The 72089-nt window shown below is 35.4% G+C and overlaps 3 protein-coding genes across 12 annotated transcripts; 2 read left to right on the top strand and 1 right to left on the bottom strand.

Annotated features, from left to right (window-relative positions):
• The first annotated feature begins 18475 nt into the window (after nucleotides 1-18475).
• LOC114283901 (uncharacterized) lies at nucleotides 18476-21280 on the top strand. Its single transcript, XM_082923242.1, has 4 exons — nucleotides 18476-20312; nucleotides 20452-20656; nucleotides 20738-20931; nucleotides 21029-21280. Exons 1-3 carry the CDS (start codon nucleotides 18476-18478, stop codon nucleotides 20814-20816), a joined length of 2121 nt encoding a protein of 706 aa, XP_082779368.1. The 3' UTR covers nucleotides 20817-20931; nucleotides 21029-21280.
• A 1841-nt stretch (nucleotides 21281-23121) lies between these two features.
• On the top strand, nucleotides 23122-23928 carry LOC145823722 (hevamine-A-like; the record flags this gene model as incomplete). Its single annotated transcript, XM_082923241.1, has 1 exon — nucleotides 23122-23928. A coding segment is annotated over one exon (540 nt), but the record flags the coding sequence as incomplete, so codon positions are not given.
• A 1520-nt stretch (nucleotides 23929-25448) lies between these two features.
• On the bottom strand, nucleotides 25449-46190 carry QWRF8 (QWRF motif protein (DUF566)). 10 transcript variants are annotated; one of them, XM_028268716.2, is made up of 7 exons: nucleotides 45939-46190; nucleotides 42872-44366; nucleotides 42307-42426; nucleotides 33124-33240; nucleotides 32957-33046; nucleotides 27512-27619; nucleotides 25449-25825 (listed from the first exon to the last, which is right to left on the bottom strand). In XM_028268716.2, the coding sequence occupies exons 2-7, from the start codon at nucleotides 44222-44224 to the stop codon at nucleotides 25706-25708; spliced, it is 1908 nt and encodes a 635-aa protein (XP_028124517.2). In that variant the 5' UTR covers nucleotides 44225-44366; nucleotides 45939-46190; the 3' UTR covers nucleotides 25449-25705. The 10 variants fall into 10 exon arrangements, with proteins under 10 accessions (XP_028124517.2, XP_082780844.1, XP_028124516.2 ...); XM_082924718.1 differs by having other exon boundaries at nucleotides 25449-25822; XM_028268715.2 differs by having other exon boundaries at nucleotides 45908-46144.
• Between the last annotated feature and the right edge of the window lie 25899 nt (nucleotides 46191-72089).

Raw genomic sequence — 72089 nt, 5'->3', positions numbered from 1 at the left:
AAGAACTAAAGAAAAGAGTGTAAAAACAAGGGCTTAAGCTATGGAATAAGGTGTAAGAGAAGGTGTTAACCCTCTCTACCCTTTGGTAACTATCCAAACACAAGTTTAAATACTTGAAAAGGATTCAAGACAACACAAAACCATAAGAAGTAGCAAACAAGAGATAGAAAAAGAAGTAAGAAAGAATGTGGTAAGCTTATACATTTCCAAAAAGCAAGCTCTTGTTTGTAACACAAACTTGGTTCAAGCACACTCTCAAGCTTGAATTGCGGTGCACAAGCCTCAACCAAGGTTCTAAGGTTATGATCTAAGGTGGTATATGGTGTATGGATATTAGTCAAGAGAGATAGGTTTGCTCAAAGGTGACTTGTATAGGAAGAAGGAGCTCTCTCTTATGTGTATATGTTCTAATGAAAATTTTCAGCCCTCAAAATAAAGACATAACCTTGTTTTTATAGAATTTGAGCAAAAAAGGTCGAAAATATCTTCAAAAAAAGACAGTTTGCGAGCTCTCTCCCAGAACAGAGTTCATCGCCAGCATGGCACAGTTGGGCCCAAATGGCCACGGTTGGCTATTAATGGGGCACGGCCGGGTCCTAATATGCTGCCCTATTCCCCTATTTCAAACTCAGTGTAAGGTGGCACAACGTTCAAAAATGAACCTCTGAGGTAAGAATAAGGCAAGTAGGAAGGTTGTGGGATTATTTCAGGGCTCAACCTTGGATTCCCTCACCAAGAACTCGAATGACACAAGGCAGTTTTCATCATCGAGTGCGCTGGACCAAGCGCCTAAGTCTTATGGGTGGTCAAAAATTGGGTGTTTACAGTTGCCCCTCTTTGTCAGAGCTCTGAAGTCATAAAATGACGTGAGTGAATGTCAAAGCCCAAAGACAACATATTTGACACGACCATAAGACTTGGGCAAGAAAATAAAAATACAAATACCAAAGGTTGAACCCAAAGGTTGCCTACGTATCCCTTTTGTGAGGAATCAAACCAGCGTAGTTCAAGGGCAAAATGCAAAATGATATCCAGGAAACATAACATATGATTATACAGTGAAACAATGCAATGAAACATTCACATATATGTGTAGCTTGACCTTTTCAAAAATGGGGTGTCTACAGTATGCTAACAAGCGATGAAGTAATGTAACAAGAGATAACAAGAATACAACACTTGAACAAAAGCATAAACCCAAGCAAAACAAACTAGGCCGTGACTCACACGGAAAGAAGTGAGTAAATAAATACGTCTCACGTGAGAGGGCAAAGGGAGCACGAACCAAACTTTGTCTCACATAGAAAGGATGTAAGAAAATGCAGACCTACTTACAGCTCACATAGGCAGGGTGAAAAAGGATACAAACCAAACTACGACTTACATAGAGAAGACGAAAAGTTCCATGCCAAACTATGTCTCACACAGAGAGGGTGGAGGATGGTGTGAACTCTAGTCTCACCTGACGTTTTTAACCGAGTAATTGAGATACTAACGCATCTCACGCGAGAGCAGGAAAAACGATGTAAACAACAAGCACACCTTCTGTTTCTAACCAAATAGAAACAAGGAAACAATCCTAACGCATCACACGCGATAGAGGAAAAGTGGTGTGAACAACAGGCGCACCTGTTGTTTTTAATGAAGGAAACAATCCTAACGCATCTCACACGAGAGGAGGAAAGGTGGTGTGAACTACAAGCGCACCTGCTGTTTTTAACCGAGGGAACAATCCTAACGCGTCTCACGCGAAAGGAGGAAATGTAGTGTGAACAAACAGGTGCACCTGCTATTTTTAACCGAGGGAGCAATCCTAACGCATCTCACACGAGAGAAGGAAAGACGGTGTGAACACACAGGCATACCCGCTGTTTTTAACCGAGAGAACAATCCTAACGCCTCCCACGCGAGAGGAGGAAAGGTGGTGTAAACAACAGGTGCACCTGCTATTTTTAACCAAGGGAACAATCCTAACGCATCGCATGTGATAGGAGGAAAGGTGGATCAATAAAAGGGCAAACAATTCAAAACTTGACACAACGAGATTGGAAGGCCTCAGAAAATAAAGCCTGCTGAGATAACCCAAATCAAGGTGCAACATTGAAACACGAATTAAGGTACAAAACGTAAACATGAATTTAACGAAGCTTCAAATGTGAATTTTAACGAACTAATTAAAGATATAAAATCAAAATGATCAAAACGATGCTTGAATTAACAAGTTTATGTGAACAAAACAACACAAAAGGAACACATCTCCCTCATTTTCTATTTTTTCTCTTCTCAGTTTTACTTTGGTTGGTTGAAGTTGGGCATCAATCTGGTTAGGACCGAAACTGAGCAGCCTTCACTAAAAGAGGAATATCCTTTTTCATACTTGGAATTTTGATATGAGGCTGCCACCATTGGAAAGAAGACTTCCGGGGTTTCAATTTAGGCACAAGAATGACTTGCAAAGGAGTCCAGACAAAGGAGATATGCTTGTTTGAAGTCGGGCCCGAAAAGTAAATTTGTGTGATCGGCCACTAATGGTGGCTGGTCGGCTAGAAGTGAGGTTTTTCGGCCATAATTAGTGGCCGTCGGCCACCAATAGTAGCCGGTCAGCCACTAGTGTCCAAAACTCAGATATTTTGAAGATATTTCCCCTCCAGCTGTTCTACATTGCTCCAGATATTTCTGAATTGATATTTTCGACCAAGGCTCTCTTTTTTCTATATATAGAGGCCATATGTCTCATATTGCAAGGTTAGAAAGATTTCAGAGCCTCTCTCTCTAAAATCCTCTCTCTCTACAATTCTCTATCTCTAGATTTCTCTCTCTTGCCCTTTTATGCATACAAGTAAAGATACACTTCTAGTTTGCCTATCAACCCTTAACCAAAGTTGCTTATCTTTGGGCTGAGATTCCTTGGGACCTTCTTTGAGCTTTAGAAGGTGATTTTAGCTTGATTTGGTGCTTCATTTGTGCCTAAAATTATGTTGTGTTTCAAGAGGTATAAGACTTACCTTAAAACTTGTTTTGCATAGCTTGTTTTTGCCATCTTTTTGTACTGTTTTTGGGGTGGTTTTGAACTCCAAAAAACTCTATTTTTATGGTTTAAAAATAGTGGTTTAGGGCCTTTTTGAGTTAGGGGGCTGTCTCTCCCTTTTGTTCCTTTGCTTGTATAGCTTTTTGTGCCATCTTTCATCACCTTCAAATCAAACTTTTTGGGCCTTCTAACCACTAAAATTTAGAGGTTTTGCAGTGGTAAAAATCCTATTTTGAAGTTCAAAATTGGAAGGGTTAGCCTCCCCTCCTTGTGTCTTGTTTGCATGCCTAGATAGCTTAACATGTGAGTATGTTTTTCTAGCATTTTGTACCTTAATCTTAGCATGTTTTTGCTACTATTTTGACTGGTTTAGCTCTGTTTTGAGCTGGTTTAGTCCTTTAAGGCTTGTATTGTGTGGTTGTAGTGCAATCTCCTTCACTAGCTTAATGTTTTAGGCTTTTAAACATGAATTGCATGAGTTGCTTGCATGTTTTAGTGTCATTTTGCACTCCATTTCAGCACTAAAATCTCTGCAATCTCCCTCTATTCTTCACTCTTTCATTTACTTTGAAAGTGGCTTTGAACCCCTTGTTGTCTTAAGTGTGAAATTGAGACACTTGTGCTTAATGGTTTTAATCCTCTTTTGAGGGTTTCTACTAACCAACAGCATGAGGTCTCTTTCATGCTCAAGACACTTGTGGTTTAAGCCTACTTTCAATTAGAGGACATTCACCATTTGGACTAATCAATTAAAGAATGGATTAGTAAGCTAAAATGGGTAAATAAAACATGACAAGTAAAAGAGGCAAGATAAGCATCTTTCATGTTGCATTGCATGTGTTCGGATCGGACGTTAATTCGAACATGAGAAAAATGAGATGTTTCATACTCAAAGTGATGAAACGTGCCACTTTTTTTGGTCACCATCACCCTTGATCATACATGATAGGGTTATGGTTTTGTTGAGTCTTGTTGTGCACTCATTAAGCTTGTACAAGCTTGGTTCTTTGGCCATCATGCATGAAAATTGCTTGGTTGATGGTTTGAGAGCCAAGAGCTACACTCCTTTGAGCTTATGTCATGATAAGGAGGTTAGCAGTACATACACTCCTTGAGAATACACTGTTTTGCCTCTGTTTGCTCTCTGTTGCAGCAAAAAAAGAAGTTCAGGGAAGGGATGGCCGACCGGCCACCAGAAGGAGCCAACCGGCCACCAATGGTAGCCAACAGCCACCATTGGTTGCCGACTGGCTATCAATGAAAAATTGCACAAGTGTGCTCCTGAAGAGGATCAGAGGCATTCTGGAAGTCGACAACACTGTTGGTGTTCAAGCATGTGCATACAGAGGCTGCAACGGCAAGGCAGTGGCATTTTCGGGTGGAGCAACCGAGCATGCATGTGCCCCTCGCCCTCGAGGTCATTTAATTGCTTTAATTAGCTTAGCATAGCAAGTTATTCAATCTTGGTTTGTAATAATTAGTTAACTAGAATAGTTAATTAGTTTCGTGTTATAATAGTTAGCTTGATTAGTGTAGCTAGTTAGTTAGCTCTTATTCATTCGGACCCTCCTTCATGAGGGCATAATATTGTAATAAGTGTGCGTGCATATGTGCATGTCTCCCAACCCCACATCTTTCTCCCTTTTATTTAATCGCTTTCGATGGTTAGATTAGGGACATTTTCAATTAGCATACCTTATGCTTGCATGTTTGCATCCATTCATTTGTCTTGCATGCACCGAGGCTCGATGCATCATTCAAACTACATTACACTTTCAATACTTCTTTGAATACGTGTTTCAAAGCATGCTATCAAAGTGTTGCAAATGCCATATTAGTAGCTGAGCCTATTAATTTCATATTGTATGTGTTGCATTAGGCATCTTGTATAGTTAGGATCATGCATCGTTTCTAACTAGTTTTTGTTTTGGCTTGGAGTACTCGGTGAGTTTTATGCTTTAGCATACTTGCATGAGTGTGATTGCCATATTGCCATGTTTCGCATGCTTGCCATGAGGCTATGTGCTTAAATGCTAAACTGCATGAATGCCTGTGGATGATGGCTTGTTGTTTGAATTGGAACGATTCAACAAATGCGCGTTTTAAGCCCACGTTATTGTGGCAAAATCCTATTTTAAGCCCACTATGTTTGGTGGCAAATCCGCATCTTTTAAGCCCACTTGAGGGTGGCAAATTCAAACCATTTTCACAAACAAGCATGAGTTAAATTGTTTCAAATCTTGCAAACTAGTCTATACTTGCTTGTGTGCGTCACATAGTAAAGTTAGCTAATAATCGGAATAAGAACACATAATGTTTGTAAAAAAACATATCATGATTAGTAAAGGCTGATATTTGATCGGGAGAGCGGGAGTGCTCATTTCAGGACTTTCCCCTCTCGTACCCAAGTTCCTGAGCCAAGGCAACTTTGGTGATGACAGACACATGGCTTTTGGCACGAGTCAAGGTTTCCTAAATTTTCTCAAAAATAAAATATTTAGCTGGCGACTCTATATCTGGCACAACAGTCCAATTTTGGCATTATTTGATTTAAAATCAAATTTTCAAAAAGGTTTGCCGGATTGGACTCTTTGGTGATTATCAGTTTTACATTGCACTTTGTGAGATTAGATTCAGAACCACAGGTAGAGTCCGAATTGTGAGGCCTTCTTTTCAAACCCTTTCCGAAAGGCAAGGTGCGGAAAAAGGCAAGCTCACACAATGGCTGTTTTAAATAGATCCCAACCTTCAATTCACATATATCCAAGGTCGAAAATGCCTCCACTCTGTCTCTAAGCTTCCTCTCTCTCCAGATTTCCTCTCCTCTCGCGAAACCCATCAACCCACACGAAATTTTTCCTTAAACCCCTTTCAATCCTCTACATTTTGAACCAAAAAAAACTTGATTTAGCTAAGGTTTTGGGTTTGCCCTTGGTTTTCCTTAGATTCTCACACCTTTACCCACATTTTCCTTCCTCCTCCTTTGATTTTTTTTTCTTCTCTCTTTATTTTCTCACTCCTAGGGTTTAGCCCTTGGGGGAGGGGTTTAGGATTTTCACTCAAACTCACTCACTCGCTCACTTTTTCTTTATTTTTCCATTTTCTCATTTCCTCACTATGGCTAGTGATAAGGTTTCCATTCCTGACCCAGCTGTGGGTATTGGCGCCGTCTTAGGTACGGATATCGAGGCTGAGGACATTCTCGAGCCCGCACTTCTTCCTCTTGCCAACATGCCATTTGACAAAATCACATACCAGCCACGTACACACGCTCCGACCCCAGGTGATATCTTGAGATTTGAGGGCCTCATCCCAGGGATAGATGAGGACATCTTGCTACGAGAGCCCACAGAGCACTTGTCTACCAATGCCTCTACGGTAAGCAATCTTTCCTTTGTTTTTGCACATATGTTGAATCTCATAAGCAAACTACTCGTCAATGCTATATATGTACTAATAAAATTCCCCATTTGCAGGTGATAACCAGGAGAATTGGTGGTTACAGGTCTACATCTGGCCCTCGGTATTGGTATGAGAGGCTTCCCGTGGAGGTTTGCACACAGGTCGATGCTACCAGCTTTGGGCTTTTCTGTTTGGGACTCATACAGATGAGGGCTGAGCCACTGCTCTACGGGACCTTGGTAGAGAGATGGTGGGACACCACTGACTCATTCCACTTCTCATTGATCAGGGAGCTGACCCTGACTCCATATGACTTCTCGATGCTCACTGGCCCGTGGGTCGAGGTTAGTGGCCCGATCTCATGTGATCCTAATATGACGCAATGGAGAGCAGCGCAGCACCAGCTCCTCGGGGCGATCCTAGACACCACCAGCCATGGGATGGTGAGGTATAGTTGGTTCTTTAATCACTTCTCTGACTTTCAGCCAGCTACTCTAGATGAGGTCACCTAGTACACCCGTGGCTTCCTTGTATGTCTCCTCGGTACTACCCTATTTGCGAACAGGGAAAATATTGTGGGGCTATATCTCATGGAAGCACTAGTGCACCTACCACAGGTGGCAAAGTATGACTGGGGTGGCGTCGTCTTAGCCACCCTGTATTGCTACATGAGCTCCGTATCCTACCGCAAGGTGAATTCACTCGGCGGCTACTGGAGGGTTTGGGAAGTACACCACATACTTGTTTTTCTGTTCAACTTTGCATTTCATTTTCTATTCATCTACTCATTTACTTTATCCATGTCTTTTTGCTTGCAGCTATGGGTTTACACGTATTTCACCTTGCTGGCTCCAGTCCCAGTGAGGCCAACTGAGTTGTCAGTACCCCACTTCCGGTACTACAACTCCTGATTTGAGCAACGTCGCTGCGTGGACTGAGACTTCCCTTACTTTTGCTGTTTCTTTGACATGATCACTGTGAATCAGGTAACAAAATAATAACCTTTAACTTTTACATACTGTGTGCATCCTACACAATTTCCATACTATTGCCCCATACCGTATTATTTCCATACTGTTATTTCCATACTATATTGTTTCCATACTGCACTATTTCCGTACTTCTAAGACCTTTGACGTGTGACACCTGTTTCCACAGGTTGACTAGTACCCTTGGGCGGGCATCCCTCAGGCAGCGAGGATGACCTATGTCTCTACATGGCATGCCCTATTATGATGATTTTGGTCGAGGGTCCCTTTGGCTGAGCTTATTACCCGGGGGAGAGGTTCATCCACCAGACACGAGGCGTAGCTGATCCTGAGATTCCATATCCTCTTCCTCCCAGCATGAGGGTAGTCGATGATCTTCACGACAGACCCCAGGTTGGCTTCTTTATGTTGGGGAAGGACGGTGACCAGTATCACGAGCCCGGTGACTTCGCTGTCTTCTTACATACTTAGTTGATGGTGCCTCTTACCCTGGGCACATCCCGTGCCGTTCCTGAGGTTGCTGCTGCTGCCGCTGCCACTGCCACTGCCACTAGGGGAGTTCCCGCTGCAACTCCAATCCCTTGACTTCCGGTGATTCCGTCCGAGGTTGTATACATGCGACCGGACGGGGTAATTGAGCAAATCCCTCTTGAGCATATCGAGGAGAGGGACCGTAGGCTAGTGCTTGCTCCCGGCATTGAGCAGGTACACACTTCTTTATATTTCTGTCCACTATACTTTCTCAGTTCTTTTCTGTATTTTGTGATTTTTGTCCACTGTGCTCTGTTATGTGGTTCTCAATTCCAATGCTCTCCCTCTTGCAGGTACCTGTAGCATATGCTAGCGACCTTTTCTGGACGATTGACCGACTGCTTCTCATGGTACGGAGGAGACAGACTGTTCTAGCTACCCATGGGATCGAGGTACACTTTGTCCTTAGCTTACGATCATTACAATCTTGCTCACAACTCTGTTGGTCTCTGCTGATATCTGTACTCTCTCTTTTTATTTTTGCCTTTCAGCCTTAGCCAGTGCCAATTGCACCTATAGGACCTCCTCTGGCTAGGAGACAGAGACGGAGCCTAGTGATGGGCAAGAGAGGAGCTGACCGGGGGAGAGACAGAGTGAGAAAGCACTCACCTCCTGAGGAGTCTTTCGAGGAGTATACGAGCTCTGAGGAGGAGGGAGAGACGGTGGACATACAGTCTAGTAGTCCTAGCAATGACAGTGATGCACCTCCTCTGTAGCCAAGAAGGAAGAGAGCGATGATGGGTTACTGATTTTTACTTTTTCTTTTGCTTTGTAGTTAGGAACTATAGCTTTGGATAGACCAATGTATTTTGTTTTTGAAGACTTTTCTTTTGTTTTTGGTCTTTGTAAATAATGATTGGGGTTGGACCAGCCAGTTTTATAAGAAGACAAATTTTTGCAATGATCTTCTCGCATGATATGTGATGAATCGCATAACCTTTGCATGGTAACTTTGCATAAGGCATTGGAACTATGAACACCCACTTTTGCATTATTCTTGAATCAGACAACACCTTACAACCACCCAAAATATAAAGTACAACTCGATAACGTAGAAACGAAATGAAAACAACTCAAAAATACTAACAAACACTTGGTATAAATAAAACAGGACTCAAAATACAGCCATAATACACCGAAGTAAAGACCAGTTGTTTTCCATAACTGCACTGATCTAGGCCAACATTTAGACCCAGTTGGGTCCAAATAAGCACAATCGGGCTTCAATGAGGCACGGTCGGGCCAAAAAATGAGGTCGGTCAGTGCTGTCCAGCTGCCATGCACTGCTTCTTCTGAAACTCTATAAATGATGCTCCCATATGTTTTTCTGGCAGAATAGCAAGTCCTTGGTATTTTGCTCTCAAAATGGAGACTCTTCTCAATAATAGGCTTCAAGACTGGACTGCCACTTTGGGCTGCTCGAAAAAGGTGAATTTTCGCGATTTCGGCCTAAACGCTCTTTTTTCTTTGCACTGTACTCCACTTTACTTTCCGTTTCTCCATGCCACGGTCTGATGCTGGAACCCCATTATGCATGTGTTTCGCTTTGGATCACAAGAAATGTGCCCATCACTCGAAGAATTTCAAGCATTGATGGAATCCTAGCGCAACGAAAAAATCATGTCTCAACCCCATTTTTTTCATGCCCAGACTTTGGAACGAATGTGTGGGTTTTTAGTACATGAGGCTCGGTCCCTAGCCCATGATGGGGAGCTAGACATCCCCGGCTTAGTTCATCGATTTTCCACTATTGGAAATAGGGACGACCTTCTCTGGCGAGGTTATCAGCAACATGGTCTCTGTTTATGTTTACTTGCACAATCCATCCTTGCCCCTAGTGTAGACACTCCATTTTTGACTGTCCTCAAGACTTGGATATCATCGCTTGAACACCCGATGATTTCACATGCTCGTGTTCATTCTGAGCGCCTGAAGTTCTTGGCTGAGCGCCTTGCCTTCGGGCCTCTCAACTTGTCTATTTTGTGCTTGGTTGTAGGCCAAGAGATTGTTGCTTCACTTCTGGAGGAGAGGGTGGCTTGTCGGCCATCCCCAATTTCCATCGGCCATCAGTGGTGGCCGGTCGGCCACTAATGATGGCCATTTTTCTCATTTTTCAGATATTTATTTGCCAGCTGTTGTTCACTGATGCTCATCTCCATACATGTGTATGGAGCGACGAATAAAAGCTTTTGGCTTGTTTTTCTATATAATGGGGGGTCTCTCCCCCATTTGAGGGGTTAGAAAAATTTGTGAGCAAATTTCCTCTCTCTCTCTAGAATCCTCTCTCTCTTCCTATTTTATGCTTGAAAATGAGAATTCTCTACACATTTGCACTAAGACCCTTACATTGACAGAAGTACCCATGCTATCTTGCTTGTTATATATACTTTGACCTACTCTTGTCCTTTTATTCTGACACCTTTTTGAAAAGACTTGACCAGATGATGCCACGTGTCCTAGTAATGGATATTAGTCAGATTAGTAGTTGAGAACCCATATCATTTGCCATATCTTTGTCTTGAAGAGAGAGAAGCGCTAAGAAGAAGAAGTTCTTGAAGGAAACTAGATTTTCCAAGCTTGGTTATTAGACTTTGAACCATTTGATTTGTATTTTGAGGTTAGATTGTTGATCTACTTTTATTGTTCTTTGTGTTAATCTGGTCACATTACATGATCTAGCATGATTCATGAGCCACGCATTGATTTAAAGTTTTGTTTTAAAGAGTCAAAGTGATGTTCTTGTGTTCTTGAAGAAAAATCATGTTTTAATCCAAAAGTTTGTAACAAGTTCTATATTTTTGTGTTTATTTTCGTGAAATCTTCAAGTATGGGTACCAGGTCCATGTTTTTTAACTCAAATCATGAAATCTCAGGTTTTAAATAAGAAGTTATGATTTTAGCATTCGTGTTCTTCATGTTATTCAAGGGGAAACCCAGATTTTCAAATTTCATTATTTCCTAAGTGTGGTCATTGAGACTGTAATAACCCGACCCTCGTACATATTTTCTGGTATACTTTCAGTCCCCTATTCTGTGCATTTATATGCTTATTGTGAAATTTCGTGTGAAATTAAGTTTAATTAAGTGAATCTTATGAATATGGAGTCATATCTGTCTAATAGGAGAAAAATCCGTTACAATTGAGATGATTAGAACAGAAATTAAAGGCCTTAGAAGCTTAATAATCTGAAATTGATTTTACATTTGAGATCGGCATGATTTTTAAGTCATAATATGATTTTCTGTGAAATTTCAATTTGGAATGATTAAACTGATTGATTTTCGTCTTATTCACCTTATATATAAATATCAATGCTCTTTAAACATTTGACTTGGGAAATTCATTTCATAAATATCTCCTGGGAGAGCATTAGAGAAGAAGAGTAAAGGAGAGTTCAACAAGAAAGGGAATTGGGACAAAAATTGTGAGGGTTTGTAGAGATTAAACCAAGCTATGTAAAGTCCACCTTAAATTAAGCTCTTTCTTGGGTTTAGGTGAGGATGCCCTTCAATTGGGAGAGCTAGGGGTTATGTTGAAGTTTTGTATGTAATGATTGTCTAATTGGAAAGTTATGCTTACCATATGGTTGTTTTGGAAACTAATTTGAGTTATATGAAGAAATTACACCTTGCTTCCTTGTTAATTTCATGTGGATACTCATCTATGTGTTTGGATTATATGACTAGATGGCTATATATATATATATATATATGTGTGTGTGTATGTGTATAAGTGAACCCAAAAATAATTAGAACATTGGAAAGAATTGGATTGTGATTGGTTATGATTATGAATTCAAAGTGATTAAAGACCTAAGTTGATTTATGATTAATTTTTATGTGATTTTGAGCCTTATTCTTGTGTTAAATTTATCTATTTTGAACCTTGCTATGTGTTTTCTAAGTTGGGTTTTGTCTGAATTTTGGACTGCCAAAACAGGGCCACGGCCACACGTGCGGAGGTCATGGCCGCACGTGCGGAAGCACCACCGCACGTGCGGATGTCATGGCCGCATGTGCGGAAAAGAGGAAAAAAAAATGGGATTGCATTTTGCTTTCTGCCGCTCATGCGGGGAGGGAGTACCGCACGTGCGGCCCACCCTTCCGCACGTGCAAAGGTGGCTGCCGTACATGCGGCCCATGACGAAAAATTTCGTCCGCTCTGTTTTCTGTGTTTGATCCTCTGATATTATTAAAATAATTATTTGATAATCTTAGAATGGTTGTAAATTCATTCGAAGCGTAATGACTCAGAAAATGATTTAAAAGAAAAAGACACTAATGTGTGAATTATATATGTGTGTAGGACACACTCCAGGAGGAACCATCGCTCCGCCACAGCATTGTGAGTAATAGTACCATAGTTGTACATTTGCTTATCGTTAATAATTATTATTATTAACGCTCTGCTATTCGCAAGATTGATTACGTTAACATTTACAAATGAATGGAAAATCTGTGTACATTTGTACAACTCTGGACTAGTCTGCTCTGATGATATCTGGGTCTATGGCCAATTTGTGGAATCTGTTAGGCCTATGGCCAATCTGTGAAATCTGTTAGGCCTGGGGTCGTTCTGTATATCTCTGGGTTTGAAGTCGTTCTGAATAAAATCTAGGCCTGAGGCCGTTCTGAAAATATTTACTGAATAAGATTAATCATATACTTTCTACACCTATATACGTTATAATTCAAGTTTAGTCAACGCTTTGTTTAAGTATTATTATTCACTGAGCTTCGCTCACTCTGTGTTATGTCTATTCTGTAGGTACTCAGTCTGGAGGTCAGTCCTAGTCCCACCTGGTTCACTTATCTTTTGCCATTACACCACAACCAAACCCTTAGACGAAGCTCATACATTTTTGTGGAGTCCTTGCAGAGCTTTTGGCTTGGTGCACTTATCTTTCGTCTAATGTTGTAAAGCATAATTAACTTCTCTTAACTTAGTCTTGTTGCATCCTCAGGCTTGGGGATGGGTCTGTATATTTGTGTATATATTTATAACTACATGTGTGTTGTTACACGACAAATTACCTGATATGACATGTTTGATCCTGGCATGTTAGTATTAGCTCAATGGATGTTGATTTGTGTTGTTAAATGCTTCCGTTCAGGCCCCATATGTTATACATATTGAACTTGACGTCCGTTTCTGAAGTGATCATGCCCAAACTTTTAGGAGCGGGTTTGGGGCGTGACAGAGACCCACTCTTGTACAGCCTTCACACCTAGGCCAAGCTTTGTATCTCACCTTGGTCTACTTTGCACGATCATTTGCACTTTGGTCTACGTTGCATGTATACCTAGGCCAATCACTGCTCATCTAGACCGACCACCTTGTAACATCTCGGTTGGGCAATCCATATCTCGGACGGGAAACCCTACATCTCGGCTAAGAGTTGTGGAACCTCAGCCAAGACCTCTTGAGTTCACCAAGCCAGGCCATTTCAACCTTATTCATCTTTGTGTATCTATTCATTGACCTGGTTTGTACCTAACATGCTTTTCCAAGAAGAAAATGACGAATTACGCTAACAGTCCCTATAGTTTAGGGTTTGTGTCACTTTGATCCTTGACTTTTCAATTGTGACACATTTGACCTTGAATTTTGAATCTTGTTCTAAATAAGGACAATTGAAGATACAATTGCTTAATTTCAATGGCAAAATCATCAATTTGATAAAATATAAACTAATTTGACAAAAATAAATGTCAAAAAATACTTTTAAATTTTTAATAATTATTTCTACCCACCAAAGATAAAATTATATACAATTGATAAATTATTTAGACATTTATTTATTTATTTGTTTTACCAAATAATTTTTATTTTGTGTTTGGATGATAATCATGTAATGGGTGTTGTTAGGATTTTAATGTGTGATTGATATATTTAATATATGAAATGTTTTTAGTTTTAAATTTTTTGATTTAACGGATTGGTTAATAATGATATCAAAGTTATCGCCATATTTTACTTTTAAAAAAATAGAAACTAATTTAATGAAAATAAAAGCAACTACCCATTACATGATCATCATCCAAACACATAATAAAAATTAATTTAGTAAAAATAAATAAATATCTAAAAGATTTATCTATTTTACATAATTTTATTTTTAGTGGGTAGAATATTTTTAATTAGTTTATATTTTATCAAATTGACGATTTTGCCCTTCAAATTAAGCAATGGTATCTTCAATTGTCTTTATTTGGAACAAGATTCAAAATTCAGGGTCAAATGTGTCATAATTGAAAAGTTAGGGACCAAAGTAACACAAGACCCAAACTATAGGAACCGTTAGTGTAATTCGCCCAGAAGAAAAACATTGATTTAACTCTTAACACATGTTTTACTTTGCTTTGACTTGGTTATGGGGAGAAATACTGAAATCTATTTTATTCATTTGAAGCTTATTTTGAGAGTGCAATGCATAACCACCTTTGAGCATCTCTTTTTGCCTTCTTGAAGTGCATTTAATGGGAATTACTATATACTTGTAGGACTTGGATCTTTGTCTTTATCTCTACGACTGAAGAGCCATTGTGAGTGGTATTTTTAATGAAGTCATATTATAATGTTTTGGATAAAAGCTTTTCTTTGTTTTGAAAAACATTTGATCAAGTATGAATGATTACCCATTAGTTTGGTATCAAGTATTATGCTTGTTTTGATGACATTCTTGAAAGGTCCTTATGTGCTATGGGACTTTAATATCACTAATACCTTTGTTTGAGAGATCTTATTTGCCACCAACAGGTAGCTTGTCTAATTGATTCTGGATCGGTTATTCCTTTGTTTTGTCAATGAATGTTCATCCTTTGTATTATGTAGATGTTAGTAAACATCCTTTGAAGCTTTGAAATCTTTTGATTGATGAACTCGATTCGTCTTTGATTTTGTTACAAGTTATGGTATGTATTGTTTTGATAAAATCTCGGATATCATTCATTCGAACATTTATTGCTTATATCATTCACTGAGTTTTCAGCTTACCCATCTCCCTTATATATACATGTAGGTGATGAACAAGAAGGCGATACCACCTAAGTTTTGTTGGAAGATGTGTTTTGTTTCATGTTTTTGTATCATCTTGAAGATTATACTTCTTAACTTTGTATGTTTTGGCTTGAAAATTATTTTGATCAAGATGTAATATCAAGCTTATTTTATTTTGTATTCAAGTTGTAAAATCACGTTAATATGTATGCCATTTTGTTTAATCTATGCATAATTCTTATGGACTAATTAGATTTAAATTTACTGCTTTCGCACATGTATGCTCCATATTTATATTCTGTATGTGCGAATATTTGTAGGTTGGCCTTCAGTAATCTAAGGGTGTGTTTGATTGGATGGACTGGATAAGGGGGAATTAGAATCTATCGAATTTGAGTCTTAGGACTGTGAATCCCCTGGACTATTTGGTTGGATTGGATATGTATCATGTGTTTGTTTTTTCGTGGGATTAGATGTCTAGAAAGAACTATTTTTAGTGAATCCAACGTTTGGTTGGACGGACTGGGTATGATAAATGAACAAAGGATTATTTTATCATTTTTTAATTGTTTACTAAGTAATAGCAATATTTAACATATCTTTAATATTTTAATTTTTTAGCTAGATTAAATACAATTTTATTTTATTTTATTTTCTACACAATTAAATAAATTTATTTTTTTAAATTAAATAAATTAAATAAATAAAATATCAATAAAAATATATGTTATTTTTTTAATTAAAATTTTAAATAAATTTATTTTTAAAAATAATAATTAAATAATGAAATTAAATAAATTATAAACAAAATTTTTAAATAAAACATCAATAAAATATCTATAAAAAATTAAATAAATAAAACATCAATAAAAAGTTAAACAAAATTATTTTATTTTTAAATTGAGACATTTAAATTTTATTAAATTTTACTAAATATAATACATAATTAAATAGTAGAGGGTTAAAATGGTCATTTCATCACCTAATCCCAACAGTGGATAGTTCCCCAAAAATTGTCTCATACCCCCCCAAGATACAATAGTCCCCCATATGGGAATAAGGAATCTGGCCGAACTCCATGTCTGGCGGACTAAAAAAAAAACGAACGTCGAATAAAGAGCCTCTCCCGAATTACAATTCCAATAATGAATAAACCCCCCTTATCCCCCAATCAAACACACCCTAAGATTATTGGCCATCAGAACATCATTCTATTAAGGGCAATATGGGTCGTGACAGATTGGTGGTCACTCAATAAATTTATTGAAAATGACAGATTCTATGTTCACATGAGGTCTAGAAAACAGGTCTACTTTGGTCGCCAACAACTTCCATCGTTGGTTGTTGGCTTGCCTTAAACACTAGTCTTGGTCGCCAATGACTTCCATTGTTCACTAGACTATGTCCTTGACGATTTCCAACAACTTCCGTTATTGACTATGGACTTGCCTTAGACACTAGTCTGGGTTATTTTTGCTGTAATTGTACTTGGATGATTTTTCAGAGAAAATAAAAGTCACTCGAGAGATTTTTTGGGTATATTTTGTTTTACGTTCATGTAAGGTGGTGTGCAGTTAATCTCAAGGCAAGTGGTCGAATGGTAAAGTCTGGAGGATAAAATTTACAGGTCTCGAGTTCGAGTCACCCCTTGGGGCCACTGGAGGTTTGCCCGGTTGTTAACTTCAGGGCCCTCAGAATTAGTCTTGGCTTCCCTTCAGCGAGTTGGGGATACCTGAGTTATCAAAAAAAAAAAAAAAAAAAAAAAAGGTCGTATGCAGTTATGAGGACAACAAGTATACCTAGTCAAACAACCCATAAAGTGGGGTAGTTAGTCGATTTCTTAAGATATGGGCATATCAGGATTTCCATAATTGAAATCAAGGTTTTGAAACCCGGACCGGACCGGCCGGTTCAACCGGTTGAACCGGTGACCGGGTGAGGTTCCGGTCCGGTTGACCCCCTAAAACCGGTCAAATGAAAAAACCGGTCTATTTTCATAGAACCGGTGAAACCGGTGGTTCAATCGGTGAACCGTTCGAACCGGTTCCGGGTTAGTTGAACCGGGACGGTTTGATTTATATATATATAAAAAAAAAAAATTGATCTGCTTCTATTTTTTTTGGCTTATCTTCAGCGGCTGTAGTAGAGCATCCGATCTAGGGCTTCTTCACACTCACACAGGTCTCTTCCTCCCTTCCCTCTGTTATCCGATCTATCTCTCTCTTTTTTTTCACCATTAACGAATCAATCAAGCAAGGTTCAACTTCACACCACCATTGCTGCCAACAGTCCAGGTATTATTTTGATGAATCTTTGAATCTCCTTCTTTGAATCTCCTTCTTTGTCCAGGTATATATAAAAAAAAAAAAAATTGATCTGCTTCTATTTTTTTTGGCTTATCTTCAGCGGCTGTAGAGCATCCGATCTAGGGCTTCTTCACACTCACACAGGTCTCTTCCTCCCTTCCCTCTGTTATCCGATCTATCTCTCTCTTTTTTTTCACCATTAACGAATCAATCAAGCAAGGTTCAACTTCACACCTCCATTGCTGCCAACAATCACAGCCGCCAACAGCCTCCAGTCCAGGTATTATTTTGATGAATCTTTGAATCTCCTTCTTTGTTCTCCACTCCACTTCTCTGTTTTCCATTTTCCTTTTCCTCTATTTTTTTCTACAAAATGAAAAATGTATAGAGATTCTCACAAAAAAATTTCAGATTGAAAAATATATACAGATTTTTTATTCTTCTATTTTCTATTTTTTCCTTCAGAATTTTTTTCCCCCCTTTATAGATAAATCATAGATATATAGAAAACATATTTTCAATTGAAATGGTGCACTAATTTCCCAATGTCAAACGACTACTTCTCAGTTGAGAGTGAAAACTAAAGTGAGAGAGAGGGGTATAGAGAAGCAGAGAGTGCATTTGTGAAGAAACCCATCTCATTATCTTCACCCAAAAGGTATGTATTCTCATCCCTTTTAATTTATCTCTTTATCTCAAACATTTTACACCATTTTATTTTATTTATTTTTTTTTTTTTTGTGGCAACTCATTGTTTTACAGGTTGATATTATTGTGATATTTTCTATCAATTTCTTATTTTTCCTGCCTAAATATCTGAAGATCTCTCTCATGCTTTCACTTTGATTGAGTTTTTTATTTTACTTTAATGCCTGTTGCATCAGATTGTGAAACGGGTCAATATTCATATTACCAGTCAATTTAATATTAAATGACCTTAATTTTCAAATATTTATGAAGTTAAATTGTGATTTGGTGGGTATGTTGTTTTGGGTTGCTTCTTGATTTGTGAATTCAGTGATGATAATTTGGATACCCATGAATTCAGTGGTGATAATTTGGATACCCATGAAGTTAAATTGTGATTTTACACCATTTTGATTAATTTGAATAATTATGATCCTACTTTCTGGAATATTAATTTGAATAGGAGTACTTTTTTTCTTTTTTCTCTTTTCTTTTTTTCATTTGTTCTTATTCTAAGTTGTAGTTGTGAGAGATGTCATCTGGCCAGAATTCAACAGCTAATTCCACACAAGCCACAAGGGGAAAATCTGATATTGCATGGGCACATGTTATTGAGGGACGAGATGCCAATGGGAAGAAGACTTACTCATGTATGTATTGTGGGAAAACTATTAAAGGTGGAGGGATTAATAGAATGAAGCAACATCTTGCAAAGAAGTCAGGTGAGGTTGGGCCATATAAAAAAGTTCCCCCAGATATTCAATATCAAATGCATGAATCTTTGAAAGCATTTGATGAAAAGAAGAAACAAAGTGAAGAAAATTATGATCAATTAAATCCTTATGGTCCAGGTGGCTTTCAATTTGAGGGTGATGATGTTTATGTCAATGTTGATGATGAGGATGATGAGGTTGTGAGAACAATTCCTCAGAACAATAAGGGCATTTCAATCAATGAAGGAGCTGGAAGTGGGAATAAGAGTAGACCACCAATGACACAGAAAGGGAAGGGGAAGAGACATGAATCAACAAAAATTGGTGATTATTTTGCACCAAGGACCACTCCTGGTTCTCAACCAACTATCAAAAGTGCCCTCCAAACTAAAGAAGCCATACATAGAGCACATATGATTGTTGGCAAATTCTTTTATGATACTTGTATTCCAATCAATGCTGTGAACTCCATTTATTTTCAGCCCATGTTTGATGCCGCAATTGCCATTGGTCCAGGATATAAGGTCCCTACGTACCATCAACTTCGAGTTCCTTTATTGGGAGACTCAAAAAAAGAGCTTCAATTGTATATTCACACTTTGAAGAGTTCTTGGGCTGCTTGTGGATGTACTATTATGGGTGATGGTTGGACTGATGTTAGACAAAGAAATCTAATAAATTTTCTTGTCTATAGCCCTATGGGAATTGCTTTTGTGAAATCAATTGATGCCTCTGATGCTGTCAAAGATGCTACTCTTCTTTCTAAATTGTTTCTAGAGGTTATTGAGTGGGTAGGAGTGTCGAATGTTGTTCATATGGTGACAGATAATGGAGCAAATTATAAAGCTGCTGGAGGACTTGTAAATGCTACTTACAAATCTATAAATTGGTCTCCATGTGCAGCTCATTGCTTGAACTTAATCTTAAGTGAAATTTCCAAGATGAATCATGTGCATGAGCTTGCTATTAAGGCATCAACGGTGACAAGGTACATATATAACCGTTCATGGTTGTTAGCTCGGTTAAGAAAGAAGAAGAGTTGGACTGAAATTGTGCGCCCAGGAGCAACGCGCTTTGCCACTACTTTCCTTGCATTGCATAGTATTCATGAGCATATGCATGATTTGCAAGCTTTGGTGACAAGTAAGGAGTTTGCAAGTTCAAGATTTGCCAAAGAGAAGAAAGGAAAGGATGCCATTGATATCATTTTAGATAAACAATTTTGGAAGAATTGCTTCATCATTGTTAAGATTGTTGAGCCACTTATGCGTCTCTTGCGTATTGTTGATGGGGATGAGAAACCGTCCATGGGATATGTTTATGAAGGCATGTATAGGGCAATCAAAGGTATTAAAGATATTTTCAAGAGAAATAAGAGGTTGTATAGGCCTTACACAACAATCATTAAAACTCGTTGGGATAATCAATTGCGAAAGAATATACATGCGGCTGCTTATTGGTTGAACCCAGCTTTTCAATATGATCAAGCTTCATTTTGCAAAAAGCCAGAGGTTATGAATAGTGTACTTGATGTGATTGAAACTAAAGCCACATCAAGTAAAACGAAGCTCATGAATGAACTTAGATTGTTTCGAGATCGACAAGACAGTTTTGAAAGAGAGCTTGCCATTGTTACATCAAAGAAAACACAACCTGGTAATCTCTCTCTTTTTTTTTAATAGTAATTATCATTATTATATGCTTTTGATTAGAATATTTTATCTCATTTATCTATTTCTTGTTTCTTTTTATTTTTAATTTTTTATAATATTTTTCTTTCTTTTGTGATAATAAGATGAATGGTGGAAGATGTTTGGACACAGTGCTCCAAATTTGCAAAAGTTAGCCATTCGAATTCTTAGTCAAACTAGCAGCTCTTCTGGGTGTGAAAGGAATTGGAGCGTCTTTGAACGCATACATACAAAGAAGAGGAATAGACTAGAACATCATAGGCTTAATGATCTTGTGTATGTTCATTACAACTTGCGATTGAAGAATAGGTAAATTAATCTTTCTCATATAGTAACTAATGGATTCTTTATTTTATTCGTTTATTTAGTCTTATAATTGAATCAATATAGGAAGTATTACAAAACAAGGAATTATGATCCCATTGACATTGAAAGCATTGACAAAACCGAGTTTTGGATTATTGAATAAGAAAGACTAGAACAAGAGGAGCCTCCATTGCTTGATTATGATGAGCTCGAAAAAATGCTTTATGAAGAAGATGAGCCTCCACGATATAAGAAGCAATGTCATGGTCTACGAGATGGTTAGAAAATATTGTTTCATCATTATGCAACAATTTTTTTTTTTTTATCAATCATTATCAAAATGATAGCTTAATGATTTTATTTTAACTATTGTAGATGATGTTGAGGATGATATGGAGGTAGAACTTCTTGGAGATGATATCGACTTGGGATCTTTTGGTGACGTGAACATTGATAATAGATCAAACAATCCGAGCTCTAGTGCAAATGCGAATGAGAATGATGATGATGATTGGCTAAATTATCGTCCCTAGGAGATTTAGGCAAAAATCAAAGATTGTTTGTGATGTTATGTTGTGTTGTCTGTGAACTTTGAACTTAGTTTTGTCTTTTTTGTAACTTATGTTTTATGGATTGCTTTGGTTGGATACTTTTATAATGTTTCTTACTATGATTGTTGTTTTTAATGGCTAAATTTTCATCTTTAATTTTATTTGTTGTTAGCATGTGAAGTGTTATGGCTTATATTCAGGAATTTTTTTTTTTTAATTATAGAAAAACATCACTAAAAATATTTAAGATTTTTTTTAAAAAAAATTGAAAATTTAATATTTAAATTATTAATTTATATTTAAAAAAAATTATTTATGACATAATTATGACGTCACGGTTCGATCCGATTCAACCCACTGGTTGAACCGGTGACCCGTCCACCCGATCATTTTTCCGGTTCGCTCACCGGTCCGGTTTTTAAAACCTTGATATATATATTGACCTTGCTTGATGTAACCAATTTATGCACGAAAATATCTTAAATAAGCTTTAAAAAAATACCGATTATTTGAAAGTTGGGGGAGGTTTTTTGGATTGATCTTTTAGCTTACAATAAGGGCGAATTTTGTGGTTTCTATATTTTGTCTCTACATTGAATTTTTCACATTCATCGGTCTAATTGATAATGTCTCTTAAGAAATTACCCTGAAATCAAGTGCAAAATGGTCAATTCACTCTCATCAAAATAATTAAAGGGTTAACATCCAATTTGAGATACCCTTTTCGCTTTTGAATAGATTATTTTGTCCTTGATTTTCTTCTAATTTTCTGACGGACATTATCAATTGAACTAAATTGATGCAATTTAAAAACTTAAAAACAAAATTGATGTAATTAGAATTATAAGAACTAAATTAATAAAAAAAAACTAACTATCAGGATCACCGATATAATTTTTTCTTATAATAAATATGCAATTTAAAAACTTAAAAATAAAATTGATGCAATTAGAATTATAAGAACCAAATTAAAAGAAAAAAAAAACACTAACTAGCAGGATCACCAATATAATTTTTTCTTACAATAAATTGTACTAAAGGAGACTATTTTCGGTTTGGTCATGACTTATTTAAAAGCTTTTGGTTTCAGTTCATGACCTTTTTACTTGGATTTTTGGTGGAAAATTGACTTTTTAATTACCAAATGGAAATTGGGAAAACCAAACTATGGTTCAGTGATTTAAATTTTTACATTTTGACTATTTAAGAAGGCAAAATAAATAAATAAAAGTATTTGTTTCAGTTAAAAAAGTTAATAATTGAAAAAAGAAAAAAAACCTAAGGACCTATTCAACTTTTCTAATAACAAAAAATAAATTTTTTTTAAATTTATGGAACATATTATTTTTTTTCACAAAAACTTTATCTCGAAAATGAAATAAAAAACTATTAAAAAGGTAATTATCAAATCAACCCTATGTATGACTTTTTAGCCATTATTCTCACCTAACTAATCAAAAGATTTTTTTTTTTTTTTGTGTGTGCCAACTCATTAAACACCTCTATAGTAAAGGGGAAAAAAAAATGGGTCACTAAAATTATCAACATCTCACATAATGTTTGAAAAAAATATTTCCATGACAGTGGTTATAGTTTCTTCTGTCTATTCCTCTTCTCACTACAAAAATTAACACATTTGCCGACCAAAAAATTGATCGGCAAAAGTCTAATTTTTGGTCGGCAAAACATATTCCCGACCAATTTTTTTGCTCGGTTCTTTCCTCTATTCTATCATTTTCTCCTTTCTCGATTGTTCTTCTTCTCTGTTCCTTTGATGAAAATTGTAAAATCAAACAAGGGTGTTATGGGTATTTTATCATGGCACAATTAGGGGTGTTAGTGTAATTTCGGAGAATATGGGAGGTGGCTGTGTGATTTCAATGTTATATAGGGATGTCAGTGTAATTTACCTTTTCTTTCTCTTGCAGGAAAGTTGCAGACTACTTATGGAACAATTTTCTCGGAGGCCAATCAAACACACGTCCACTAGGTGATGCCATTTTAGACGGAATCGATTTTGCTATCATCGTCGGCTCAACCCAATACTATGACGATCTCGCCAAAGCCTTATCATCAAAAACCAATGTCTACTTGACCGCAGCACCACAGTGTCCATTCCCAGATAAGTGGCTTAGCGCTTCGCTCAACACAGGCCTCTTCGACAGCGTTTGGATACAATTCTTCAACAATCCTGTGTGCGAGTACAGCACTAGCGATCCAAACAGTTTCAAGAACTCGTGGACGCAGTGGACGCAGTCGATTCAGGCCGGAAAGTTCTTCGTTGGCCTCCCGGCTTCGGAAGACGCCGCGAACAACGGTCACATTCCGGCGGAAGTTGTCAAGTCCGAGGTTTTACCGTTTGTGAAGATGTCGCCGAAGTATGGAGGAATTATGTTGTGGGATAGGTACCATGATAAGCTGAGTGGGTATAGTGATGCAGTGAAGAGCAGCGTTTGAGTTCTTCATGGGAGCTTCTATATACACACACCAAACACCCTCAATACACATACTTAATGAAGGAGATGTATAAAAAGTGTAGTGAGGAGAGATGTGTAAAGAGTGGATGTTGTGTGTGTAAATAGAAGCTCCCGTTCTTCATCTACTAATGTGCTTTGTAATGAGCTAAAATGACCAAGTTGGCATTGCCATCTATGGGATATATTATGTAATAAAGCTAGTTTTTTTTTACTCTACATACTTGCCTCTTATTTTTTCTTGGGTAAACTACATACTTTTCAACATTGAACTTTCACCTAAATTTTAGGTTTCGTTTGGCAAGAGTTAAACGGGGTTTTTTTGGCTATTTTAGTCACAAAAAATAAAATATCACATCCAACCCATAATCATTACATTCTTCTCTCACAAAAAAAGCCAAAAAAACCAAAAAGTCCTTCCCAAATCAAACTTTTTAACCCAGGATAAAATAGCCAAAAAAGTCAAAAAACCAACCCACTTCCCAAACAGAGGCTTACTCTGATTTTTTAACTTTTAATTGTAACAAATAACTTTCAATATAGAACTCCTGTCCTCCTATCGTTTAAAATTTGAGTAAAAATTGAAACATGAGCTATCAACGTGAATTTGAATAAAAGTTGGAAGGTGAAAAGTGTAAATTTTTATATAATTATTTTTCCATCAATGCCCCTAAAATGTGCTCATGTAGCCTTTACGTGAACACTATCCATCTAAAATTTTAACGATAAGTAACGGGAGAATCATATTAAAATGTAAGTTGAAATCTGAAAACTTAATTGTTATAATTAAAATGTGAAGGACTAAAGTAAAATTGAAGTGAAAGTTCATGGGTAAAAAGTGTAATTTACCCAATTTTTTCTTTTTTCTTTGCTGGGAAAATAACGGCCGTAGTCTTTGTAATTTATCTCTTTATGTCAATTTAGTACTTATAGTCCTAATTGTATTAATTTTTTCTATTATATTAATTTAGCCCAATTAATAATATCCTTTTCAAAACTGTACTGAAATCAGGGAGAAAATAGTTCATTCACTCTCCTTTGAGTGATTGAAGAGTTGGCGTCTAATTTGAAATAGTCTATTGATTTAAACCACCTTAAAACACCCACCCCCACAACCCCCTCACACACATGGAGGTTAGGGAGGTGAGAAGAAAAAAAAAAAAAAAAAAAAAAAGAAAAATTGACCAATCAAAACTAAAGGGGGTCAAGGGGATGACCCCCAAAGAGGGTCTCAACCTTTATTCTTAAACATTTTGCTTTAATTTATGTTCAATTTCTTGATAGATGTTATCCATGGGACTAAATTGACACAATGTGAAAAATTAATAAGCAAAATTGATACAATTAAAACTATATGGACCAAATTGACACCAAAGTAAATTATAGTGACCAACTATTTCTCACTTTTTTTTTTTGGTCCCTTCTTGACCTTTTTTTTTTATTATTATTTTATTTTAAACTTTTCCAATACATCTAGTCAAGTAGAATCCGAAAACCTTGAGTTTTTTTTAAAAATTTTAAAAAAAAATCACCAAAAAAGGGAAACCCCAAAAACTCATTAGTGAACTGAACTTGAATACTGAAAAGCTCGACTCAACTTGTCTACAGCCCAACATAAAGGTGATTTTCGACCAGATACCTGTTTGAACATTGCAGACATCCATTTTTCCCAGTCATGGACTAGTAATGCTGAATCCAAAAGTCACAAGAAGATGATCCCAAAAAGTCTGTTCAATCCTAAAAACCGCAAAATGCAAAGACGTACAAAACTTCACTGAACCTTTGCCATGCATTTTCTTTTCAGTTGAGTGATACAAAAATTACATGTGGAAGGCACGGAGCCAACAGCTCTACGCTAATAATAAAATAAAATAAAATTTCAAAAAATTTAACAAAATAATTGAAGAAAAAATGCATATTCCCCACAGAGTAAATAAAGAAAAAAAAAAGGTTCAATATACACTCACTAAGACCTAAGCAGACAGTGTTGTTATTTGTCTTTGGTGAAGAGGCAAAGCAAAATGTTGTTAGCTTAGCATCTGTGCAGTCATGTAGGTGCTCCGATTCCCGATCATTGGCTGCTGACCATTCTTCAAAGTATGTTTCATTTGTATGAGATGGGTCCTAAGGCTATATTCCTCTACCTGCTTTAAGCCAACACCAAAAATAAAATAAAATAATAAAAATAAAAACTATATAACCATCCTATACACCAATATAATTCGCAAGAATACAAAAGCAACACGATGCAGAGAAGGGTGATCAGTAAGTCGTTAACCAACAAAACCAAATTGATATATTGTTGCACATTTACAATTATAATAAACTTAAGTGATTAATCTATGTAGCCAACAGAAACAAGAAAAATGGTTTTTAGAACTGGTGCAGGTACAATGGTTAACTGCCAAATGACGAACAACTACCGATTACCAAGTGCTTATAGAAATGGTTGAGAGGGTGTGACTGAAGTGGGTATTTATTGACCCCAACCACAATATCAGATGATCAGATACAGAGAAGGCATTGACAAACATCATTGAAGGTATTTATTGACGACAAACATCATTGAATAGACTGAATTAAGGCCATCCCATCCAGGATGACACAAGAACGTACTATTTTCAGACAGGCATATCTCAAACCAATGAATAAAATAAATTGGCTTTCGTCATAAATGCCACCTATTGCTACAAGGAAACCTATGTTACATGGACTCGGGGTATTTGGGTGCTTATCCAATCGTCAAATCTTTCTAAACATTTTAGAATATTGGGATATGCATCCAAAAGTTGAGTATGAATACGGGAATGATGTCTCAAGCATTTATATATATTGGATATTGTATAATATTCTTGAATAAGATGTACATTATTTAGAAATATACTTCAAATTAAATAGGATTTAGAAAAAAAATATAAAATTTATATGTCCCATTTGTGTGAAAAGCTAGAAATTTTTCTTCTTTAAAACAAATGTGAGCATTTTGTTCTTCAAACATCATATAGAAGCAAAAAAAAAAAAAAACTTGTGTCTAAATTGGGTATGGATGTCGGACACATATCTTACACCCTTACCTTTATCATATCCGGTAGGCACAGGTACACTGGGGAAACAAAAGAGTCCATGTAACATAGACAGAGGCAGACATGCTCGAACAATGAATCACCAGATTACCAGATGAGCTCCACATGCATGAAAGTATTTCTAATGTTCATTGAAAAAAAATAAAAATAAATGGTGTCATCTCTTTCTTCCCCATTCTTGTGTATGCTATTTTGAAAGTTCTTTCATTTCTTCCTAGCTATAAATTTTGGTTGGTTGGTTTGTGTACGTGTTCTTCCACTACATTTCATAATTTGAAAGGATGATAAAGTTGACACTAACTCATAGATCTCATTTGATAGAGAATAAACTCAATCTGTTTTGTAATGGTAAAATTTCAGTGAAATCTCTTTAACATTAGTTCAAAGCTGTAATCATCACATATAATAATGTCTTCATAGCAGTTCCTTAAATCTTTTTTTTTTTTTAAATTATTATTATTATTATTATTATTATTATTCTTTTGGGTTTTATTTTGTGTGTTTGTCGTTTTCTTTTATCTCTTTTATCCTTGATTTGTCACAACAAACACACCAGTACTCTGGTCAGCTATAACTCGACGACAGGCACACTCATCCATACACTATACACACATAGAGGTGTAGAGACTGAAGACAATATTATATATAGTTATGCAGCCTAATTCTAATTATGTTCAGTTTATCAGCAAGGCATGGTTTGTGTTTACGTGCATGAAATCAAATTTATAACCATGTATAATTTGTTCTTACCTGCAAAGCTGCTGTTGAAGCCAATAAAGCTTCACATTCATCAAGCATGGCTCTTTCCTGTGCTGACACATCAGCCAGTTCAGATACCAGACAGTTCATTCCCTCCACCTGCAATACATAAAAGATGTAAGGCAGTGCTCGGCAATCAAAATGAACACTCTGGACTACATTTAAAGCAATTGCACATAGAAAATCCCAATGAACCATATATAAAAGTAAGAATTGGATATGCAACCAGTTGCTAGTGACCAAATTCAAATCAATATTTAAGACGCAGCACAGGCCAAATAGCTCAACATGGTTATGAAATCTTACTTTAAAGCCCATAATGTGCTCATATATTTAGGGAGATAAAATTAAATGAAGAAGACTACATCAATAAGCACTTCAAGAACCAAAAAAGCAATACTATCAGTTCTAAACCCTTCGGATATTGTAGAGGGAATTAACACTTCGTTATTTAATAATGGTCTTGTAGGGCAAGTACCAGCCAATAGCAAAGTACCATTGATTTCAGCATCCATTTCCACTCTGAGTACCGTTGTTATTATACTCCAGATCTTATGAGAGTTGAATTTGTAATAAGGCAATAAAGTTGAATATAGAGAGATAATAGATACCAAAAACAAAAAAGAAAGAACACAAAGGTTTAACGTGGTTTAGCCAATATAGGCTACATCTTTCATTCACTCAATTTAATACTTTTGTTTACATGATACACCATATATATAGAGTGGGTGATACAATCAAATCTTTTTAGTTAAGGAATTGGAATAAATCAAAAATACAAAAATTTTTAAAAAGCACAAATCATGAGATTTCCATATATTATGATATTTTTCATATTTTCTGATATCTTTGACAATATAATATTATCTCCAACAATGAGTAGATAGATTCATACAAGCAACATCCTATACCATACATTTGAATCCAATTCTTAATCAATAGAGATCAATAAGATTGTGCAATTTGAGATTCAGCCCAACAATTCCAATGTCCATTGTTTCTATTAGCCAAAAAAGATACAATTACCTCTTTTTGACTAATGAAAAAAATTCTGAATCTGCTGTAACAAATATATTTATAAAAATGGTACTTCAAGTTTAAGCACATAAGCCAATAAATTTGATTGAATGAATTTTTTATTGGTGAACACACCTTCATGTAAAAATCCATATTTTATTACCAAACACACCATCCTTTGGTTCAGACCTTAGTTGCACGAAGCGGGAGCAGGAGCGGGAGCGGGGGGCAGGGGCAGGGAAACGTGACCACTTAGAGGAGTCGTAAATTAGGAGCGCTTATATATTATAAATAAAAAATTATAATAAATAAGAAATAATAAATTATGTTAAAATAAATAAAAAGAAAAATTAGATAATTTATTTTATAATTTTTTTATTATATATGGTTTAATTAGATTTCTTTTAAATAATTGGATGATTTATTTTATTTATTATATGTTAAAAAGTTAAGAAATAATAATTTACAAAAATTATTATTATATATCATATTTTAAGAAATAATAATTGAATATTTTATTATATATGGTAAAAATTATAATTTATAAATTTTATTACATATATAATATATGATAAATTATATATATATATATATATTATATATATTATATGTTATATATATAATATATATGATCAAACATAGTAAACATGGAGACGGAGAGAGAGAGTGAAGAGAACAGAGATGAAGTAGACGCGAAGAGGGAGAGAAGCAGAGAACAAAGACGAAGCAGAGAACGACGAACAGAGATGAAGAGGGAGAGAAGCAGAGACGAAGACAATCGAGAGAGTGACGAAGATCGAAGCCCTCAGAGACGAAGACGATCGATCAGGTTAGGGTTTCTCTCTCTCTCTCTCCTTTACGATCCCATCTTGGACTGAATCGCGTTTCTCTCTCCACAGAAATGCGATTCTTACACGTTTCTTTCGCGGAATCGCGATTCTTACTTAGAATCGCCACTTAGTTGCGCGATTCCTGCAACTAAGGTTCAGACTTCAGCATTAAGAACTTGGCCATCAAGACTAAGACTGCAGGTTCAAGTCTAAGAGAAGCCACTTTGTGCAAATATAGGCAGAGACTACATCTCAAAGCAGTCCACTCCTCCCAATACTCCACATTGACAGGACCAACTCTGGTTAAGTCTGTAGGTCTGATTATAATATGTATATATACATATACTAGAAGATGGGCACACCCACATGGATGTGTGCTTGAAATCTGTAGTTACAAGGATTGATAAATGTATTTGAATTTGACAGTTGTAGATAGGTAGTTTAGGAATAAAAAATGTTGTGACATCCACACCAACAACCCTGTTGGCTTTATATAATAGAATAGATAGATAATGCGCACAAGTGTGTGCACATATACATCTACGCAACTTAAGAAAAGAAACTAAAATACATCTTTGACCTAGTAAACAATGTGCTCACATCAACAATGTTCTAAAATTAACTTGTTTGGGCCTCAAAATCAAAATGTAAGAGGAAGGCAAGGCCACCACCCGAGTCAAAAAAATGATGACGAGTGCATACTGCCAAAAATTCTTAAAGTAGATCAAAATATATTAAAATGGTCGTACACAATATTTGACAATGATGGTGTTCAAATACATATATAAAAAAAATTAGTGAAATTCTTTTTAAATACGAGCCCATGAAATGTGCACGGAAAATTTATCAATTGATATAGACATGAAACATATGATTTTTTCATAATCATAAAAATCAATGAAAAAATTCTAGCTCATTGGCTTTTACAAAATCTCATGGTTTGCATTTAATTTTAATTTCCATTATACAACAAAAACTTTAATAGGTCAAAATATGAAAAAAGCAAAATTTAACAGACTGCAGCAGGTTTGGATTTCAATGAAATACCATAAGCTTCCATACAATACAACATATGATCAACTTCTGCGCAACAAGTTCCATTAGGAAATCACTAACTTCATTAAATTACACCAGACTATGGAATAACCGATGTCTAAACCTAAACTAAATATCTAAAACTTTGTCAACATATATTTTTGCAACTCTTCTCTTGTTAATTGTAATATAAATATAAAGCAATTCTATGCAAAGTTCAGAGTATATCTTGATTTAAATCATTATCTGTGACAAATCTTTGCACACATACTCTCAGACTATAGTGCAAAATTGTTGTGTACGACAAGCATTCCATAAAATAGTTATTACTATGTGCAACTACTTTTTGATGGCAATTACTAAGTGCAACTTCTGGCACTTCATTAAGCAAGATCATATACTATTTTGACTGATGAAGCAGTCTACTGTGCACACGAGCTTGCGAGCGCGCACGCGCGTGCGAGAGAGAGAGAGAGAGAGAGAGAGAGAGAGAGAGAGAGAGCATCATATCAATTTAAAAAAGAGAAAGAAAAGAAACACAGAATAATCTAAAATTATTTTTGACAAAATTAATCACTTTGCTTGGTTAGAGTTTTCTAAAAACACTTTTCAGAAAATTCTACTTTCTTGTTTTCCGTGTTTTTTTTGTTTTTACTGAATTCTTTTAATATTTTAAGCAATTTTTTTTAATTTTTAGACATACCTAACATAAATATACCTAAAAAATAAAAAATAAATGTGAAAAAAACCTTTTAAAAATTCACTAGATACCAAAAATACAAAAAAAAAAAAACGAGAATTCAGTACATTTTTTTTATATTTTTATGTATTTATTAATTTTTAAAAATATTTTTTTACTTTTTAGATATATCTAAATAAGGTGTATCTAAAAAAGTAAAAAAAAAATGTTTAAAATTTTAAAAATATTCACTAAAAACAAAAAAACACGAAAACCAAAAAGCTCAGTTTTCAAAAAGCTTAATCCAAAAAACTCAAACCAAATACACTAAATTATTTTTGGTGAGGTGTGTAAACAATTCATTCTTCCAAGAAGGAGACACAGACCTATTGGATGAGTAATCTAAAACTCTGGGCTTCAAATGAGGATGGAGCAAATCAAAGGGAGAGCAGAAAAGAAACGTGGATATGGGGTGCACTTGGGTGTTGTTCCCAATCCAGGAGCTCCAGAGCATCTAATCCATTCAAATGAGTCCCATTGGACCTTATTAAGCATCCATAGATGTAAGGGCCAGCTGCGCTGCAGGCTCAAGGCCAATCATGCCATAGTTGGCATGCTGTTTCGCAGGCAAGCAGCACAAGGCCTGCGAAATATTAAATATTGTTGAATCTGTTAATTAGCCCTCAATGCAAGATGGAACACATTGAGCATATCGAAAGAACAGTGAAGCATGACACTCCAGATCAAGGAGGGGGAAGGAAGGCTCATGGAGCACCAAATCCCTGATCACATCAAGCTTGTAAAGCTCCCTGAGCCTTATTTATTTTGGAACTGGTTCACCACTCTAAACTTCAAAGCACCTGTTCCTTGGAATCAAATCCATACTACATAAGCAAATAACTCAACATGATTAATTTCTCAACATGTGTATGAACATAAGCCAGCCTATTTGCAACATTTTCTTTCATTTTTCTCTCTCCAAAAAAGCACAAACATGGACGTGTGACGCACAAATTTTCAAAAAATGCAAGACATAACAGGCTGGGGACACATGCAAAAAATTTAAGTTTATATAATAAATGTCATATCTTTTTATATTATATATTAATTTTATATCAAATTTTTAGTTGCCTCAAATTCATCAACCTTGGGTACGTTATTTCGGTAAAAAAATAAAAAAATGGAGTGTGTCCGACTCCATCCAACATTTGTGTCCATGTCCGACACATGTCAGACACTGGTACATGACCTCCAGAGAGGTGTCCATGCTTCATAGACTCCCCCTTTGTAGGTGTGATGTGCGTGTGTATGACACAACACGAACTGTGGTGACCTTCCAAAAAAGTGAGTTTTATAAATATAGTTTCCTGATTTAATACATATAGTTAAAATAGCTTTTCCCTACCATCAAATAGTTTCCATCCTTTTGCTCCTTTGGTCTTCTCTTTGTATGTCTATTAATCTCCTTCCCGTGCATTCTCTTTATCAAGTAAATTTTAGTATTAAAAGGATACAAATATGAAGCTACATATGGTATCTAACACCCATAACGTTATTCCATAGCTCTAAGAAAATGCACTACTTCCTAATAAAAATGTAGAAAGTGGTTCTACTATTGTGACCACCAGACAATAATGTAATATGATTTCCCACAAATAGGCCATATTTTTGTGGCTACATAACCCATCAACCTTATTTATACAAAAAACGTGGAAAAGAAATGCATGATGACATGTGCATTGCGTTAAAATTGCCAAGAGGAATTAGAACATATAAATATTGGGACTAAAACAAGAAGAAGAAAAAACCTAATACAAATTTATATATGACATAATAGATATATCATAAACAAAAAACAATAAGTATGAATCTCACCTGTGCGAGTATAGAATAAACGGAGGATCCCATTGTCTGCATCACATCAACGGCTGAGCAAACAGCTGCCTTCACAGTTTCAATACTTCCCTGTAAAAATGGAGATTTAATTCATGGTTCAATCATTTCAAACATCAACTTCAAAGAAATTTCATGAACAGCCATACCCTTGCCCCTCCTGTAACAGGAAGACGAAGAGTGCTTGACTGTAGATCTTTAATTGCCTGAGATAAAGAACTAGTATGATCTCTTTCAATTGAGTCCCAGTCCTGAAGGTAAGCTATCTGAACAATCCAATTTATATGCAAGCATTCAGATAATGACATAAGTCAAATAATGTCATTGAAATAGCGAGGCAAAAAAAACAAAAGAAAAAAAGAGAGGCAATGATTGGTATTCAAAATAAATGGACAATAACAACATAAAATCCCCAAACAGAACCACACTTATTCACTTCTCCTTATGGCACAAAACATGAAAATTTAAGTTCAACCAAGAGCTTGAAAGTTTCCTAAACCACATTCATTCACTACATCTCATGGCACCAAAATTGTACATTCAAGTTAAAACAAGTAGTTTAAATTTATACACTAAGCTAACAATTTCAAAGAGTAATACAAAATTCACATGAACAATTTTGGTTGTTTTGGGTTTGGAGGTGAAATTGGGAAAACCAGACTTGATTCCGCTGGGGGATGTACCAAATATTGGGACTCTTGCTTCTATTTCTGACTGTAGATTGGATTTCATTCCTACCACTTATTTGGGTTTATCTTTCAAGTCTAGGAATGTTTAGGATTTAGATGTGGAATATTTCCAAATGCAGTTGCTGGGATGAAGATTTGTCATAAAAGGAAAACCTCAACTTGATTAAAAGTACATTGCTCAGTTTAACTTCCTATTTCATCTCTTTGTTCGCTATTCCTGCTTTGGTCACTAAAAGGCTTCAAATGTTGCAAAGAGATTCTGTGATATGGGATAGGAGTTCAAGTAGCATTTGGTGGATTGGAAGACAATTTGTAATCCTATTAAAATGATTTTAGAGATACTCCACTGATGACCAGATATCAACAAAGACCATGGCTCCCAAAAACTAACCCAACAATGGATTATTACCCAGTTTTGAGTTGCTCTTCAGGGCATTTTCAAAGGTCTGCTATTTGAGCTGTCATTGCAAAATTTGCCAATAGCTGAACTTTAAAACTCTCCAATGATGTGCTAAACCCCTTGCTAAATTATATAGCATTTGCTAAGGCCACAAGTTTTGGCAATTGCTAAATTTCCAACTCACACTCTGTCTACCTCTCTCATGAGGAGCACACAGATGGCACTTTCATTTGGCATTTGTAAGAAAATAGAAGAAATGACATTTGCACCATTTGAATAAGATTGACAAACTATAACATTTTGTTACTGTAGCTAAGGGTGGAAAATTTCAACATGACTTCAGCCATATATGAAATAAGCGGGTTAAGGTTGACCATTTTTTGACACAAACACGAATATGACACGACCCCGTAACACGAATATTAAATGGATCAAGTTAGTGTTGAACATGCATAACATGAAGTTGACACAAATAACTAATTTAATGAAGCATTAGTTACTTTTAATGTTATTTCTACTAAGTGGTGTCATCACATTTATTAATCCCATATGTAATATCATCCAGTTGATTAAAAAAGTTATGTAAAATAAGATTTTAAGGCTAATATAGTTTTTTTTTTCTTTTTAAATTTAAGATAATATATTTTTTATCTACTATTTTAGAGTCAATTTGGTAAACAAATATAACAATAGAATATAGCATTTGTAAATTGAGGAAATAGAATTGAGTTGAAACCAAATATTTATGAATAATTTCATCCAAGAGAGATTAGTTTCATGAGATTTAATTTGTGGAGAAATTTTATAATTTTTCCATACACTTTTAAATAAGGGTGAATTTTTTTGATATGACATGAATCGGACATAGACCAAAAATGACATGATAATATGAAATAATAAACAAGTTGGGTTAGTGTTAAGGTACTTCTGACACAAACCTGAAATGGCAAGACACGAACATGACCCAACATGGCATGATACAACCAAAAAAAATATCAGGAGAATAAATCATTTATTTTGATTACCACTTTTTAAATGCGTACATTCCTTCACAGGAGAATGAGTTTGATGTATTCAGATAATATCAGGAAGTAAATTCTAGCTGATTATTTTGGTTTCACTTCAAATTATGTACGATTTTATGATTGGTCAAATCTTGTCCCATTCATTAAGCTATGGTCTGCCAAATGCAAAAGCAGAAAATGTAGCAGTTTTGAGCTGCATTAATAGAGAATACAATATCATTGATACAGTACTTGAATTTTCTACCTCATATGCATCTCAACATTGAATATTTTGTAACTGCATCTGAAAGCTAAAATTTGCTAGTCAACCAATATTTATATCCTCAGTTTTGTTTTTTTATAAAAATAAAATAAAATAAAATATAAAATAAAAACCATCAACAACAACAACAACAATATTTATATCCATTAATGCTGCTGAATTACTGTGTCACTCATTGTGTGAAATCTGACTATATCTCATTCATATGTTTACTCCTCCCCTTTTGTCCTAATTTTGCTCAATACCATTTGTACATCTCAAAATCTGTGTCCAGAACTTCCATCTTAGACCCTTATGCTCTACCTTGTTTCTTGTAAAACCTTTCATACTCAAACCTTTCCACTTGATGTTAACTTTAAATAGAATTAGCTACTGTTCAAAAAATTTACACCATGTATGTTTGTTTAAGTGTATTTGAGGATAGTTTGGTACTTATGTGTTAGTGTTTATTAGTATAAATATATGTGCTTATGATGTAAAACCCTATGATTGAATAATAATATTTTGACATCTGGTTCTCTCTCTCTCTCTCTCTCTCTCTCTCTCTCTTCTTCTTCTTCCTCTTCCTCTCTGAAGTTAACATGGTATCAGAGATTATCTTCCTCCTTGAAGATTGGATCTTTTACTTCCTTGTTCTTCAATTCCTGTAATTCTTGTAACTTCCTGTTCCTGTCACCCGTAAAAATAAAAAAAAATAAAAAAATAATTCCCACATGAACGAAATTTGATGGGCTTCTCTCTATATTTTGATTTTAATTTTTTGATCATTGGTTGGTCGTGTTTCCAATTTTTGTTGATTTTTGGGAAAAACTGGCTGATTTTCTAGAAGTCCATTCGTGACCCTATTTTGCTTTGATTTCTCCCTCTGGTGCTTCTCCCTGAGAGCCGAAATTCCCTATAGAGGGGTTGGGTGGCCTTGGTTTGAAGGTTTTTGAGGCTTGTTCGCTTTTACCAGTGATTTGGCATGGAGTTCTTCACGTGGTCTGTCTCTGGGTGTTGTTTTTGATACATTTTGTTGTTGCTTTGTATTGTTTCCTCCTCTAGTGGTGAGTTGATGTCTCCAATTGGAGTGGTTTTCAAATTTTTTTGATATCTTGCATGTGATTCTGCACTCTACTTCTCTCATCGTATGGCTGAAAGTGATAATCAGGTATCTAAGGGTCATGAGAGTGGGTTGAGTCGTGTTATGACTCTTGGTGATAGTCCCTCTTTTCAAATTAGCCCTGTCAAGCTTGATGGTACCCATTACTTGATTTAGTCTCACTCCTGCAATCTTGTTATTGCTGCTCGTCATTTGAATGACTATATTGATGGTACCCATCCACAACCTGCTGATGATGGTGATTCGGGTACCCTATGATCCATGCAACCTTCTATTAGTCGAACCTTCCTTTTGTTGGACACTGCTCATAAGATTTGGACCGCTGCAACACAAATGTACTCTCAAAAGAGCAATGATGCACGGGCTTATGAGTTGAGGAAGAAGGTTCGGGGCTTAGATCAGAAGGATAGCCCTCTGGCGGTATATTATGCTGAGTTGTGTAGCTTGTGGCAAGAATTGGATTACTATCAGAGCTTCCAAGCTATGTGCTCTAAGGATTCTTCTTTGTTTCAGTAGACCGTAGAAAAGGAGCGTGTTTATAATTTTCTGTCTAGTCTTAATTTGGAGTTCGATCCGATTTGTGTTCAAGTGTTGGGTCGTTCTTCGTTTCCCACCATACGTGAGGCTTATGCTCGTCCAGCAAGAGGCGAGTTGGCGTACGATGGTGCACCCTCTCTTCCGGATCATTCTGCTTTGCTTGTTGCTACTTCTCCCCAAGACACCAAGCCCAGTCCACCTCCGCTTGGTAGTAGAGGTTCTTTGATTGATCGGGATTTGCTTGAAGTGTGATTATTGTGGGAAGGACAGACATGATCAGGATTATTGTTGGAAATTGAATGGTTGTCCCACTAGGGGCTGTGGTCGCAGTGGTGGCAATCGTCCCCGAGCACGTGTCCAAGATTCTTGCTAGCACCACTGCTTATACTGGGTCCTATTTCTCAGGATGAGCCATCCACTCTCAGACGTTTGATGGCTCGGCTAGATTCTTCACCTACCATAGCTCCTTCTTCCACTACTTCTTCCAACTTTACTCACATAGGTATTTCTGCTAGTGCACTTAGTATATCCTCATCCGCATCCTTATCATCTCCTTAGATTATTGATTCTGGTGCTACCGACCATATGACAGGTGCCTCTAGTCTTTTCTATTCTTATTTTTCTTGTTTTGGGCAAGATAAGGTTAAAGTGGCGGATGACACTTTATCCTCTGTATCTGGCAAGGGCTTAGTTCATTGCTCCTCTTTACTTTCCCTTTCATCTGTGCTTCATGTTCCTAATTTTTCAACCAACTTACTATCTGTTAGTAGTCTTACTATTTCTCTTAATTGCTCGGTGACCTTTTTCCTTACTCATTGTATCTTTTAGGAACTGGCTATAGGGAAAATGATTGGCAGTGGTAGAACCCAAGGTGGTCTGTACTTTCTGGATGTTGTTCCTCCTGCCTTACCTTTGTTCTCTCAGGCTCTTCAGTGCACTACTGGCTTCTCTCTCCAGCTCCTTCATCAATAGCATCTTTGTTTGGGTCATCCTTCATTTAGTATTTTAGAGAAGCTTTTTCCTTCATTAGTTCGAGATTATCCTAGGAATGATTTTGTTTGTGATGCTTGCAAACTAGTTAAGCAAACTTGTTATCCTTCAATTAATAAAAGAAATACTTTTGCTTTCATACTTATTCATACCAATGTGTGGGGGCTTTCCCCTATGGTTTTTACTCTGGGTATCGGTGGTTTGTTACTTTTATTGATTGCAATTCTCGTGTAACTTAGGTCAAGTTTGGCAATCCAAAAATAATCCATATTTTTATCTTTTTATCTTTTTTCTATCACATCACCTCTCTACTTTTCTGCACATCCTTTCGTAAAAAGACAAAAAATGTACTTATTTAGGTCCTCCCAAACAACCCCTTAGATTTACTTACTTCGAACTAAAAGTGAAGTTTTTTCTTGTTTTCAAATTTTTCATAAAATGGTGACCAATCTTTTTAATGCCACTATAAAAATTCGTCGGAGTGATAACGAGACTGAGTATTGTTTATGGCACTTTTTGGGCCTACCTTGAGGAGCATGACATTCTTTACCAAACTAGTTGTGTTGGCACTCCTAAACAGAATGAATTTGCTGAGCGCAAGAATGGTCATCTTCTTGAGTTGCTCGCTTCCTTTTGTTCATCATGCATGTTCCTAAGTTTTTTTGGGGTGATGCCATCCTTACCACTGTTTACCTTATCAATCGCATGCCTTCTAGTGTCCTCCAGTTCCAAATTCCTCTTGAGCTTCTTCCTGTGACTTATCTTATCTCGTCTCTTCCTCCTCATGTCTTTGGATGTGTCTGTTTTGTTCATCTGCAATCTCATGCTTGTGGTAAACTTGATCCTAAGGCTATCCGGTGTGCTTTTATTGGCTATTCTGCTACTCAGAAGGGTTACAAATGTTATGATCCTCACACTCGTAAAGTGTTTGTCAGTATGGATGTCACCTTCTGTGAATCTAAGTCTTTTTTACGTCTTCTCCACTATCTTCTCAGGGGGAGCGTGTTCTGGATGAGATTGCGGATGAGTCATTTCAGCAGTCATAGCAACATGAGTTATCTTTTTTTCTTCCTAGTCAGAAGACTGTTATTTGTGGTGAGGAGAAGCCTAATGGTTCTCATGATGTGGAGCCTGACATTGGTGACCGTTTGGACAGAGCTGATCTTAAGACTTATTCACGGCTTCAAAAAGAGCAGACTTTTGCTTGCGCCACCAAGTCAATCATCATCCCTTATGCCAGCTCTACATCCTGTTACAATTGATCCTACAGGTAATGATTCTCACGCAGATCACACTATGTTTGTCAAACACAATGCAAATAAGGTAACTATGCTTATTGCATATGTGGATGACATAGTTGCGACATAGAATGATGATGAAGAAGTAACACATCTTAAGATGCAGTTGGCTAAGGAATTTGAGATCAAAGACCTCGGCGCATTGAAATACTTTCTTGGAATTGAAGTTGCCAGATCTAACAAATGCATCTTTATTTCTTAAAGGGAGTACATTTTAGATCTTCTTGAGGAAACTGGCATGTTGGACTGCAAACTAGCTGATTCGCCCATTAAGGCTAATTATCATCTTTGTAATGGTATTGGTAAACTTGTGGAGAAGGACAAGTACTAGAGACTTGTGGGAAGACTGATATATCTATCTCACACTTGTCCAAATATTGCCTATGCAGTCGGAATAGTAAGTCAGTTTATGCATGAGCCTCGTGCCACTCATTTGGATGCTGTGTATTGCATTTTGAGATACCTTAAATCAGCCCCAGACAAAGGGATTTTGTTTTCTAATTATGGTCACTTAAGGTTAGAAGCATTCACGGATGTGGATTGAGCAGGCTTTATAGATAACAAACGATCTACCTCTAGTTACTGCGCTTTTGTGGTGGAAAAAGTAAGGAGTGGTATCCAGGTCTAGTGCAGAAGCAGAATATAGAGTTATGGCACATGGTACATGTGAACTTATGTGGCTTCAGTCCTTGTTGGGTGATATCGGAATCATTGGTGGTGAGCCCATGACACTGTATTACGACAACAAAGCAGCCATCAATATTGCTCACAATCCTATTCAGCGTGATAGAACTAAGCATATTGAAATCGACAGACATTTCATTAAGGAGAAACTGAATAAGGGTTTGATATGTATGCCTTTTGTGAAGTCTGAAGATCAATTGTCAGATATATTTACTAAAGGTCTTAGTCACAAGGTCTTTCACCCTATTTGTTGCAAGTTGGGCCTGAGGGATATATTTGCACCAACTTGAGGGGTAGTGTTAAAGTGTTATGTGAGGGTAGTTTGGTACTTATGTGTTAGTGTTTATTAGTATAAATATATGTGCTTATGATGTAAAGCCCTATGATTGAATAATAATATTTTCACAACCGGTTCTCTCTTTCTCTCTCACTCTTCTTCTTCTTCCTCCTCCCTAAAGTTAACAATGTCCCACACCACAATTTTCACCATCTGAATTTTAGAATTGTGTCATGAAACTAACATCATCAAACTTCGAAATATTGGCAATCACTGATGTAGACAGTAAGTCTTCCACAAAGTTCAACACCACCATATAATTTGGTAGGTACCATGTATGTCCCACACCACCATTTTCACCATCTGAATTTTGGAATTGTTCCATGAAACTAAAATCAAACTTAAAAAAGTTGTCAATCACTGATGTAGATGGTAAGTCTTCTAGAAAGTTCAAATATTTAAACCAGAAAGAACTTTGTTTGTTCATTTAAGTTTCATGAAAAATTAGCAATAAGAATGCTTATTACTATTACCATCATTCCCTTTCCTTTTCTCTTTCTTTCTTTCATTTTATAACAAACAACAACACCAATTATTTTGCTAAATCAAGTTTCTACTACCAGATTCTCATAAATATGCACAAGAGAACAATGAGTTTAGAGACTCCCAAGTAGGAGGCATACAATCACAACCAAGGCATGAAAATATATTCATGAAACTGAGGATCTCCCAACTACTATAGTCATCATCATCAACAAGTAACAACACAATGTTTCCTTCAGTCCTAAGACCACATAGAACACAATACTCTAAAATGGGTTGTCAACTAATGAATAATCAATGCAGTTAATCGAACTATTGCTACAACTGCAGTTTTCCATGCAACAGGGAAATTTTCCTTCAGCTTAAGTCGATCTCAAATGACATTTGTGAATCAAAGTTCTAAAATCACTAACAGCAAGACATCCTTACTATGAATTGTATTTCTTCTGCTATCATGGAACAGGCACTCCATGAAATGTAGCATGCATTAGTAACATTACCCACTGCCAAATGTCTTCTTCTTGACTTCAGAATCCATGAAGATCCAAGTAAAACAAAAGAGACAGCTTTGGAAATTTCTGTGGGCTGAGCTTGTCAATTTGGTATCAAAGTTTGATTGGGCTTGTGACTAGTGTGCCGTTTGTCTGGCTACTATATGTTGTGGTCCAAGAGGGTGTGTTGGAATGTGTCCCACATTACCTGGAGTTGCAGTTTTCCTCTCCTTAATACCTAGGTTTTAAGGAGAAATGTAGGCTAGACTTTTCAACTAGAGCCTTATAACTAGTACTGATGGGCCAATTCCAGGCGATGTGGGATACATTTTAACATTCTCTCTTGGACCACAACATACAGTAGCCGAACAAATGGCACACCAATCAGAGGCCCAATCAAGTTTTGATACCAAATTGAAAAACACAATCCACACTTCTTAAAACCTAGGTTTTAAGCCTAGATTTTAAGGAGAGGGAAACTGGAGCCTTATAATTAGCACAGATGGGGCAACTCCAGGCAATGTGGGACACATTCCAACAATTTCTCCGGCATAGGAAGACCCCTGAAGAAGATTTTCTCACCAAACTGCATATTGCAATGACAAGAACTGCTTTGTGATTTTATTTATTTATTTTTTTCATCTTAGTTGTCTGGTACAGGTCATCAAGGTCTTGCCTACTCCCAATCACTAATTATTGACTTCACCTCTACTTTTGTTATTTATCTTCTTCTTCTTCTTTTTTATTCCACTTTTGAAATGATATTTTAGAATCTTAAATCAACATGCAATGTTAGAATCAACTGGTGATATCTTAGAAATATGTTTGCTTCTAAAGGTGATTAGCTAATGCAGCTCCCAAAGTATTTTTTTACTCTCCTCTGCATTCAATTGTATTTTCAGGCACTCCACTATAAACCAAATAATGTTCGATCACAAGAAATTAAAAGAAGAGGACATGCACATACACACAGATTTATGGCTGCCTGCGGGGGAGGGGGTGTTTAATTATGTTGTAGTGAGAAGGGACATTACCTGTTCATTCAAAACTGAGTACAGCTTCAGTTTCAGCCTCAGCTGTAGGAGGTTAATCCTATTCTCAGTTACTGAATCCCACAACTCTGACGTAGTTCTCCACACATTGAATAATGTTTTCTGCATCATCAAATCAAATATTCAAACAATTAGTAATACTAATTCATAATACTAAAAAAATTGTATGAAACATCAGCAAAGAAATATTTTGGGCCTGTGTATGTATTGCTCCTAACAGCTTGCTCTGTATTAAGTCATTTTTCTTTTTTTTGGCTTCAATATCTTTGCTGCCATTACCAACATTTGAACTACTTGGGTTTCAAAACCTTAATCAATTGCATCATGCAGGAGCATATAATATGAGTAAAGCAATTGGGAGGAAAAAAAAAAAAATTTCAGCAATTTGTGCATCCAGGAAGCTGCCACAATTTCTTTGGTTAGCTTAGAAACAAATTAATTCCTAACAACTATATAGGAAAAAGAATAGAAGAGGTAGCTAAGTTATATGACACATTAAAAAGAGTTGTGTAGAGATTGCTTGTTCCACGAAAATAAAACCCCCTACCTCCGCTTTTACTTTCTGTGTATATAGAGCAGCATCTGCTCGCGCATTAGCATATCGCCATTGCAAATGTCTATTGTATAGTAGCCGCAGCTGATGAGCTTCTTCTATGTGGTTTGCACCCTTCTTCCCTTTCTTCATATCTGCAATAAAACTGAGCACAGAAGTAGCACTGCCGGATTGCCTTGATGGACTGGCTGGTCTTGATGGACTGGCTGGCCTTGATGGAGTAGATGGCCTTACCCGAGATGGACTGACACCTCTAGGAGTAGGATTCAAGGCTTTTGTTCGCAATGGACTGACACCTCTAGAAATAGAGGATGAAACTACCGATGCCTTACTTGGCGATGCAGGCCGTGATCCAGGGAATGGCAAAGACTGAGATCTAACAGCAGGAGTCAATAATGTCATTCTTTCCAATGAAAGTGACATAACAGGCTTATGTAATCCAGATTCCTTCAGTTTAATATCATCCACTGAATGTACCTCAAGGTCCATATTCCCACAATCATGATATGATACTAGCTTCACTGCATCACTGGCTGATTTTAGTAACGGTTTACTCATATTTGGTAAAGACATTCTCCTCAGGGAAGATACCCCAATTCCCACTTTCGGTACTGTTGGAATTTTAGCTGCCTTATCAGTGAGATCCATGCTTCTAGTTAAAGCATTGGAAGTCACCTTCCCACCAGTTCTGCTTGGCCATCTATGCTGATCTACTAGTCGAGCATGTAAACCATCAACTGGTTTAGAATTCTCAGATTGATCAGTGGCATTCTTTCCTTTAAGAGGACTCCTCTTTCTCTCTGGCGTAGGCTTTCTTGAAACAACCGGTGTTTCAGCCTGTTTTTGTGCTACATTTGAAGATGGCTTCAAAGCACGATCAGAAAGGGCATGAGTAACTGGCTTTTCTTTCTTAGTCATAGGGAGAGAAAAAGTATCAGATTGGAAGGAAACACTGAGACTGCGCATTGTGGAAGGCCATAAAACCTCAGGCAACCGACTACCCATTATATTTCTTGATGCCAATTGCATCTCTGTTGATGTATCACGAACTGGTGTTGATGGCCTTGGTGGTGATGGTGGTGTAGAGGGCCGCTTCCTTTCTGCTGAGATAGCCCTCTTTGGTACCAATTGGGAGGATGTTGTGACTGTTCTGGTGATAGTTGGAGAAGGGCATCGCCTGGAACCGGAAGGCGTGGACGGAGTGGGCGACCTATACCTAGAACTGACTTCCCTTGTTCGAGACCGGTGGGTGGTTCCATTGTTCTTGTCAGCCGGAAGCAATGGTGGTCTTGGGATCTCCACTGCTGAGTGTTTCTGTAATGCCTCCTCTGATTCATGTACATCCATCCACACTCTCAAGATTAGACCACATTGATTCCTTCTTCTTTCATATAAACAAACACATTGAACAGGTTTTCATGAACTTTCACATTTAATGAAATGAAACTAATTGCTCATCAAGAACAAGATCCTTTTCTCTGCAACAAATCTGCCATAAAATCACAACCAAAAGTAAGTAAGACACAACAGGGTGGAAAAAAGCAAAAAAGAAAAAGAAAAAGGAAAAGAATGGAAAAAGAAAAAGACAATCAAAAGAATGCATCTTTAGACACACCCAGATCTGAGAAGAATGAATTTGAGAATCACAGCCAACCAGTGCAAATGGGTATTCTTTTCTCATTAAAAAAAACCCAAATATATTCAGATCAGATTCAAGAAATGGCAAAGAAGAGACCAGGAAATTGGGAAACATCTGATGCTCTGAAATTATACAAGAAAAGAAGGCCTGGGTCTCTAGCCCCCTTCTTCACAAATTGGGGAGAGTAGAGAGAGAGTGAGATGGGTTGTGGGTGTAGGACAAAAGGTGGGAAGGTGCGCAGGATAAGAGGGATTCTTTGGCCTTTTTTCTATGGCTCTCCTTTTGTCTCTCTCACGGGAATGCCATGGTCGGCTGGGCTGGATATGTATTGTGCACACATACACACTCACTCACTCACAACCTCTCTGGCTTGTTTCTTCTTTCTACTACCCAACTCCTTTTCATGAAAGGGAATTGAATGAAAGTGAAACCCACAGAAAGGTAAAGTATCTCTCTCCAAACCCAACTCTCTGTTAGTTCAAAAAAAAACAAAAAAAACCAACTCTCTGTCTTTCTGAAAAAACTGTATATTGGGATATATCACATTCACATGGACATCTTGGAATCAACCGTATTTCACACATAGTAATTCCTTCAACTATTTTCCAATTAATCAATCAACTAATAAAAATTCAAAATTATTATACTTTTGGTTGTTTCCATTTTATTTTCTTCATTAAATATGAATGCAATCAAATATATAATTCTAGGGTTATGGGAACAGACATGGAGGACCACGTGGTAGAGAAGATCATTGTCCATCCCCATGCTTCTGACATATAATTGGATATAGAAATAAATCTGGAACATTGTTATTCCAAGAGTTTCATACTTAAATCTTTTGGGTTTTGACTATTTGCAAATTTTTTACAGATTTTTGGAACGAAAATCAATAAAAAGCAGTTTTTTTATAGCGAATATCGTGGATTTTTCATGAATAGTATTTGAATTAATGTCTGTATTTGACAGGTTTTGTCCTCAATTTTCAGGACATATATACAAAATCGATGTAAATTTGCAAAATCAAATAATAAAAAAAGTGTTCTAGAAAGAGAAAGTTCTTGAGAGAGAAAAGTAGTTCCCGATTCAATCCCAAGTAAATTTCGTAAATTCATCAACAGACCCAATAAATAAATACAAAAACTCGATTTTTTTTTTTTTGGGAATTTCAAAAAATTAAAATACTTAAAAGAAATTAGAAACAAAACAACAATTTGCTAATTTTGTGATCATTTCGTTTAAATTCATTCAGATACTCCAATTCAAAACCCTATGAAAATCAATAACAATGAAGTTGAAATTGAAACGATCGCACCACAACAATCAAATTCAAAACAAAGAGCAAATATATAAATACATACATGAATAATATATACCAAGTACGTACGTACACGATTCAAGTAAATCGAATTCGAATCTAACCACAGATCGTCGCGGGGTCGCCGGAGGGGATGTTTTCCGGCGAGTAAGCGTAACTGAAAACCGATATACAGTTGAAATATTTGTGGAAAAGTATACATGTATGCATATATATTATTGTATATGCTGAAAAATATTTTTTTTTAATTTTATTTAAAATGTATACGAGAAATTCTATAATAGACACCCTTTCTCGAGTGTATACCATTATTTCTCAATTATCATGTTAATCATATTTAATTATAGGCTTACTTTGATAATTAAAAAAAAATTAATTTATTATTTTATTAACTTATTGGAATTATATCACCTTTCTACTCTTTTTTTTTTTTTACTTTAAAAAACAATAATAAGCTAGTTTTTTTTTTCTTAATTTTCAAAAGAAGTCATAATCCCTATCATAATCCCTATTATGATTTTAGTTATGAATTAATTTTGACTTAGTTGTATACAATGTGGTGTTAATTATGACTTATTATTATATTGATTATATTAGTATTTTTGTTACGATCCAAAAGATATTTAGTTATGCCTTTCGTAGTGTTTGGTTAAAATTTGGTTTGTTTCGACGTAAAATATTTTACATAAGAAAATATTTTTTTGCAAATTGATTTTACACGAAAAAAAAAATTTGTTTTTGTTTTTTGACATTTAATTAACACTTAAAATAAAAATATTTTATTATATAAAAGAGAAATTTTTATTCAAAAAAGTATTTTTTATGACTTTTTAATGAGTTAAGATACTTATTTGAAAAAGTCAAATGTGGTGAAAATATAGTGAGTTAGAGTCAAATTTGTAAAAGTTAATTTACGAAATTTTTAGAAATAATTTATTTTTAAGAAAATGATACAAAAATATTTTACTTACTTTTTGTTCAACCAAGAAATAAAAAATGAGTAAAATATTTTTGACAAAAATATTTTATGTTAAAACAAAAAAAGCCTATGAGTCAAATTTTTTTTAAGTTAAATGTCATAATTTGCATATAGTACATATCCTTAAAAAAATATATACTATATACAAATACGATAATTATAGAGTTGATTATTATAAGTATTATGAATTATTTAGAAGTTATAACTTAAAAAAACTAATCGTAACATAGATTGGGAGATATAACCAACGATTGTTTTGGATACGGCAATAATATGTAGAAAAAAAAATCATAACTAACATGGTGATAAATCATAATTAAATATAACAAAAGTGGCAACTATGGATATGTGATTTATATTAATTTTTTAATTTAAAAATATATATATAATAGAGAGATAGTGATTTTTTTTTTAAAAAAAAAATTAATTATTTTATGTTTGCAAACATATCCATAATAATGGAAAATGAGAGAGAGAGAGGGGTTTAGTTGGAGGAAGTTGAGAAGGGGTTACGCAAGGCGACGACAAACGAGGGGCAGTTGTTTTCGCGCCACCTAATTAAGACCCATTAAACACACTTATTATAATTGCACGCTAAGCCACTAATTAAACACCTTTTAAGAGTGACGCTTCAATTGAAAAAAAAAAAAAAAAAAGAAAGAAAGTGTGACGCTTCAAGAAAAAATTTGGTAGTAATACTTAGGAGGATCGAGCATGAGAGAGGATTGGAGAATAATAACTGAAAAGTATACATCTTAAAAAAATAATAGTAAATAAATATATTGGATAACTAATGATCTATTTTAATGATTTGAATTATTAATTTTGTAGTCTCTCATGTGTAGATTATTCATCTTGATTTGACAATTATAATTATTAATGGGTGGTTTGGGATGATCTAAATAAGTGTACTTTTTGATTTTTTGTGAAATATGAGTTGGGTTTGAAGTGATGTAGTGGAGAGGTGATGTGACTTAAATAAAATGATGTGACTTAAATAGGATAATGACTTTTTGACTTTTTAATTTTTTTAGAATACCCCAAATAAGGCCTAAATTTACACACATTTGTTTTTAGAATAATGCTATATGCACTCACTAGTGTACTAATTGATAATGCGACATAATGTAAAAGGTTTTTGCTATTTGTAATTTGTATAATAAATGGGGTTAATAATAATATCATAATCAGGCCAAGTTTGGCAACCAAAAAATAATCAATCTTTTTATCTTTTTTCCATCACATTGCCTCTTTATTTTTCTGCACATCTTTTCATAAAAAGATAAAAAATACGCTTATTTAGGTCATCCCAAACAACCCCTTAGTATTGATATACTAATTAATATATTAATTGATGCATGTAACACCACCGTTATTTTTAATGTCACGTTTGTTTTGAAAAAAATAAATAAATGGATTGTTTTTAAAATTATATTCATTGTTAGTTTTTTTGAAACACAAATTTCATTAAATTAGATAGTTATAATTAGCGGATCAATATAATTTTTTATATAAATGGTCCACACATGAAAGGTTATAAACGAGTCTGGTTGCAAGTCCACGGGCTCAAATTAGACCAATCCAATCAAAGTTTTTTTTTATTAGAGGTAAGATTCAAAAAAAAAAAAAAAAGGAGAATTATAGCACAAAATTTTAAAATGCATCGAAACAAATAGAACTGCATATTAAACCATGAAAATACAAAATAATTAAAATACAAAATTACATTAATACATTCATTATGTTGTTAAATTATATGCATATTTGATATTGCAAAAATATAGTTAGGTGGTGTTTGATAAAATTAAAAACTGAAATCGATCTATTCAATTCAACATAGTCAATGTTGAGGAAAAATTTGGCACCAAAGTGATGGTTTCAATTTTGATGATTGAGGAAGTGCTGCAGACTATATGCTAGGAGTTAGAGCATCTCCAACGGGTGTACCAAATGTTTCACTAAATCTGAGTCAAAAAGGGGTCATTTCCTTAATTTGATACTTCGCGCTCCAACGGTTCAACATCAAATCCGTTTCATCAAATTTGCACTGGGCAACCGGTTGGTTGACCGGCCGGTCAACCGGTAACGGCAAAAATTTTTTTTTTTTTTTTTTTTTTTTACCGGTTTGAATCTTTTTTTTTGAACTTTTTGAACTTTTGGTGGTCGACCGGGTGGTCAACCGGCCGGTCGACCGGGTGGTCGACCACCTAGGCAAAATTTTTTTTTTTTTTTTTTGACTGGTTTGAACCTTTTTGTGAACGGTCTGAACTTTCTCTGGGGGCGACCGGTTGGTTAACCGGTTGGTCAACCGGATGGTTGACCCGTTCGTCTCATCCCAACGGTCAGGAACAGTGATTTGCTGAAATGCTTCGCCTGCACTCAGTTTGGTACCATTTTTGCTGAATTCTAAATTTGATATCGATTTGGTGAAACCGTTGGAGCTTAAAAAAGTGACTTTTTCACCAAATTTTAAATTTGATGCCAGGTTTGATTCACCGTTGGAGATGGTCTTAGTTTTGTCAATTTGATGTAAATCATAGATTTAGGGGTTGTTTGGAATGACCTAAATAAGTGCACTTTTTGTCTTTTTTACGAAAAGATGTGCAGAAAAGTAGAGAGGTGATGTGATGAAAAAAAGATAAAAAGATAGATTATATTGGAGTTGCCAAACTTGACCTTAGATGAGATTTTAAAGGGTTTTAAAAAACTTGCAGAGATGAAAGTTGCTCTATAAATATCAAAATGTGTATTATATTGATCATTTATCTTCTAATACTCAAAGAATTAAAGTATAACGCATTTAAATATAATATTCGATTGGTTCAATTTACATTAGTTTAAGGATTTTTAAAACCGATACAAACCATAAGGTTTTTCAAACAGGATTATATGGTTCAACCCATATGTTTTAGGGTTCGGCCAAAATCTAGACAACCAATGGGTTAGGCCAACCCATAAATTATGACATGATTATTGTCACTATTATCATCTTACTAGCACTATCATCACCATCACTATATCACTACCACCCTATTATAACCACCAACACCATCACTATTACAACTAGTGCATTGTATTTAAAGTTACAACCAAACACGAGAACATGGCTTTTACCAAAGTTTTTTCAGAAAAATAATCGTTCAAAAATGTTTGTCATAAAAATATTATAAATGGGACTCTATTCAACATCTATCCATTTAACAAAAAATCACTTGAAGCTTTTATAAATAATTTTTTCTCTGGATAACTTTAACACAGCAAGGGTCCGTTTGTGCCAACTTTTTGCAGTTGAAAGTCCTTGTCAAAAAGACCTTTTGTAAGGGAAGACTTCAATAAAAAAAAATAATGATAAATAATATCAATAAAAAAAATAATGATAAATAATATATAAAAAAAAAAAATTTGTTTGTCTAATCTTTTTTGTCATTTGATAGTTGATAACTAAAATGTCAAAGTTAAAAACATTTTTTAGCAACTTTTTGATAAGTTATAAGAAAAAATGGTATCAAACATATTGACACAAAATTTTAAAATAACAAAAACCATAAGCAAGTTGCCCAACATTTCAAAAATATCAAAAAGCGTGAAATTGTCACTATTGCCCATCATATTACTATAATTTGCTTAGATCACTCTTCATGTAAAATTTAATTGAAATTCAATAATTGGAAGAAGTTAAAAGCAAAATTTAATTATATGCAAACTTAATTCAAATAAATGTTTAATATTTTTATACAATTAAATATACATATTCTTAATAAAAAATAAAAACTAGTACTTGTATTGACTAGACTTCATGAAAGAGGAGAACACCAAAAACATCTTCACCTACTATATCTAATGCCTTTGAAATTATTAAATCTTGTGAAATGAGTGAATCAAGTCCAGAATTGTTGTGCCAAATGAATATTCTAAATCATAGGAGTCCATTTCCACAGAATTCCAGTAATGAGGAGACTTCTAAGAAGGAAAATAGAAGAAAACTAGAAATTTCATAATTTGAAAAGTGCGAAAGGAAAATTTTGAATCCTCATTATTGTGATAGTTGTTTTATGCCTTTTGCAGGCTTAGTTTTGTCTCCTCTGGTAGGAGTAGTATAGTTCTCTTTATTTTTATACTCCCTACAAAAATGTCTGTTGAACTTCGTTGTATGTTTTTGGTTTTTTGGTTATAAAATTACTTATCCGAAAAAAATCTTCACCTACTATAATTATTAATGATGTTTTTATAACATACTGTTAAAAATTATTAATTGAGAATTAAGGTAGCAGTGACTTTCATAGAAGTAATTTTCTTCAAAGTAGGTGCACTTACTACTGGCATTTTCTTTTGCTTTTGTCCTTTTTCTACTCAGTTTTTACTTAAAAATGACAATAATGATTCATTCCACTAATTTTGGAGTACTAATGGATAACTAATGAGGTAGAAATTTAAAAATAAAAAAATAAAAACAAAAATACAAGAGCAAAACATCTCATCATGTGAGACCCACACCACTTTAGAGCTATTAATACTCCTCTTTTTAGTTGTCTTACTCATTTTTGTAAAAATTGTAGCGAGTTGTTTTTTTGGGCCAAACTGCTTACAACACTTAAATCACCTCTAATGATGTCCCGAGGATAGATCAAAGAGTAGTGTTATATGTACTCATTAGGGTTGATTTAATATTTTTTTAAAAAGTCAAAAAGTTAGTAATAAAATTAAAAACTTATCATTATTCATTAAAAAAAATATAAAAAAAATAATTTTACACAAAAAAAAGTACAACTCACTTCTACTTTAGCTAACTTTGGTTAGACAAAGGGAACATGCAGATGCATAAATAAGACGGTGTTGTTCGGTTCGTGGGGGTCCATCACGGATCCCGTTTGATAATTTGAACCGTTCAATGTGTAAAAATCGTCAAGTATTATATGATTGTAAATAATCACGTTAATTGGATATCGCTAACTACATGATTAAATTAGTTTTGTATAAAAAAAAGATGGTGGTATAGTTAACGGTTGACAAAAAACTAATCCGATCAAATAGCTATCGATATCCGATCAATGTAATTTTTTACAAGCATATAGTACTCAACGAGTTCTACACATTGAACGGTTTCAATTAACAAAACGGGACTCATGGTGGGCCCTCACAGGTCGAACAGTACCGTCCAGTTCAATGCCCCCGAAAAGGAGGCAAGCATCTCTTATACGCTACTCTGCACAATGCTGCCCACCGTACAGCTTACTCGCCAAAAAGCTTCTCCTATACACTAATTTATACAATTTTTTAATACACATTTTTTCGTATAAAGTCAAAAAATTATCTCAAATAATCATATTTTTTTCCTCAATTTTTTAGCCCAAAAAGTCAAAAAATATACTTATTTAGGGCATCCCAAACAACTCCTAGTAAATAAGTGCAAAATTTAAAAAATATTTTTTAGCAACTTTTTGATAAGTTATAAGAAAAAATGGAATCACACATGCTAGCACCAAATTTTAAAATAACAAAAACCATAAGCAAGTTGCCCAACATTTCAAAAATATCAAAAAGCTTGAAATTGTCACTAATGTCCATCATATTATAATTTGCTTAGATCATTCTTCGTATAAAATTTATTGAAAATTCAATAATTGGAAGAAGTTAGAAGCAAAAATTAATTATATGCAAACTTAACTCAAATAAGTGTTTAATATTTCTATACAATTAAATATACATTAATAAATAAGTAAAAACTAGTACTTGACTAGACGAATTCATAAAAGAGGAGAACACCAAAAACATCTTCACCTACTATAATTCTTAATGCTGTTTTTATAACGTATATATATCCCTAACATACTGTTAAAAATTATTAATTGAGAATTAAGGGAGCAGTGACTTTCATAGAAGTAATTTTCTTCAAAGTTGGTGCACTTACTACTGATGTTTTTTTCTCTCTCTCTTTTTCTATTCAGTTTTTATTATTTATTAAATATGTGTAAAATTTTTGTATAAAAATACTAAATTCATTAGCAAAAAATACTGTAGCACAAGTTTTAGATACAGTTTTTTTTTTTTTTTTGGGGGGGGGGTCTATTGTAAGAGAATTTGTACCCTATTTTTGGCAATGATGAAATCAACGAAGAGATAAATAACACGTGACAATAGATCGATAAAATAATCAATCTAAAGTTCAAATTGGAAGATCTCTGTTACATTATTCAAGGATTTGTAATATTTTTTTAAACTTAAAATAATAATAAATTATCATGATTATTTCACGATCCTTAAATGATATAATAGAGATCTTCTATTACAACCATGTAATTGAGAGAACCTGAGTCCCCCCACCCGCCTATATATGCTGGTCTATGCCATATGGAACTCCTAACACAACTTTGATGCTCATAATCAATTTAAACACATTTATTTATAGTAGAAGATTATTTGTCTAGCAAAAATCAAATTCTAATAAGAATATGGTTGCTCTTAAGAGTCATTCCCAACACAACTTTGAGCTGTTGTTTGAAACTTCCATAATGATAAGATCTTCATATCTTATTCAGTTGTACAATCTGACTTATTGTTTGATTACAATCCGACAATCACCTTCTGTGGTAACCCATGATGAGTAGTTCGACTTAAACTTGTGGTAACCCATGACTGGGATGGGATGGGATGGGATGGGATGGGATGTGCTTTCATAATGATATGATCTTCTTGTCTTGATGAATTTTATTCTGTTTACAATCCAGGATTGTTTGATTATAATTCGACCATCATGGTAACCCATGAATAGGATGCGATCACTGTCTTGCGTGGAAATCCATGAGTAGGATACGATCATCACCTTGCCCGTGGTAACTTGGTTGTGTCACATGTTTGTACTAGAAAATTATGCTCTTTTTTTTTTTAATTTTCCACATCTTTTAAACCTTTATATATATATATATATATTCACTTATTCTTTTTAAGTTGGGAATTGTGATTAATTGATACCAATATATGAGATAATATAAGGGCTTGGATCCATATAAGGTTTTAGTTTTGACTCGTACTCTTTTTTAATGTATTAAGAGTATCTTTAATGGTTTGTTATAAGTCAAAATATGACAGCTTGGGCAGATTTGGGTAACAGTTGCTAAAGTCAAAATATGACAGCTTGGGTTGATTTGGGTTCTCTAGTAGCATACTACAACAATTGCTAAATTTGATATTTGTCAAAACTTGTACCAAATTTGACACAAACTTTAACAAATGCCAAATCTATCAGCTCAACCAAAACAAATTGATTCCATTCCTTTCCTCCCTCCCTTTCTCATCCTTTCTAGAAAAACCTCCGAAAAACAAATCATTTTTTTTTTTAAACGAAATTCACCAAAAAAACAATTTGAAAATAGAATTCACTACCAAACCCTTCAATTTTATTTTATTTTTTTAAAACAAATTTCATTAAATTTTTGTTAAACAGAATAAGACAACAACAATAATGTATGCACATACCAGTTGCATTAGATATTACACAAGGTGGTCATCCTGGAGATGTCCTGGGGCATGACCTCAATAGTTTAGAGTAGTCATCTCGAGGAATATCCTGATCTTAGTTGGGATTGAGCCAAAATGACTTTGCACCATTGGAGCACTATTGTTATAATTTAATAATTTGTTACTGTAGCATGCCAAATTATAACTTTGGCAATGCTATAATAATAATTACCATGGGAGGTACTCTAAGGAAAAATAAATAAAGCCCAGAGAAATTGGCTTTTGTCTAGATGTCATATGGGTTTAAACAACTCAATTTATCACATTTTTCTTTTCTTTTATTTTTATTGAGAAAATTTGTGATAAATTCAGTTTAGAGAGTGCTTAAGGCAATAGGTTAGGTTCAATAAATATTTTTTGTTGGTGCGAGATCCACCTTTTGTGAAATAATTTGGTGAGAAGTCTTTTTAATGGTTTTAAAGGACATTTTGTATTAAATTTTATCCCTGTTGACTTTTTTTATCTATTAACTTTCGTTGACTATTTGTTCAAAAAAAATTTCTATCTGTTCCAAAACTTTTCCTATCTGTTCAAAACTTTTTTATCTATTCAATTTTTTCCTATCTGTTCAATGTTTTTACCTTATCTGTTTAATTTTTTAATCTTTTCAACTATATGTTCAAATTATTTATTATCTGTTCAAATTTATATCTATCTGTTCATTTATTTATCTGTTCAAATTTTTTTTATTTATCTGTTACAATTTTTTCCTTATCTGGTCAAGCCTATTTCACCTATCTATTTAATTTCACAAAGCTTATTTTACATGTACAATTTTTATCTATTGAAAATGATTTCAAACCAAAAACCAGATTCATATATATATATATATATATAATACAAAGAGAGACAAAAAGAGGGAAATTAAGAGGCGGTGATAAAGCCTTTTTGGCCAGCCAACTCATCTTTTGGCCTGTCAGCCAGTTTTCTCCTGGATAGAGCAGAGCAACCTCTGGCGATGAGCAAAATAGTTTTTGACGGTCTTCAAGGACCCTTGCAGCTTCTATTTTTGTTTATTTATTTTAGTTTTAGAGAGGATTGTGAGGATTTAATTTTGTTGTAATTATTTTCCTCCCTCCCTTATATTTAGATTAATAATATACAAAGCGATGTAATAATTCCCCACTCCGCTTCTTTCTTTCCTATTCTTTACTCGCTTTCCATATTCTGTAAATATGTATGTTAATTTGCTTGTCATCATATCCATGCTTTATGCCTTAAGATCTAGCTAAATTTGCATCTGTGAGTTTAATCAATTATTATGTGATTTTGTGCACTACTTCATGTCTTGAGATGATTCACATGTCATATATAAAAAGCCGGATCTGTAGTTGCATTTCATGAGTGAATTGCATTCGGATCTTGCATATAGGATCATGCATAAATTTCACTAACTTTGTTTTATACATGTTTGCGGAAACGTTAGTAAATACGTAAGTTTTTGTACTTTAGCATCCCACTTGTGTGTGTTTTCTACTATGTCGAGCATCCTACCATGTGGCTAATTGCTTATTTGACATAACTCTATGCATGCCAATGGATGAAGGTTATGTTATTTAATTTGGAATAAAATTGATTTTCATGATTGCACTATTCAAAATGGAAGATACAATCTATATTTGTTTGCTTCACATAGTAATTTTTTTAGGATTTATTAAATAAATCAAAATATGAATATGTGAAATTAATAACATTCATGTCATGGCTTAGTAGAGGCCGATCTTTTGATCGGGTGAGCGAGGGTGCTCAATTGATGACATTTCCCATTTATACCTAAGGTTCCGAGCCAAACATCCTTGGTTACGATGAATAGTGGCCTTGGCACGAGTCACGGGTTTCTTAATTCTTCCAAAATTTTAGGTGGCGACTCTCAGATCTGATGACACAGTTCATTTCTGGCAATTTTTTTTTTTTTTGCAATAAAATGGATTTTCAATAAAGTTGTCAAATCTAGACTTTTATCCATATTTCACATTGCATTTGTGAGACTAGATCAAAGAGACTGAGGATCCGAACTGTTAACACGCGCAAGTACCCCGAGCATGTTACAACAACCCAGGCCTTCATTACAAAGAACAAAGATGATGGACGAAGTTGAGGTGATTGAGGAAGAAGAATAAAAAGAATAATTAATTTTTTAGAAGAAATATAACTCGGTGTTCAGAGACGACGGAATCGACAGACTTGGATCTAGATCTGGATTTGGATGATCTCAAGCACGTCATCAAGCACAACTTCTGCATCTCCTTTGTCTGTTGGTGGCACAACCTCCTCGAAGGCTGGAGATTCTAGATTCACAGCGACAGATGTATGGTGATACAAAGTCAGGGAAAATGAGAGGCGGTGGAAGTGGATCACTTTTCCTACGATCTTTTTGTTCAAAATGGATTTGTTGAGCTCGAATTTCATATTGGACTTGTGCTTGAGCTGTGATTAGGGCAAAGTAGAGCCTAAACCACAAATCGACCCTAGAGTTGGTTTCGGCAATCGAATATTTGGTCGAGCACGGTAGACATTTGAATCGGAAACACCACATCAACTAGATCTTGACTTTTTCATAGAGATTTGAATCAAAAACACCACCTCGACCAGATCGCAAATACGGAGGAGGACGGCAAAGGAGAGCGAGAGCAGATAAGAAGAGAGATGGAGAAGGTGGGGAGAGGGGGGCAGAGTGACGACAGAACGATGGTGGTGCTGTTGGAGATAGTGGTAGTGGAGTTAGAGATGGAGAGAGAGAATGATGTTTGGTCATTCAGAATCAGGTTGTAACCAAACCGCGTTTACATGTACATATACAAAAGGGTATTTTGATCATTTTGTCTAAGCCTATCCTTTTGGACAAAGAAAATCAGCGCTTGGATCTTTGTACCTCAAAAAAAAAAAAAAAAAATCAATTTTGGACTTTCAACCGAGTGCCCTTTTTTATTTATTTTATGGTACTGAGCTTTTATCTATTTATTGGTATACTGATGGAATTCAGTACAAAAATTACCAAATTCACAATCACCAAAGGTTGTATCCAAAATAAGTTAAGGTATAAGCAAAATTTAAAAATTGCAACAAATAGGGCCATAGGTTTTTAGTCTACTAAACCCTTTATATATATATTCACTCTTTTTTCTTTTTTCTTTTTTCTTTTTAATAAAAAAATGACAATTATACTTAATTTATAGCAATATGAGGATTCAAATTCATGTATTTCATTAGCAGGTTCCGAATTCAACTCTTCTGCTCATCCAATATACTTGAAAAAAGTAAAAGTAAAAAAGAATGAATGAAAGTCAAACACTTGCAAGTGATAGGAATGTCAAATGAGTTATTTTTAAGTAATATTATACTTGATTTTATTTTTACATTCTTTTCTCATCTCTAAATAATACGGCTCACATTCATAAATGCATATGGGATCCGTGAGAAAATAAAGGTAAAAAATAAGGGTATGTTTGGTAATGCTCTGAAAAATTGATTCCACCCCTTGATTTCAGTGTAGTGTTTGGTTAGTGCTTTTAAAACTTAATTTCACACCCACTTTTCAAAACACGTTTACCCGGTCATATCCTCGGACGTCTGGCCGGTTGAGTGGAACAGTGTTCCGTTTTTTTTTTTTTTTTTGCACCTGTTATTTTTATATTTTAAATAAAAAATATTTTTAGAATTTTTTTAAAAAATTTTATGAGTTTTGAATAGAATTTTAGGTTGTGTGTTTGGTTATGAGTTGTAAGTTTTTGAATCAAATATTCTATGTCACATCATTCATTTCAAACTCAATTCAAAACTCATAACTAAACAAATTTTTCACACTCAAATTATAATTCCAAAACTCACAAACTCAAAATACAACTCTATTTTCAAATCATAATTCTAAAATTCTACCAAATGCTACCTAAAATTATATATAACATTTTCTATTTCTTCTTTCTAATTTGTAGAAAGTTAGTACAGTTACTAATTTTCATTTCTTGTAAATTTAGAGGGCCTAGGGGCACACATAAATGATATTTCTTTTTCTTTTTATAATACAAATACAACTCATGTTTCAGTTTTGTAAAGAAATACACACTCACACATATTGTCTCTGAATAAGAAGTCCTAGATGCTCTCTATTTCTCTGCTTTTTCTTTGAAACCACTTATCTAAGGGGGAGATGGTGGCACTTATAGCTTTTTCTTCCTTATTTTTCTTCTCTAGCCATTTATTTCTTATTCATCACCATACTAGCCGCTACAGTTCTTTCTATCCCCATCATTTGTCTACCACCGAGTAAACTTTCAGATCTAGACTCGAATCTGATTCATGGCTAAGATCCAATACTGCTAAACATATTTTTATATGCGAGGGGACTATCTCAAATCCACAATGATTTGTAATTGAATATTCAATTTGATATAATTCTAATAATTTTTATAAATTTTTTTTACAATAAAAAAAATTGATTTATGCATAAATGTCTTGATGTATTGACAACTATTATGAAGCTCACATAATAAATTAAAATAGATTGTTATGTTATGTTTACTTTTTGGATGAAAAAAGATAAAAGGAAAAAATAAAACAAAAGAAGTGAAATTTGTTGATTTTGATTTTTTGGGGTTGGAAACATGTGAATAAAATGCAAGTAGTGGCAATGGGTCTATTGCAGTTGCAGATACATTTTGCAACTCCGGAATTAGTCACCCTCACTTACTGTTGTGTTGTCGCTAATACTCTTTTACAATGACAAAAAAATATTAGAGACAATATTTTTCAGTCGCAAAAACAACTATTTTCGCCTCCAAATGAATGTGAAGTTTAAATTTCTTCTCTATACATTAACATTTAATTTAAGTCAACATTCTATTTTTACTTATCTTTATTCATATAACATTGGGACAAGACACATTAAACTGTATTATGAGAAGTGGATAAAGATGTCACTCTAACCTTAAATTATTGTCCACTGTTTAGAAGGTTGACCCTGTTTGGGTTGAGCCTATTTTAGAGTTTTTTATTTCATTTAAATTGATAGAAAATTAATTATAAATACGAGAAGAATGATGTATTAATCTAAACAATTAAAGTCCAGCAACCTAGAAGAAATAGGTTATAATTAATGGGAATAAAAAAAACAACTCGAGCCTAACTCCAAAATTGGAAAAAATAATCAATCGCACGAATAGGAGTAGCCAACTGAGTTAACTAAGTTTGTTTTAACTGTGATGAATAATTTTATTTACACTATGTTTGGATATTTAGGAGAGAACAAAAAAGAAATGATTTGTTAAGAGAAAAAATAAAAGAAAAGATTAGGATTTCTCCCCTTCTTAGTTAGTTAAGCGGAGAGAAAAGAAAAGAAAAAATATATTGTGATTTCTCTCAAATCTTATTTGGATAGACTACATAAGAGAGAAAAAATAAATAAATAAAAAAAGAAACTCTTGCAGATTATGTTACCAAAATAACCATACTTTTATGTTTTTAATACTTAGATAGACAATTTTAGTATTACATAAAATTAGTAATCATCTCATTTCTTTTCTCCCCCAATATCTCTAGTGATTATTATTATAAATAAATAAAAAATCATTTTTTCTTCATTTCTCTCCTCTTTAGTAGTTTAAACAATTAAGAGAAATCCATTTCTTTTCTTTTCTCTCTATATCACTCAATCCAAATAGATCTAGTTAAAAAATTATATATATATATATATATATATATATATGTACGAGCAAGAAATAATGTTCTCGTATAATCCTGTTGATCAAGTTTGCGCTCCTCCAAACGTCATCGCTTTACTCCCTGAAAACACAAACGTGAGCTAGCCGGCGGCTGTGTACCGAATACCTCTCCGATACCTAAGTCAACAAAATAGACAAATAGACAAAAAACTCTGTGTATTCGAGAATCAAAGTTGTGTTACCTGTACATAGGTTATATTGTAAGTTTTTATAGGTTCCGCGTGGTACAATCCTAGTAGGACTCTTATTCCTCCCTGTAGAGTCCTCCTACGAATTACACTCCTGAAAGATAATGCTTATCCTTCAACACCCCCTCACTGCTTAAACCAAGTGAGATGGTTTTACCATGGCTGAATAACAGTATGACCGAGCTAACACTAGCCTTATGTCATACTTAGTCCAGCGCCTTCCCAACTATATAACATAGCTCGATTCTCCTCACACTTGCACCTTGGATTGTCTGTTGAGACTGAGCTAATCGCAGTAAGTTATGACCGAGCTAACTAGAGCAATGTCCACCATAAGAAGCCCAAATACCTCGGTTCTGAATACCATGACCGAGCTAACTGTCACCATTCCGACCGTGGTAACAACAATGACAATTGGACCGAGCTAACTGCAAGGTCCTTTCACTCGGCCCTTTTTATCCCGGCCCACAGAACGGCCCATTACCACGCCTTGGTCTAGCTCGGCCCTAATGCACATAAAAACTCCCTCTCAATATATATATATAATTTTTTGGAGGACATGTACTGTAACTTCTTCCATTATATTTAGATTTTAAATTTGTGAAGAGAAGAAAAAGAAAAAAGAAAAAAGAAAAAAAAAGAATAGTAAACAAAATAAAGTAAAATAATATATATATATTTATTTTTTATTGTTTGATTGTGTTAGGAAAACGGAGATGAATATAAGTAGATATTTGTGAATTTTTTTTATAATTTTCTTTTTTTGCACATCAAAAATCAATCATCATGTTTGGCTTCAAAAAATTGAGTCCACATTTCAAAAAATTGAGTTTTTTTATTTTATTTTTGTAATTTTTTGTTTTTAGTAAATTTTTTTAATATTTTACAACTTGTTTTTTTTTTTAGATACAATTAATCTAAATACGCTTAAAAATTATAATATTTAAAAAAAATTAAAAATTCACCAAACATAAAAAAATACAAAAAAACAAAAAATCATTATATTTTTGTATTTTACTGTATTGAAAAAAAAAATTAAAAAAATTTGAATTTTTTTTTACTTTTTAAGTATATTAAGATTAAACGAATCTAAAAATTAAAAAAAATATTGATTAAAATATTTAAAAATCATTAAAAATATAAAAATACAAATTGAAAACTCATAAAACTGTTTTTGAAGACTGAAAGTCAAACAAGGTGATATGTTTAAGAAAATTCATGCCCCCTTAATTTACTCTCCTCAGATAAACCTAAGATAAAAATATATACTTAGGCATTCAATCAATCCTTAGCTTCTTATAATAATTAAGGTCTTGTCACGAATCTATTTATCTCATTTTTCATTTCTCTACCACTTTCACATGTGATGTGTGAGAGTGTTAGAAATTCATTTCATATTGTTTAAGTCATCTAAACTTATTAATATTCTCTAGAAGCCTTTGTGCATAAAACTAATTGATTTTGGGTGGGATGTCTCAAAAAAAAAAAAAAAAACCTTAAACTTGCTTTGTGATCTCATATGCTTACACAGTGTTATTAAAGGCACATCTAGGCATGTGCCTAGACCCAAGTTCCATCTAAGCCTAAGGTTTGTGCCTTGCAATGTTCCAGGCCAAGCGACTTTGATAAGTTGCGCTTAAGGCATGCGACTGAACCAAGGCGTAGTAAAGCCTAGGGCCTATGCCTTGAGGGCTTTTTTATTTTTATTTTTATTTTTATTGTTGCTTTGATTGGTTTTGTTTGAAGTCTGACTATGGATTTAATATGTTGCGACTACGGAAGATCTCTACTCTTAAGTACACATGCCAATATATTGAGCATTCGGTTCCAAATCAATGATAAAAGAAAATTGTGATGTCCCAGGTCTTAGACTTGATCGATTTTGCATAGTAAGATAGTTTGTTTTATATTCAGTGTTTTGATTTTCATATTGGGTTGTTGAAATTTCTTTTCTTCTCTTACTTAACCTCTCTTAACTTTTCCGGATTAAAAATTTTGAGTTTTGGATGTTGGAACTTGTTTCAGAGTGCGAAAACAATTTCTGGGTTTTCTGGGCAAAATCACTCATGCGAATTTAGCAATCGCTCAAACGGAATCAAACAAGCGTTTTCTGGTTTTTCTAGGCACAAACCGCTCGTACCGATTTTGGATTCCGTTCAAGCGAATTTTGTGAAAAAATCTGGGTTTTTCTCTAGAGCAAATCTCCCGTGGAGCATCAGAATCCGCTCATGTGGATTTCGGCGCATCTGTCTCAGCTTTTGTGCTCTTTTCTTCAAAATTGATGCTAAAAATGTGTTGCACTTTTTCACTTCTCTCTCTCTCTCTCTCTCTATACTCATCTTTTCTCCTTTTTCTCTCTACAAACCCACCCAAATCGAAAATTCTCTCTAAGATTTAGCAAAAATCTTCAAGAATTTGATAGGGTTTTTTACACCAAATCGAAGATGGCGATGAGGGCTACGTTTGCACCGATTGAATCGGGTTTTCATCAACGTTGAGTTTTGAGATTTTCATCTCCTTCCTCTCCAAGCTTGAGGTAGGGACATTCTTAAAGTTATATATATATATATATATATATATTTATATTTGCAAGTCTATGCTTGTTTGGAGTATTTCTTACATGTTTGGACCATGGTTTTGGGTTGATGAACCCTAGATGATATTAAAAGTGGATTTTCTTCTTTTTTCCAAAGCTTTTGAGAGTATAAGCTAGGTTCTAAAGTGTGGGTATTGTTTTGGAAAAATCTTTTCAAAAATAGAACAAAAACCTAGTTTTGGTGAAAACCCTAGAATTTGAGGATTTTGAGAAAATGTTGAGATATTGTGAAATTCATACTTGATAAATTGTTATGTGAATAAATGATAGAGAAATTTCTATAGATGTATCAAACAAGGGATTTCATGGAGGAATAAAAATTGTTGATTATAAAGCTTTATGAATAGCTTATTGTTGGTTGTCTTGGAAAAACCAATTTTAGAAAATGATGATTTATATATGTGGAGAATGCATGTATGATGATACTGTTATATTATCTCTTGGAAGATATATTATGATGTTACATTGTGTAACAACCCTCACCACTGTTTACCGTTAAACTACCGATTACTGCTAAACTGAGACTGATTATGAAAAGTAATTGAACTGATTGAAATACTGGACTGACTGACTGAAATCTGAAACTGATTGATTGATTGTATCCGTTTAAATGCACTATCTATCTATTGACTGTTTGATTACCTGTTCATGCCTTTGTGTTTAAATTGCGAATTGAAGGCCTTATCGGCGGCCGAATCTGAAATTGATTGATGATTTGTGATCCTTAGAATTAATGTGATTTTATAGCATATTTAGTTAAAATGTGATTTGGAACGATTAAATTAGATTAATTATTGATAAATTGCAAGTTGGCCTTATTCACAATTTTGCCACTTAAGTGGCCTATCATCTAAACATTTGAGTCTTACACACACTTGATCACATAACACACTTCATCAGCCCTTTTTCCTTGTTCTTGCCGACTTGAGAGAGTGGGAGGTAGTGAAAGCTTGAGTTCTTTACAATTTGGCTTGAATCTTGAGGAATTGAAAGTTTAAGTGCATAATTGAGCCTCTAGACTTGTAATTGAGGAACCTAGGTGTGAATTTTATCCTCTAAATTGTATATTTAAGCTCTATCTAGCATGGATCATGATAGTTTGATGAGCTAAGTCAAGAATTGGTCTTGTAGTGTTGGATTAAAGCTTGTATCATGCATGCATGTGTTTATCCTTGCATTTTGATGTTGATTTCATGGAAATTGGTGCATTCATATTCATAATAGTGTGATAGTCCATGGTTTCATCATGTGTTTGTAAGAGTTAGCTCATTTGAGCTTGTATTTAAAGTTTTGAAATGATTTAAGTTCATGCATGTTTGCATGTTTTTCATATTCTTGAAAATTGGTTTGAAATTGAGTTGTTTGAAACACCCTTGGGCTTTGATTTTACAATTGAGCTTTGGAATAATGTTAAACTATGAGTTTTGGAATGTTTTCTGGAAAATTGGCCCAAGAGGATCGAAATTTATGTTTTAAAACTTGGTTTTGAGCTTAAGGTTCAAATCTGGAATTTCCAGAATTTGGACTCACGCTCGAGCGAGGTGACTGGCGCTCGAGCGTGAAATTCGTGCTCCCAGTACTTTGCACTGTTTTGATGTCCGCTCGCTCCGCTTGAGCGAGCGGAATAATTGACGCTCGAGCGGGACATTGTGTCTCATGCTCGAGCAGGTGTCGAGCACCCAATCGAGCGTGATTTTCACCTATCCAGCACTTTTGACTGTTTTGAAGAACGCTCGAGCGGGTAAGTCTACGCTCGAGCAGAAACCTTTGTCTGCATGTCCGCTCGAGCGAAGTAACCTACGCTCGAGCGTGACCCCTGTTTTCTAAAAATTCTGAAAATGCTTTTAAAGTGCATCCTTGCATCCTCATCTCATCCTAGGCATTATTAGGCCTAGTTTAAGGCATCTTAATAAGGATATAGATGTAGAACCACACCGAGGCAAATTAGGGATTAAGTTATTATTTTCCCAACTGTGTAGCTTAGTGTGTGTTCAATCTATAACTGTGTAGGGTTGGCGACTGGGGACGTACTCTAGCTTTACTGTAGCCCAGAACTCTGTGAGTAACAACTGTGTAAAGATATGTTCAAAATGATTATCTTCTGAACAATTGAACTGTACTGCTTTCTGAACTGATACTGTTAATTGAATGAATGTATGTCCTATATTCTGAACTGTATTGTAGCATCCTTACCAACTACTGTTTACTGCTACTGTTACAGAGATCTCTGTCGGTTCCCTTGTTGGAACCACTACTGTTTACTGATGGATGGCCATCATTTACTGTTCGGTCTTTTAAGACCTACTGTTTACTGTACTGTTATGCTAATGGATGTACCACATATGACTGTACTAACTGAACGACCGAAATACTGATTTAATGAACTATTTTCATTACTGTAAGGACATTCATTCTTAACCTCTTTACGCATTACGTTATTCACTGGGCTTTAGCTCACTGCTCATATATATATGTAGGTGTACAGGCACCAAACCGCGGCTAGAAGCGTCGGGGTTAAGCTCCAGTTTTGTCAAGCCAACCACTGTGCCTCACTGCGAGGTTCCGAGCCTGTCAAGTTATGGCTTAGGGGTGTTTTTAATTTCCCCGTCTGTCTCTGTATCTGTTTTGTGTGACTGTATAGACTGTTACGGTACTGTTTAATAGGGATTAGGTCCCTAAACTGAATGATTGTATATATGTACATACTGTTTTGTCACTGACTGCATATATGTATGAAAAGTCTTTTTGGCATACAGACTGTCACAGCTCATTGGACATTGTTTATTTACTGTATTGGCTTCTGCCAGCCCCTATACTCTGTATTACTGTATTACTGTTAAGCAGGCCTTCGGTAATCTTGGATTACTGGCCGGTTACGATGATAAACCCATAGGGGCGGGTTTGGGTCGTGACAGAGTGGTATTAAAGCGATACTTACCACGAGTTATACCGCACACACGTGTCCAAATGAGCTATAGGGTGTCCTAGAAAAGTAAATAGGGCATCACATGAGCATGATAAGTGTGTGGCTATGACATGACTGAATATATGCTAATGTGTTAATCTGTTTAAACAAATGACTGTCTATGTTAATAACTGTTATAACTGCCTATAGTGAAATGGATAATGCGAGAACTGCAAATGAATCCTCATCCTCATCCTCTGAGGCAAGAATGGCAAGACTGGAAAGAATGATGGAACTAATAACTGAAAGACTAGATCAACAACAGAATCCATAGCCCCTACCTCCTCCTCCGGTACAGCCGGAACAGGATGTGAATGTTAATGATGGGGACATAATTGCTCTCACCCATAAGTTCAGCAAAATGAAACCGCCGTCCTTTCAGGGAGGCCTTGAACCGTTAAAAGCTGAAGCATGGGTTCTTGAGACAGAAAAATTGTTTGAGGTTTTTCCGTGCTCTAAAGCACATAAAGTACTGTTGGCCACCTTTACCTTGCAAGAAGAGGCTAGAAGGTGGTGGATGCTTATTCGTGATAACAACACTGTAATGACTTGGGCTCAATTCAAAGGAGCCTTCTTTGAAAAGTATTCCCCTCAGTGTCTCAGGGACAGGAAAGTAACCGAATTTGAACAGTTGAGACAGGGCACAATGTCTGTTGTTGAATATGAAACGAAGTTCACTGAACTTTCCCGTTATACACCGCACATGGTTGACACTGATTACAAGAAGGCCAGAAAGTTTGAAGGCAGCCTTAATGTTGCAATACTCGACAGAATAAATGTTCTGAAATTACCAAATTATGTAAATGTTCTTGACCGAGCCTTGATGGCTAAATCGAACATCGAAGCACTGAAAACTGAGACACCAGCATCTGAATGGCGTGATAAAAGGCAGGGTTTTAAATTCAAGAAAGGCAAGCATAACCCATTGAACAAGAAACAGAATACAGGGTCAACAACTAGCCCCAGCCAAGGGAGTGGTTTCATACCACCCTGTTCTGAGTGTGGCAAGAAGCACAAAGGGGTCTGTTACAAAATATCTGGAGCCTGTTATAGGTGTGGCAAGGTGGGCCACATGGTTAAAGACTGCCCCTCTACTCCACAAGCCAATAGTAAAGTTGCACCAAGCATAGCAGCATCAACTGTTGCACCAAAATCGAACCCCAAAGCTACCGGGAAAGAGCCCATGAGGCAGGGCAGAGTGTTCGCCCAAGTACCGGGAGACGTGCAGAATACCGAGACCGTTGTGTCAGGTATTCTCTCTATTTGTACTCAAAATGCTTATGTACTGATTGATTCGGGGTCTACGCATTCATATGTGTCGCATGCTTTTTCGCGAAAACTGAATAGACCATTAGAACCCATGAATTATCTGTTAGCTGTATCATCACCCATTGGGGGATCTATGACCTGTGCATATATGTACCCTGCTTGTGAAATTATTGTTGGAGATGCACATTTGTTTATTGACTTACTGCCACTGAACATTGATCATTTTGATGTAATATTGGGAATGGATTGGTTAACGAAATACCATGCTACCATAGACTGTGCAACAAAACAAGTAGTTTTCCGTCCATCGGGTTTACCCGAATTTGTGTTTAATGGGGTTGGAGTAATACCTCCTCCGTATTTGATTTCATTTGTGAAAGTTGTTAAATTGATTAGAAAGGGGTGTAAGGGATATCTGTGTTCTGTATTGACTGTATCTACTGATGATAATGCTAATGTGAATAGTATTCCTATAGTCAGAGAATTCCCAAATGTTTTTCCAGATAATCTGCCAAGAGATTTGATTGACAAGGAGATTGAATTTACCGTTGATGTGATTCCGGGAACGCAGCCAGTATCTAAAGCTCCTTACCAAATGGCTCCAACTGAACTGAAAGAATTGAAAGTGCAACTGCAAGAACTGTTAGACAAAAAGTTCATCAGGCCTAGTACCTCATCATGGGGCGCACCTGTTTTATTTGTGAAGAAGAAAGACGGCTCACTGAGATTGTGTATTGACTACCGTGAACTGAACAAGGTAACTGTGAAAAATAAATACCCATTGCCACGTATTGATGACTTATTTGATCAGTTACAGGGTGCTCAAGTGATCTCTAAGATCGACCTCAGATCAGGATACCATCAGTTGAAAGTTAAACCAGAAGACATTGACAAAACTGCTTTTCGAACGAGGTATGGACATTACGAATTTTTAGTTATGCCTTTCAAAGTTACCAATGCACCTGCTGCATTTATGAACCTCATGAACAGAATTTTTAAACCATACCTTGATGACTTTATTGTAGTATTCATTGATGACATACTGATTTACTCCAAAAGTATAGAAGAACATGAACATCATCTGAGACTTGCCCTACAGACCCTAAGAGAACAGAAACTTTATGCTAAACTGTCTAAATGTGAATTTTGGCTTGATCATGTTATGTTTTTGGGGCATGTTGTTAGCAGAGATGGAATTTCTGTTGATCCGCAAAAAATTGAAGTTGTAGTAAACTGGCCTAGACCAACAAATGTGACAGAAGTCCGAAACTTTTTGGGTTTGGCTGGATATTACAGAAGATTTGTCAAAGATTTCTCCAAGATTGCCTTACCGTTGACTCAGTTAACTCAGAAGGGGATATCATTTGACTGGACTGACCAAAGGGAATCAGCTTTCCAAGAATTGAAAACCCGACTTGTGACTGCACCGGTTCTTACCCTACCTTCAGGTACGGATGGTTATACTGTATTTAGTGATGCTTCTCATAAGGGTTTGGGGTGTGTTTTAATGCAGAATGGGAGAGTTATTGCTTATGCTTCCCAACAACTGAGACCGCACGAAAAGAATTACCCAACGCATGATTTGGAACTTGCTGCAGTAGTATTTGCACTGAAAATCTGGCGTCACTATCTGTATGGGGCGACATGTGAAGTATATACTGACCACAAGAGTTTGAAATATTTCTTCACACAGAAAGAACTGAACATGAGACAACGAAGATGGCTAGAAATGATTAAAGACTATGACCTACAGATTTTGTACCATCTGGGAAAAGCCAACACCCTTGCCGATGCACTGAGCCGAAAATCGATTGAAAATTTAGCCGGCTTGCTTATCGGACAGAAAGAATTACTTTGTGACCTTGAAAAATCTGAAATTGAAATTGTTTTACGAGAACAAGGTGGAACAATAGCTGCTATTTCTACTCAACCAGCACTGATTGAAGAGATTAAAGAGAAACAACAACTGGATGACTTCTTGAAGAAGATCATCGAAGAAAGGGAAACTAAACCAAGACCGGGTTTCAAATTTGAAAGTAATGTGCTGAAATTTCAAGAAAGACTGTGTGTACCAAATGACTCTGAATTGAAAAGAAGGGTTCTGCAAGAGGGCCACAATTCAAAATTTTCTATCCACCCAGGGAATACGAAAATGTACCAAGACCTGAAACTGAATTTCTGGTGGCCGGGAATGAAGAAAGAAATTGCTGATTTTGTATCGAAATGTCTTCATTGCCAACAAGTTAAAGCCGAACATCAACGACCTGCAGGCTTATTGCAGCCCTTACCTATACCGGAGTGGAAATGGGAACATATCACCATGGATTTTATTGTGGGATTGCCTCGCTCCAGTAAAGGTATGGACTCAATTTGGGTTATTGTTGATAGACTGACTAAATCTGCTCACTTCTTACCTGTTAAGACAATTTATAATGCGGACAAATTGGCTATACTCTATATTGATGAAATTGTTCGACTGCATGGAGTGCCTGTGTCCATTGTTTCTGACAGGGATTCGAAGTTTACATCGAGATTTTGGCAAAGCTTACAGACTGCATTGGGTACTGAATTGAGACTGAATAGTGCTTATCATCCTCAGACCGATGGCCAGTCAGAAAGGACCATCTAGACTCTGGAGGATTTATTGAGAATGTGTGTCCTTGATTTTCAGGGAAACTGGGAAAGCCATTTGCCCTTGGCTGAATTCGCCTACAACAACAGTTATCATTCAAGTATTGGTATGGCGCCTTTCGAGGCATTGTATGGCAGAAAATGTAGATCTCTGATTTGTTGGGCAGAAGTTAGAGATGGGCCTTTGCTTGGACCCGAGATTGTATACGAAACGACTGAGAAAGTGAAACTGATACAACAGAGACTAAAACTTGCACAGAGTAGACAGAAAGGTTATGTTGACATCAGAAGACGGGATAGAGAATATGAAGTGGGTGATCACGTGTTTGTGAAAGTGACACCGATGAAAGGCCAAACTCGTTTTGGAGTCAAAGGCAAGTTAGCGCCGAAATACGTCGGACCATATGAGATTATTGAGAAAATCAATCCGGTGGCGTATCAAGTTGCGCTTCCTCCTGAAATGGAGCATATGCACAACATCTTCCACATTTCTATGTTGAGGGACTACCTCCGGGATCCTTTCCACGTGATAGAGCCTACTTGTGTAGTGCTGAGTAACTACACTTACGAGGAACGACCTATTCAGATTGTAAACAGACGGATCAAGAAGTTGAAAAACAAAGAGATCCCGTTAGTGAAAGTCGACTGGCAAAACCACGGTGGCGTGTATGCCACTTGGGAAAGAGAAGATGACATGGCTAAAAGATATCCTGAACTGTTTCCATTGAATCTTGTTTTCTTCCAAAACGAAGGTAACTCGAGTTTAGAGGACTAAACTCTTTTTAAGGAGGGGAGACTGTAACAACCCTCACCACTGTATACCGTTAAACTACCGATTTCTGCTAAACTGAGACTGATTATGAAAAGTAATTGAACTGATTGAAATACTGAACTGACTGACTGAAATTTGAAACTGATTGATTGACTGTATCCGTTTAAATGCACTATCTATCTGTTGACTGTTTGATTACCTGTTCATGCCTTTGTATTTAAATTGCGAATTGAAGGCCTTATCGGTGGCCGAATATGAAATTGATTGATGATTTGTGATCCTTAGAATTAATGTGATTCTTAGAATTAATGTGATTTTATGGCATATTTAGTTAAAATGTGATTTGGTACGATTAAATTAGATTAATTATTGATAAATTGCAAGTTGGCCTTATTCATAATTTTGCCACTTAAATGGCCTATCATCTAAACATTTGAGCCTTACACACACTTGATCACATAACACACTTCATCAGCCCTTTTTCTTTGTTCTTGCCGACTTGAGAGAGTGAGAGGTAGTGAAAGCTTGAGTTCTTCACAATTTGGCTTGAATCTTGAGGAATTGAAAGCTTAAGTGCATAATTGAGCCTCTAGACTTGTAATTGAGGAACCTAAGTGTGAATTTCATCCTCTAAATTGTATATTTAAGCTCTATCTAGCATGGATCATGATAGTTTAATGAGCTAAGTCAAGAATTGGTCTTGTAGTGTTGGATTAAAGCTTGTATCATGCATGCATGTGTTTATCCTTGCATTTTGATGTTGATTTCATGGCAATTGGTTCATGCATATTCATAATAGTGTGATAGTCCATGGTTTCATCATGTGTTTGTAAGAGTTAGCTCATTTGAGCTTGTATTTAAAGCTTTGAAATGATTTAAGTTCATGCATGTTTGCATGTTTTTCATATTCTTGAAAATTGGTTTGAAATTGAGTTGTTTGAAACACCCTTGGGCTTTGATTTTACAATTGAGCTTTGGAATCATTTTAAACTATGAGTTTTGGGATGTTTTCTGGAAAATTGGCCCAAGAGGATCGAAATTTATGTTTTAAAACTTGGTTTTGAGCTTGAGGTTCAAATCTGGAATTTCCAGAATTTGGACTCATGCTCGAGCGGGGTGACTGGCGCTCGAGCATGAAATTCGTGCTCCCAGTACTTTGCACTGTTTTGATGTCCGCTCAAGTGAGCGGAATAATTGACGCTCGAGCGGGACATTGTGTCTCATGCTCGAGCGGGTGTCGAGCACCCAATCGAGCGTGATTTTCACCTATCCAGCACTTTGACTGTTTTGCAGAACGCTCGAGCGGGTAAGTTTACGCTCGAGCGGAAACTTTTGTCTGCATGTCCGCTCGAGCGAAGTAACCTACGCTCGAGCGTGACCCCTGTTTTCTGAAAATTCTGAAAATGCTTTTAAAGTGCATCCTTGCATCCTCATCTCATCCTAGGCATTATTAGGCCTAGTTTAAGGCATCTTAATGAGGATATAGATGTAGAACCACACCGAGGCAAATTAGGGATTAAGTTATTATTTTCCCAACTGTGTAGCTTAGTGTGTGTTCAATCTGTAACTGTGTAGGGTTGGTGACTGGGGACGCAGTCTAGCTTTACTGTATCCCAGAACTCT

The sequence above is a fragment of the Camellia sinensis genome, chromosome 4 (genome assembly GCF_055761805.1).
Source record: "Camellia sinensis isolate YWXY chromosome 4, ASM5576180v1, whole genome shotgun sequence".
Classification (NCBI taxonomy): Eukaryota; Viridiplantae; Streptophyta; class Magnoliopsida; order Ericales; family Theaceae; genus Camellia; species Camellia sinensis.
The sequence above is the reverse complement of the archived record's forward strand: the minus strand, read 5'-3'. Positions and strand labels throughout refer to the sequence as shown.

Excerpts from the sequence above, each read along its gene's own strand:
- QWRF8 (XM_028268716.2), bottom strand. The coding sequence starts at position 44,224 with ATGGATGTACATGAATCAGAGGAGGCATTACAGAAACACTCAGCAGTG. Across the intron at positions 33,241-42,306 it reads ACTCAGTTTTGAATGAACAG|ATAGCTTACCTTCAGGACTG; the intron begins GTAATGTCCCTT and ends TGGATTGTTCAG. Across the intron at positions 33,047-33,123 it reads CTGTTACAGGAGGGGCAAGG|GGAAGTATTGAAACTGTGAA; the intron begins GTATGGCTGTTC and ends CCATTTTTACAG.
- LOC114283901 (XM_082923242.1), top strand. The coding sequence starts at position 18,476 with ATGTCATCTGGCCAGAATTCAACAGCTAATTCCACACAAGCCACAAGG. Across the intron at positions 20,313-20,451 it reads ATCAAAGAAAACACAACCTG|ATGAATGGTGGAAGATGTTT; the intron begins GTAATCTCTCTC and ends TGTGATAATAAG. Across the intron at positions 20,657-20,737 it reads AACTTGCGATTGAAGAATAG|GAAGTATTACAAAACAAGGA; the intron begins GTAAATTAATCT and ends GAATCAATATAG.